The sequence below is a fragment of the Seriola dumerili genome, unplaced genomic scaffold (assembly GCF_002260705.1).
Source record: "Seriola dumerili isolate Sdu_G_001 unplaced genomic scaffold, Sdu_1.0 BDQW01000169.1, whole genome shotgun sequence".
Lineage (NCBI taxonomy): Eukaryota > Metazoa > Chordata > Actinopteri > Carangiformes > Carangidae > Seriola > Seriola dumerili.
Genome location: NW_019174424.1, coordinates 5,741,134 through 5,810,507, shown reverse-complemented (window position 1 = coordinate 5,810,507; position 69,374 = coordinate 5,741,134). Strand labels below are relative to the sequence as shown.

At 39.9% G+C, this 69,374-nt stretch overlaps 6 protein-coding genes and 1 pseudogene across 8 annotated transcripts; 5 read left to right on the top strand and 2 right to left on the bottom strand.

Moving 5' to 3' along the window:
• The first annotated feature begins 5,311 nt into the window (after positions 1 to 5,311).
• LOC111227193 (heme-binding protein 2-like) lies at positions 5,312 to 7,715 on the top strand. The gene is made up of 7 exons (XM_022752620.1): positions 5,312 to 5,404; positions 5,529 to 5,588; positions 5,839 to 5,920; positions 6,017 to 6,137; positions 6,769 to 6,905; positions 7,032 to 7,195; positions 7,392 to 7,715. The coding sequence occupies exons 1-7, from the start codon at positions 5,376 to 5,378 to the stop codon at positions 7,492 to 7,494; spliced, it is 696 nt and encodes a 231-aa protein (XP_022608341.1). The 5' UTR covers positions 5,312 to 5,375; the 3' UTR covers positions 7,495 to 7,715.
• Positions 7,716 to 9,874: 2,159 nt separating this feature from the next.
• Positions 9,875 to 13,615, top strand: LOC111227023 (nuclear receptor subfamily 5 group A member 2-like). Its single transcript, XM_022752378.1, has 7 exons — positions 9,875 to 10,064; positions 10,775 to 10,896; positions 11,102 to 11,243; positions 11,577 to 12,334; positions 12,527 to 12,646; positions 12,744 to 12,891; positions 13,087 to 13,615. Exons 1-7 carry the CDS (start codon positions 9,965 to 9,967, stop codon positions 13,332 to 13,334), a joined length of 1,638 nt encoding a protein of 545 aa, XP_022608099.1. The 5' UTR covers positions 9,875 to 9,964; the 3' UTR covers positions 13,335 to 13,615.
• Positions 13,616 to 15,382: 1,767 nt separating this feature from the next.
• On the bottom strand, positions 15,383 to 36,644 carry camsap3 (calmodulin regulated spectrin associated protein family member 3). 3 transcript variants are annotated; one of them, XM_022752399.1, is made up of 17 exons: positions 36,191 to 36,644; positions 29,728 to 29,990; positions 23,252 to 23,392; positions 22,932 to 23,018; positions 21,521 to 21,659; positions 21,220 to 21,359; positions 21,026 to 21,110; positions 20,873 to 20,915; positions 20,728 to 20,783; positions 20,372 to 20,444; positions 18,154 to 20,287; positions 17,930 to 18,054; positions 17,346 to 17,638; positions 17,134 to 17,227; positions 16,533 to 16,651; positions 16,307 to 16,425; positions 15,383 to 16,174 (listed from the first exon to the last, which is right to left on the bottom strand). In XM_022752399.1, exons 1-17 carry the CDS (start codon positions 36,321 to 36,323, stop codon positions 15,875 to 15,877), a joined length of 4,344 nt encoding a protein of 1,447 aa, XP_022608120.1. In that variant the 5' UTR covers positions 36,324 to 36,644; the 3' UTR covers positions 15,383 to 15,874. The 3 variants fall into 3 exon arrangements, with proteins under 3 accessions (XP_022608120.1, XP_022608121.1, XP_022608122.1); XM_022752400.1 differs by having other exon boundaries at positions 20,372 to 20,408; XM_022752401.1 differs by having other exon boundaries at positions 20,372 to 20,405.
• Positions 36,645 to 38,673: 2,029 nt separating this feature from the next.
• Positions 38,674 to 46,206, bottom strand: xab2 (XPA binding protein 2). The gene is made up of 19 exons (XM_022752659.1): positions 46,058 to 46,206; positions 45,535 to 45,683; positions 45,154 to 45,277; positions 44,842 to 45,039; positions 43,923 to 44,057; positions 43,637 to 43,801; positions 43,348 to 43,492; positions 43,092 to 43,243; positions 42,836 to 42,955; positions 42,602 to 42,733; positions 41,885 to 42,016; positions 41,598 to 41,711; positions 41,328 to 41,490; positions 41,020 to 41,210; positions 40,739 to 40,861; positions 40,451 to 40,622; positions 40,098 to 40,224; positions 39,883 to 39,992; positions 38,674 to 39,749 (listed from the first exon to the last, which is right to left on the bottom strand). Exons 1-19 carry the CDS (start codon positions 46,091 to 46,093, stop codon positions 39,688 to 39,690), a joined length of 2,550 nt encoding a protein of 849 aa, XP_022608380.1. The 5' UTR covers positions 46,094 to 46,206; the 3' UTR covers positions 38,674 to 39,687.
• A 3,767-nt stretch (positions 46,207 to 49,973) lies between these two features.
• LOC111227300 (myosin heavy chain, fast skeletal muscle) lies at positions 49,974 to 61,631 on the top strand. The gene is made up of 42 exons (XM_022752730.1): positions 49,974 to 49,985; positions 50,464 to 50,510; positions 50,715 to 50,770; positions 50,879 to 51,101; positions 51,266 to 51,409; positions 51,590 to 51,746; positions 51,898 to 51,925; positions 52,009 to 52,120; positions 52,213 to 52,305; positions 52,387 to 52,450; positions 52,580 to 52,678; positions 52,765 to 52,868; positions 52,952 to 53,090; positions 53,190 to 53,308; positions 53,402 to 53,551; positions 53,635 to 53,805; positions 53,906 to 54,212; positions 54,386 to 54,456; positions 54,544 to 54,631; positions 54,718 to 54,835; positions 54,953 to 55,076; positions 55,161 to 55,297; positions 55,435 to 55,690; positions 55,822 to 56,064; positions 56,158 to 56,334; positions 56,411 to 56,556; positions 56,669 to 56,759; positions 56,854 to 57,243; positions 57,701 to 57,827; positions 57,906 to 58,024; positions 58,234 to 58,430; positions 58,529 to 58,712; positions 58,807 to 58,972; positions 59,074 to 59,198; positions 59,480 to 59,788; positions 59,869 to 60,072; positions 60,163 to 60,288; positions 60,400 to 60,570; positions 60,701 to 60,805; positions 60,889 to 60,984; positions 61,086 to 61,217; positions 61,527 to 61,631. The coding sequence occupies exons 4-42, from the start codon at positions 50,898 to 50,900 to the stop codon at positions 61,542 to 61,544; spliced, it is 5,811 nt and encodes a 1,936-aa protein (XP_022608451.1). The 5' UTR covers positions 49,974 to 49,985; positions 50,464 to 50,510; positions 50,715 to 50,770; positions 50,879 to 50,897; the 3' UTR covers positions 61,545 to 61,631.
• Positions 61,632 to 66,582: 4,951 nt separating this feature from the next.
• LOC111227310 overlaps positions 66,583 to 69,374 on the top strand; it is a 38,316-nt pseudogene continuing 35,524 nt past the window's right edge.
• Positions 66,730 to 68,178, top strand: LOC111227291 (myosin heavy chain, fast skeletal muscle-like). The gene is made up of 4 exons (XM_022752719.1): positions 66,730 to 66,933; positions 67,362 to 67,505; positions 67,863 to 68,019; positions 68,147 to 68,178. The coding sequence occupies exons 1-4, from the start codon at positions 66,730 to 66,732 to the stop codon at positions 68,176 to 68,178; spliced, it is 537 nt and encodes a 178-aa protein (XP_022608440.1).

Sequence of the window (69,374 nt, the reverse complement as noted above, 5' to 3'; positions counted from 1 at the left end):
TTAAGAATGTTTTGTAGTAAGGCATAAAAACGTCATAGTATAGTGAGACATGAACATGTCATAGTATAGTATGGCAAAAAATGTAAAAAAAACGTCATAGTATAGTAAGGCAAAAAATGACGTTATTGTAAGTAAGGCCAAGCCCAGGCCTTGAACTCACACTCTTCAGAGTGTAAGGCAAGAACTTTAACCAATGAACCACCAACATAGCCTTTCTAGAAATTTTTTTGTAGTATGGCATAAAAACGTCATAGTATAATAAGGCAAAAAAAAGTCAAAAAACGTCATAGTATAGTAAGGCATAAAATGTCAAAAAATCGTCATAGTATAGTAAGGCATAAAAACATCATAGTATCGTAAGGCATAAAAATGACAAATTATCATGAGGTTGGCCAAGCCCAAGCCTTGAACCGACAACCTTCAGATGGAAAGGCAAGAGGTTTAACCAGTGAGCCACCAACATATCCTTTTAAGAGTGTTTTGTAGTAAGGCATAAAAACGTCATAGTACAGTAAGGCAAAAAATGTTATATTATAGTAAGGTAGGGCAAGTCCAGGACTTGAACACACAGCCTTCAGATTGTAAGGCAAGACCCTTAACCTCTGAACCACCAACATAACCTTGCCAAAAATTTTTGTAGTATGGCATAAAAATGTCATAGTATAGTAAGGCATAAACATGTCAAAAATCGTCATAGTATAGTAAGGCATAAAAATGTCATAGTATAGTAATGCAAAAAAATGTCAAAAAACACCATAGTATAGTAAAGTATAAAAATGTCAAAAAACGTCATAGTATAGTAAGACAAAAAATGACATTATTGTAAGTAAGGCCAAGCACAGGCCTTGAACTTACACTCTTCAGAGTGTAAGGCAAGAGCTTTAACCACTGAACCACCAACATAGCCTTTCCAGAATTTTTTTTGTAGTATGGCATAAAAACGTCATAGTATAATAAGGCAAAAAAAAGTCAAAAAACATCATAGTATAGTAAGGCATAAAAATGTCAAAAAATCGTCATACTATAGTAAGGCATAAAAACATCATAGTATAGTAAGGCATAAAAATGACAAATTATCATAAGGTAGGCCACGTGTAGGACTTGAAGCAACAATCTTCAGATGGAAAGGCAGGAGGTTTAACCACTGAACCACCAACATATCCTTTCAAGAAACTTTTGTAGTAACGCATAAAAACGTCATAAGGCAAAAAATGTCATAGTATAGTAAGGCAAAAAAATGTCAAAAAACGTCATAGTATAGTAAGGCATGAAAATGTCAAAAAACGTCATAGTATAGTAAGGTATAAAAATGTCATAGTATAGTAAGGCATAAAAATGTCATAAAAATATTATAGTATGGCATTAAAAGGCATAAAAACATGATAGTATAGGAAGGCATAAAAAAGCATAAAACATCATAGTGTCACAGTGACAGTAAGGCTGGACCCAAATGCAGCCAACACAGGGGCATGAGGTGCAAACATGTTTATTAACTGAAGAACTTACAAAACAGGTGAACCACCAGAACAGGAAAACGAAGCACAAGGGCACACAAGGAACAACAACCGGAGACACAGGGGACACCACAGTCGCTAGAACAGGCAACATGAACAGACCGAGGACAAACCAGACATGAACAGACGAACTGACACACACAAAGGGGAGCACAGAGACTATATAGACACAAGGGAGGCAAGGGTGATTGAACACAGGTGAAACAGATTAGGGTGGAGCAGACAATTACCAAACATGGACCAAGACAGGAAGTAAAAACATTGAGACACACAAGGAAACTACAAAATAAAACAGGAAGTGACAGAAGTCCAAACATAAATTCAAACCTAAAATGTCCACCATGGCAAACCATGACACATAGTATAGTAAGGCATAAAAATGAATAAAAATGTCATATTATAGTAAGCCAAAAAAATAGATAAAAACATTGTACTACAGTAAGGCATAAAAAGTCATGAAAACGCCGTGGTAAAATAAGTCATAAAAATGGATAAAAATGTCATTGTATAGTAAGGCCTTAAAAATGTCATAAAAATATCAAAGTATATTATGGCATAAAAATGCAAAATATCATCATAGTATAGTTAGGCATGAAAAGTCATTTTCAATTACATAGTATAATAAGATATAAAAACGTCACATTATGGCATCAAAAGGCATAAAAAGTCATGAAAACATCATAGTATGGTAAGGTATTTAACTTCATAAAAAGTAGTTAGTAGTTGGCATAAAAATTGATAAAAACGTCATAGTAAAGTAAGGCCTAAAAAGTCATAAAAACATCATAGTATAGTATGGCATAAAAAGCCACAAAAATGTAATAGGAGGTATGAAAAGTCATTAAAATGACATAATGTAGTAATATATGAAAACGTCATAGTACAGCATCAAAAGGCATTAAAACGTCACAGTATAGTAAGGTATTAAAAGTCATAAAAACGACATAGTATAGTAATACATGAAAAAAGACAATAACATCATAATATATTGAGTCCTACAAAGTCATAAAAATGACATTATAATAAGGCATAAAGTCATTGTAGTACAGTATGGCATAAAAAGTCATGAAAACATTATAGTATAGTAAGGCATTAAACATCATAAAAACGACAGAGTATAGTAAGGCATAAGAATGAATAAAAATGTCATAGTATAGTCATTCTGTAATACCTCACGTTAGTCCTGCTCATGTAACTGCTGTCAATTGTTCAAAAATATTTCAACCACTGTAAGGGTAGAAAATTATCAAAAAAGACTAGAAACTCCTTTGAATTTCACTACAGAAGAATCAAGAAAGAGAAAAATATCAAAACAGCCAAACAGGCATGATGTGGGTCTGACAGCTATGACTTTTGATGTCCACTAGAGGGTGCCAATTTAAAATCTTCACATATAAATGCCATGGTTTTCCTATTTTACAGATAAACTGAATTACACAGCTCTGTGTATGTAGGTGTGTGTAATTTTGAAAAAACAAAACAGAAGTGTAGATGTTTGATTAAAATGGACATGTTTTACTTTCATGATTCCAAACAGAAACTGTAGAAAAAGTAACTTCAACTATAGTCAGAAATAAAAAAGAAGAGGAGTTATTTAATGTGGAGAAGTAAGACCATATCTATAACACTAGTTCATCAAACATGTTCTCTGTATTTTAACAGCTGTCTAACCTGCTGATACCCAAGTTTCACGTTGTTGTTCACATGTACTGTGGCTATATATGTGGTTTTCTAACACTTGGGAAACAGAGTTGGGCTGGGGCCTGAGGGAGGGTGTCATGTATCTTTCTATATTCTCCCCTTTGGTTGTCTTCAGTAAAAATAAGAAAATCTTTTAACTCTCAGGTGCTGTTGTACTCAGGTTACATTACCCCTATTCAATGTTCATTTACAAAACAGTGATAATGAAGTCGTAAATGGAGCTTAAACAGATTCTTTTTTTTTACCACCAGGTCGTTCATTATGACATTATGTGCAGTAGTTCACAGTAGTATTATAATCAAGGTGCAGCAGTATTGTGGAATTTGAAACACAATAACTGTAACATGAGGTGGCTTATGTAAGAATTTGCACAAAGTATAAACTTCTACATGTTTCCTATTTGACATGCATTGAAACATTGGTTCTAACATTATGCAAATGGGACAGTTGAAGTTTGTATTAATTATAATTTGTTCATATTGAATACTGTCTAAAAGTTTGAAATACTTATCAGGTTTCTATCCTGTATGTGCCCTTATGAAATTTAGCAGAGCTAATAGTAAACTCTTACTTCAGTGAGTTATTCACTGGACACAAGGTATGCAGATCCTATAATGTCTAATATTAGACCTTGAGGAACAATTCACTATCTCTATCTTTATTCTAATAAAAGAATTTCCAATTATTTAAATTTAATAGGGTCAATAGAATCCCTACACTTGTTCATGCACACCTCTTAAAACAACCAGAATTGCTTTTTAAGCAGCAAGGCACAAATATTTAAAGTAAACATCCAAAGTTACCTTTTATTAAGCAATTTTATAATAACTGAGGTAGTTCGAAGTGTTTTCCATGCAGCTTGATTGAACACAGAAGCTCTCTCGGCTGTTGCACATGTGGGTGTTATTTGTTCTTTTGTCTCATGGTTGAATGCACTTTCTTGAAATGGGAGCAAACTCAAGGATTTTGGTATTTTGCAGGTACAAAACAGGGTATCATGTGGTCTGTCTCAACAAAAGGTACAATGTAAGTAAATTCTCTTGTGGCATGAATGCTAAAATAGGAAGACCATCATTACTGTATGAGCTACTTGTTTGTTTCTGTGTGACACTAAAGCCAGGGTGGTCATCAGGGAGACTCTGTACAATGCTGTGGTAAATAATATTGCATGGGAACTAGGCGTTTCACTCACGTTCTGAGAGACATGAGCCACCACCTCACATGATGTGAGTTTATACCAACTGATGTGGCTATCCTGTTAAATACTGTTTATTGATTATTTACATATGCTAAATATTAGATTGTAGAGGAAGAAAAATCAGGTCACTTTGAAAATATTATACTTAAAAAGTGACACAAAAACAAAAGATGATATTTAGAGTATTTTTCCTTTTGATGGGCGATGTTTTCTATATGATATCATCTAAAGTAGTAGTTTATTGGTATGGCGGGGGGGCATGGGTGACTAACTGTAACAGTAAGCAACATGTCACATAAAAATCACAGCTAACAAACAAGTCATTCTTTGTTTAAGGTTTACTGTTTTGTTACTGTACAGTTTTTCCAAAAGGGGGTTTTCATAAAGACACGACATAAAAACATGATACTTTACATATTTACAGTAAAGATAGATGACATTTGTCAATATAATAATTCTGTTTCCTACATGTGCATTATATGTTTCTCACCCAAGTCAGTATCCACACATTCCCTCACCCATATGCACACAAGTATAAACATAAAACAACTTTTGTACTTCTAGCTGACCTTCATATGATGTTGGTGAAAGTCAATAAAAAGATATTGACATCTCTCTGGCAGCCAAACCGAGTACTGATCATTCGTTCACACAGTTCGTATTTGTTGTAGTGCTGTTCTACTGGCCTGTGTTAAACTGTACAGTGATCGCTGAAATTGTGTTGGCCCCCTGACACAGAGTAGTCCCAAAGTTCATCTACAGAACATGTAAATGACACGTGCTGTCAAACCTGTCTCTGTTTGTTTCATAATTCTTCCTGGTTCCTCTCGTTTCCCATTGGTCTTGACAGTCCATTGTCTGGTTTTTGTGTTGTGGGTCCAGGGAGTGGCCAGTTTTCCTTTCATAACCGGAGTTGGAATAAATAGTTGCTTTGGACCAGACTGCAAACATCTAGTTTTTGAATGCACGAAACCCAACTCTCAGTCACGATGTAAGTACAATTTTATTTTCCAGATTGTCACCGATAGAAATAGAAATTTCTGATTGCATTCTTTTTAGTGGATGACCAGAAATGGCTTGTTGCTGAATAACAACACTCTACGTGTGTGTCCCAGGATCTATCTTTCAGGACTTGTTGGCTTTCTGCTGGTGCTGACAGCTGAGGCCAGAGTTGGGTAAGAAAGCTGAATTTAATACCCATATTGGCAGACTGCTACATTTGACAGAGTTAAAAAAGTTATTTAGAAATTAAATGTTGATTATTAGAAAATTAGAGGCACAACTCAAATTTGAACATTACATATTAGTTAATGAAGCAGATAAACGGATAAATGAGGAGTTAAAGATTTCACTCAAGAGCTTGGCACAGTTGATTATTGTGTCACCTTACATACTTCTTAATCTCTTTCCTCTTTAATTTCACAGGAACTCCTCTCAGTTACAGTTCTGCTCTGAGACAGAACAGTGCCTGCTGTTTGATCTGATTTGTAAGACTGACGAATATGAGGTGAGTGTCTCGGAGCAAGAGAGAAACCTTTTTCACATTTCAGGTGCCAAAAACATTTAAAAAGTCCATTCCACTGCATTCGCTCATGTCCTTCAGGCCCGTCACTATGACTCTGTGAAGTGGGTTTCAACTGACGAGACTTCCTTCTTCATGGAGTTTGCAGCAATGAAAGCATTCAGACGACTGTATGAGTACATCTCTGGTACCAACGACAAGGGTGTGTACGTGTGTGTGTGTGTGTGTGTGTGTGTGTGTGTGTGTGTGTGTGTGTGTGTGTGTGTGTGTGTGTGTGTGTGTGTGTGTGTGTGTTTGTGCATCCACTCATTTATTTAGGTTTTATTTCTAAAACAGGTAATCTCATTGAGATCAATATCTCTTTTTGAAGAGAGACCTGTGCACAAGAATAAACACATGCACTATAAAAATGGACAAATACAATAAATACCAAAGCACACAATTTGCATACAAAACACTAAAGAAACAGATACATTCAAAATGCTTGAGTATAATGTTTTTAAATCTCAGAAAAACAACCAAGAGAACGTGCAAAATTTTTTGTGAATCTTTCTGTTTGTGGGAAGAGAAGTATTTAAAATCAGTCTGCCAAACTCTGTGTGACCATGTGGTGCAGCTAAAATTAAAATATGCTTTGACATGACAGTATAATTATTGTATTTAGTTGCGATCAGAGGGCAGTTTAGCGGTTTTAGTGGATATTCAAGTCAGAACAGATATACATATTTTCTTATGTTTTCTTATGCTTTTCATACGCATTTGATGTTTGTTATGCGTTACCAATTTGTGACATTTCTAAATATTAGTTGTGTTTTCTCAATGTCTACCTGTAGGAAAGAAAATTGAAATGACAGCTCCTGTTATTGTGAGAATGCCTGACAAGAGATTTTGGCAAATGGGTGTCTACACAATGAGTTTCTTGCTGCCAGCTGATTGTCAGAAAAATCCCCCCAAACCTACTGATAGTAAGGTAGGCTTCTCTAACATCAAAACATATTCACCTTAATTTAATCATAACTGCTGTGAGCATGTTTGAAGTGATTCTGTGAGTGTTACCAGAAGCACTGGTAGATAATGAAACTTTGCTGACTTGCAGGTGTACATCCAGACCATGCCAGACATGAAAGTGTATTCACGGAGCTACGGTGGATGGATGACGAGCACGTCTGACAGCAACACAGCAAGCGCTCTGTCCACTGCCCTCGACTTAGTGGATGAAAATTACAAAAAAGGATTCCACTACGCTGTTGGATATAACAGGTAAACAAATCACCATCATTTTCTATGATAATCAGAAGAGAAAAACGCTGAGGAAAGCCTAAAGGAAAACTTAAGTGTTTGGTGACTATTTCATATTCTGCAATTAAATTATTGCGTTTGTGTCTGTGTGTCTGTGTGTCTGTGTGTCTGTGTGTCTGTGTGCGTCTGTGTGCATGCATGCATTTGTTTCTTGCAGTCCAATGACGATCTTTAACAGGCACAATGAGGTGTGGTTTGTTGCTGAGGATGATCCAGCGTGTTCCAGCAGTGAGGAATTGAACTTTGCTCCTTTCTCCTAAATATTTGTGAGCTGTGTGCAATGGCAGCTTAAATGAAGAGATGTTGTAGCTGGACTATTGCTTCACTATTGCTTCAAGTCATATTGTGTCATATGAATAATCTTCCAGTGACAGCCCAGATTTTGAAAATTGGTATGTTCTGAATTTACCATGTATTACTTGTGATGATGGCCTTACACTGGCTTGTTTCATGTTTTTCTTTTATGTTCAATAAAGTTACCTTTTGCAGTGATTTCTTGTGGTTGTCCTTGGTTGATCCACCTCCCTGGACCAACCCTAAAATGTGCTTAAAGCAGCTGGTTGTGCCTCTGTGCCAGTGACAGCCATTGACAGTGGCATTATGCTTTCAGCTTGTCCGTTCGTCCCATTCACGTTAACATGATATGGCAGTAACGCCTCGAGTGGCACAAACATTCACTTGGACTCAAGGATGAACTGATCAGAATAGTCACTAATTACAAAACTAATTATGACAAATTTGAATACAAGTGTCTAATAGGATAAAATGATGAAGTGATGACATGTTATATCCAAATGGTCCAAGGTCAATTTCACTGTGACATCATAATGTATAATGTCATCAATACTGAAACAATATAACATGAAAGGAATATAAAGTTGAAAAATAAAGCACATAAATTGTCCTTGAAATATTGCTGCTACAAGGAACTGTGGCACACCATTATTTACTTTCCTTTCGTAAAGGAAGTTCCAGTGGATCCTATGCCAAAGGACATAAGATAGGATGCACTGAAGCTCCTTTCCTTATCATTTAGAGAATTGGACCAGCTCTTATCATGGCTGCGTCTTGCATGCTTCTTGTTCATATCACTCAGTTAGGAACCTTCCTAAGCAAAAAAGACCTCTCAATCGCAGCCTGGGTCTCACTCTAATTTAGAACAGTGCTATTCTACAATACCAGCAGATGGAACTAGTGAGTTCAGCAAGACTAGCATTACACAGCCACGCACATACTGCCAAGCACTTTGGGCTTTTCAGTAACATGCATTAGGGAATTTTGAATATTTTTCATTTCATGGAGATTTACCTTCTGAGAGAGGAGAAACGTGTCAAGTGTCAAGTTAAACAGACAGGTGAAAATAGTACGGGGGCTATTTTATTGATGAATGTCATAATCCATTTACAAGCTAATGTGCAGGTGTCATAACCATCCACCCTTGAACTACACTCCATATCGCTTTGACGTCACTTTGAGTTTCATCAAAGCTGCCTGTGCCATTTTTGCTGTTGAACTACACCTTATCACACCAAGCACCGGGAATGTGGAACAATATGATCATACTCTGTGATTAATATCGTATTACACTGACTAAAGCAATGTTTTGAGGTTTTATTGTCCTTTCCTTGAATTAATTATTAAGTTGGATAACATTTGACTTGAGAATGAACAACTGATGCTCACCTGAAAGGTGGCACAAGATTAAAAAGATGTTACTTAATGTAATTAATGTAATAACGTAATTTATTGGTAAGCTGCAGCAAGTAATGTTTTTAGCCCTGATTTAAATTAGCAGAGAGTTTCAGCAGATCTCAGGTATTCAGGAAATCTGTTCCTCAGGTAGGAGCTTAGAAACTAAACCAGTCCCAGATGACCTGAGGGGTCTGGATGCTTCATATCATACAAGTAAATTGGAGATGTATTACATAATCAGCTAATAAAATACAGCACATTGCTAAATATTAAACCACGGGATAAAAAAAATTTGGCCTGTGACCCCTCACTAAAAAGAAGTATGCAGATGGGACCCTCATCTCACATCTCAGATCTCAGATCAGTTGTTAAGAGTTACACTAAAGAGTAATGTCCCCTTTAAACACTTAAGATGGTTTCATTTCATTTATTGTTCAAAGGTACATAGAGTTCAAATTATCTAATATAAATAACTTCTATTTTCTCATATGTCCTACTCACAATGCCTCTGAGATATTTTATGACCCTTTGCAGTCAGAACTGATTCTAATTTGATTCTAAATATGTAAGTGGGATTTGGAATTAAGGATTTTTGCTCATAGTGGAGTATTTTCTTTTACACTGCAGAGCCACAAAACATAATAATAATGCAGAAACTAACATGAAAGTTGAATGGCTGTAGTTTTGACAGTGATTAATCTTCAGTGGATTCTTATCTTATCATCTGTGCTCCAGGATGGCCCGATGATAGTGATTTCACTACAGTAGGAATCCAGCAGGTGGCTATCTGACTGTCTGCTGTGGAGGGGCTGGCTGGTTGGTCGGCTGGCTTGCTGACTGACTGGCTGGGTAGGAGTGCCAGTGGTAGGAGAGGTTTTATGACACTCACTATAGATCAAAGTCCGCTTGTGGACCTCAAACAACCATCAGTCCACCGGGGCTGTTGGGCCTGCCTGCGGTGTCTGTCTGGTCTCCTGATCTCTGCGACAATGAAGATCAGGCTGGAATGACTGTGGAGTTCATGTCCCACAAACCAGAATGGACCTACCCGGTTATCACCCACAGCTGCCCCAGCCTCTTGTCCACCACCCTGCCAGCTATCCGGACAATCTGTTAAATTTGGAGGGATCCTCAACATGTGAGTTCTAGATGGAAGTGAACTATGGGTAGATAGTGCCCTTTTAGGTGGGTGTCAGATGATATTGTTTGAACTCGTAACTCGTACAATATTATGAAGGTATCAACATTTTAAACGTCTTGTTTTGAAAGTTGGGGTATAACAGTGTCTGGAAATGTAAATCATGTGGTGGTACATAAAAGACATTTATCACATCCACATGAAAATCCAGAAGAAGAGACTGGAATTAAAGTGGTTTACAAGGCTGTGCTACACTTTTTCATTTGGGAGACTGGTACCTGTGAAAGTCATAAGCAGTGATATCTGGTGAATTATGTAAGCGTCATATCTGTATTCAGAGTCAAGCAAATTGAGCAGAGTGATAAGGTGCTTTATTCTCTCAACAGCTGAGCAATAAACTTCATTAAAAGACACACTTACATGTCAGCAGCATAGCAGTCCAGTCTCTTCAACCAGTTGGCTCAGAGAGTGAATTTTCATGGCTGACTTGAAATACTACCTGCGCTAGTGCAAATTGGAATATGGTGATGTTCTTTTTTTTTTTTTATTACTGCCAAATATAGTCATCATTCCCAACAAAATCAATGCAACACAGTGGGAATCTGTTAACAAGTAGCAATTTGCCATTTTGCCTTGGTCACCTTCAGTAGCAGAAAGCTTGTGTCATATTGTACATTTGATTTAATGATGACTGTGGTTTCGTTCTGCAGCTCAGGAGTTAAAGCCAGAGCCAGAGCCAGAGGGCACACCAGAGTCAGAAGAGAGCTGTCCCGTCTGTGGAGACAAAGTGTCAGGATACCACTATGGACTGCTCACTTGTGAAAGCTGCAAGGTAAGAGACAGGGTTTGGACAGTTCAAGAAAATTATTTATTTTCTAACAGCACCATAAGGCACATTGGTGTTGTTGTATACACCAAGCAACCATAGTCAGCTACTGTAAAACTGAGATTATTTCTGCAACTATATATTATCACCCAGGATTGTCTTGTAATCTGCAGAGAATGAAGTCTTTCTCTTTCTCTTTCTCTCTGTGCAGGGCTTCTTTAAACGCTCAGTGCAGAATAACAAGCATTACACCTGTGCAGAACAACAGAGCTGCCCTGTGAACCTTTCCCAGAGGAAACGTTGTCCTTCCTGCCGCTTTCAGAAATGTTTGGCAGTGGGCATGAAAAGAGAAGGTACGTCCCCCCATACACACTAAAAATGTAGCCCCCATCCGCACAGAAACATACACAAATACACTCAATACAATTGGACACATATTCTGCTTCATTGCGACATGCCCGGTGTTCCACTGACATATATGGTCTTTTCTCTCATATGACTTATCTAAGAAGTCATAAGCCAGTGTAAGGACTTCCTGTAATGACCCAGATATGATGACTTTGTATTGTGGAGTTTATCTGAGCTCTCAAAGTGGAGTGGTCACACTTTATATACAAAATCATTTCTGGTATTGTCTGAAATCTGGTTGTAAAAGCCTAATAATTTGTCTCGTGTCCTGTCAACAGCTGTAAGAGCAGATCGTATGAGAGGTGGCAGGAATAAATTTGGCCCTCTGTATCGACGAGACAGACAGATGAAACAGCAAAGGGTTTATCACCAGGCAAACACTGCCCCCTACAGGATTAAGATGGAAACTACGCAAACAAACTGGCCTTCAGATCCAAATGACCTTCACCCAATGAGCAATAACACAAGCGCTTCATTGTCCTCTGATGCTTTTCATCAATTCCACATGTATCCCTCCAGCGTGGGGCAGTCAGGAGCGTCTATGCCTCTGGATTGCACAATGAACGCAGACAGGGTGCTCACTCCTCCATCCTTGCCCTGCCCTGGACTGTACCACCGCACATTCCCTGGACTTGCCCACGAGAAGGGAGAAATGGATTTTAGCCACAGCTCAGCTCATGCAAACTATCCAATGCATCCAACCCAAAGCAATTCATTCACACCAAGAAGCACACCAGCATCATCCCCCTGTTCAACACCAAGCTCAATCACCCCTCTCTCCCAAGCTCTCATCCAAACCCAAGACACTCCCCCAGCAGCCACTCTTTCTACCAACTTCCTAAGCCAACTCCTGGAGGGGGATCAGGATGAGAGCCAGCTGTGCGCCAAGGTCCTTGCCAGCCTGCAGAGAGAACAGGCCAACCGAGGCAAGCATGACCGCCTAAATACATTCAGCATCATGTGCAAAATGGCTGACCAGACTCTGTTTGGGCTTGTGGAGTGGGCCAGGAACACTGCGCTTTTCAAGGAGCTCAAGGTGATGAACCATGAAGTCATGGGGTGTAGTGTTACGTAAATCTTTTTGCAATAGTACAAAATCTCTACTTAGCTGTGTGAGCAGACCTATAGCATTTACTCTCACTGCTATGCGTTGGGTGCTTACTGGAGGTCAAAGGTTGTAGCATCTAATTTGCTGCTACATCAGATCAACCTTTTATGCTTCGCACAGGTGGAGGATCAGATGGTGCTGCTGCAGAGCTGCTGGAGTGAGTTGTTGGTCCTGGACCACCTCTGTAGACAGGTGACCTACGGCAAAGAGGGCTGCATATATCTGGTCACAGGACAACAGGTAAAGTACAAGAGACTGCATTCTTATAATAATCCAAAATGTCTTCGGATTGTAGTCATGTGTTTGTAATCACTACCTTTCTCTCATTCTGATGCAGATTGAGGTGTCGACCATCATCTCTCAGGCAGGAGTGACACTGAATAGCCTGGTATCAAGAACTCAAGACTTGGTGTCCAAACTGAAGTCGCTCCAGTTAGACCGACATGAGTTTGTCTGTCTCAAATATTTGGTGCTATTCAACCCCGGTGAGCTTTTCCTCTTAAACATCTAGTGATTAGCGCCTCTATAGAAGTAACCCAGTGTCTTTCTGATCAACTTTGCAGCTGTTTAGTTGGGCATTTTTCTTGTCATGATACTGTCGTACATGCGACTTCTCTTCACATTGAGTGTATGGATTATGTGTTGATGATGAATGTGCATGCATCATCTTTCTGCTATAGATGTGAAGTCTGTGCAGAGCCGCAGGCAGGTGGAGCAGACTCAAGAGAGGGTGAACAGGGCCCTGATGGAGCACACCCAGCAGACTCATCCTGGACACTCAGACAAGTTCGGTCAGCTGCTGCTCCGGCTGCCGGAGGTACGCAGCATTAGCTTACAGGTTGAGGAGTATTTGTACCAGCGCCATCTTCTGGGAGATTTGCCCTGCAACTCTTTACTTACTGAGATGCTTCACACCAAACACAACTGAAAAGGAGGTGCTGTAAATTTTTGCACCTCCTTTTCTTCCTCTCAGATACAACTGTCCTTTAACAGCCCCTATGGCTTCAGTCACAGATGTGATGTCATCCTGGCTCAGCATCGAGGGGGAATATTTACTTAACCAAGTTCCCATTATAAACAGTATTACCACAGTCACACAGCCAAGTAATTTTTTTTTTGTTTGTTTGTTTTGGTCAGTATTGATGTGAGAATTCAGATCCAAGCACCACCATGATGTTTTAGAATGCAGGAAGAGCCTCTGTCCAAACAAGAAAGCATCATTGAATAAAGAAATTTGGTTTTGCATATGCCTATGCCTATGTGTTTTTTTTTTAATTTTATTTTATTCTAATAACATGAATAATGCTAATGCAAATGGCGAAATAAAGATGGGAATGAAAAAACATAGATGACGATGATTTAAAAAGGAGTTTTATTTGTCTGGTCCAGTTGCCAAGGATAGTCAATTTATGAAATGAACATACATAATGTGCTGGCACAGATTCAATAACAGAGGAGAAAGAAAACATAAATGTTATGACAACTTCTATGACATGAATGAGTGACTCACCACCTTAACCAAAAAAAGACATAAGAAGAAACTGAAACTAAACATCAAATGCATCTAATGCAAACCAAATAAATACACCTCTGGGTGATGTGGGGATTTCTAGGGGAGAATTGCACGGAATCAAAATATAGTGTTAAACTACCACATACTACTCTTTACAAACACATAAATACAAACATCCAGTTATTCCATATGCACTCCTCCACACACACTTTTAATCAATCATCTTTTTTACTTTTTCTAAATGCTGCTCTCGACATATTTTTTCACATCTGTACTGGAATCTCATTCAAACAATACAACTGTTGGAGGCAGTCAGTGATTTGAAAGAAGACAGCTGCACCATGACAGCTGCTGTAGTGCTAAAGATTGTAAAGGAAGAGATGAGGGCCAGTTTCTCACAGATCTTGTGGTGATATTGACCTAATCACAAGCAAATGCAGGGTCGGGTGTTTTTCCTCATAGCATGGACTGGCAAAAAAAGAAAGAAAAAACAGTTTGGCATTTACAATCCTCCAATTATACATGAAGGAGTCTCTGGAGAGTGTGGGGAAGATGAAGGTTGTTACAGTCTGGAACTACCCTTTATAAAGAAAACCACTGTTTATATGCAGATACACACAAACAGGGAATCATATAATAAGAAACAGACTCCTAGTGACCTAAAGGATTTATTAATCCCTAGACAAAAGGTTTCAGCAATTTTCATCTGTTTTGACAGTTTCTTTTCATTCTCATTCACTCATTCTCATCTCAAACATACATCTCACTAATGCTCAAGCAGCAGGCTAGCTTATTCATAGCTTACAAAGGTCAACTTACTTTTTACAAATCATTGTCAAAAAAAAATCAAAGTAATCAGCATTCAGTATATATTAAATTAGCATTGATTATCATTTTCACACAGAGCTGTATCCGAGTAAAGATAAACATGATAAAGCCCTCCTTCATGTTTCCAGTATTGTTTTTCAAGATAAGCTCAGATAACATTTCAATTCATCATATGTTGAAAATGAGAAAGCAGTTTAAGAGGAAAAAGTCACATGAATTTCATTCTTCTTTCAGCTCTCAAAGGCTGAAGCGATTTGTCCAGCAAAAACATGTCAAAATAGTATAAAAAAAACATCCAGATGTCTACAGCTGAAGGAGAGTGGAGTGGAGTGCACGAACTATGGGGGCACAGGCAGTTTCTAGGTGTGCAAGTCCACTGACAACCACAATAGTCACCACCAGTGCAGCCCACAGTGGAACCACCCACTATGGTATTTTCTGGTCTGGAACCAACCAGTAAAAACACCCCTGAATGGAATGAGTGGTTAGTGTGTGCCCTACATTCATATGAGAGCAGTGTTACCTGCTGTTAGTTTTCAGCTGAGATCTCCTATCAGAACTGAGAGTTGAGCCACTTTTCTCAGTAGACTGGAGAGAGAGTGAGCCCTGGAAGAAGAAGAAGAAGAAGAAGAAGAAGAAGAAGAAGAAGAAAAGGCAGCAAAAGGAAAAGCAAGCAGAATTGAGAGGGGCAGGAACTACTCTGGCCCAGAATACTGTTGTGCGGGCAAAGGCAGTATGGTTGTCTCCTCTTTTTCTTACCTAAGAGTCGCAAAAATGACTCCGGGGGCAGGGTAAGGCAAGGCATGGGGAGGCAGGGTGCAAGGGAAAGAAAATTTTTTCATCCCAACAGAATCAGTTGCGTTACTTTTTACAATCTAGGGCCAATCAGAAGCTCTTGAAACTATTCTAACTACATTGGCTGAATTAGTGAGTGATTGGCCTTTTCTCTTGGCATGTAGAGTTGACTGGATTGTTCTTGGGGTCCAGGTTGATAGCTCAGTCATGCTGTCCACTGCTAGTCTATCTGGGTAATGAACAATCGCAAGTGCCTCACTGGCCAAAATACAGGACAACCAGAGTCAAGTTGGGAGTTGATTCCCTGAATGCTAACTTCTTGTGTGTGTCTTTTATTTGGGGGTGCCAAGCTTTTTGGGAGTTCCTGGGCGCTTTTGCCAAAAGTGACCAGGGATGGTGAAGGCGTCAACACTCATGGACATGGTTTTGGACGGGATGACCGTGAACTGCTTGCGGTCAGAGCTGTACTTGTAAATGGACTCTACCATCTCAGGTGTGATGGTGCGGGGTCCAATGCCAGTGAGTCGCACCATCTCCTCTGTTTCAGGGATCATGGTGTAAACTGCTCTGAATTGGCAGCTGGAATCTCTGAAGAGGATGAGGAAGTGATTGGCTGCACTCTTCTCCATTTCCTGAAGAGGGAGAAACAGAGAAAGAAAAAAAAAAACAATAGTTAAGTGCAGCTGAAAACAGAAATCATAGTTGCTCATAGTCTAGTTAGGGGGGACCTCCTTTTTGGACTCTGACACATCAGGATGGCTTACCTCTACGATCTTGTTTTTCTGTGGTTCATTGACCTTGCCAGCCAGGCAGCAGCGAGTGATAGCATTATGGATGATGAACTTGTTGGACTTAAAGCTAGGCTCCTTGTACAGCTTTGGTCCTGCAAAATACAGCATTTCCAAATGTCATAAACCCAACAAAACAACGCTTATTGGATTTATTTTTTGTTTCAAATGAGAGTCCTATAGTTTGGAACAAATCACATACCTGTGTATTCCGGGATTGAGGCAGGGGATGAAATAGTGGAACCACTCTCCCAGTCCTTCTCTCCGTTATGAGAGCTTGTTCGTCCTGGTGACATTAGCCGGGAAGGAGAGTGCGAACGGCTACAGGGAGTCAAAAAATATTTTGGAGAAGAAAGTCATTAATAGACCTTGAGGCTGTGTGTACACATGCCTTTGCCCCCTGGAACACTGATAAGAGCTACTATACCACAGGACCTATAGTTAATACAATCCTACAGAAACACACTCACGCATATGGAACTACTTGATAAATATTCTGACTATATTTTAGGGGAGGCAGAAGATATTTACATATTTTAAAAACATACTTTGAAAAGTGATCAATGATAATGTGGACACAATCAACATAATCAACAAACTAAACTATTATTCAGTGGAGTAAAATGAACAAAAAATTACTCAGTCTCATATAATGATAATAATATTATAATGATGTATTCCTGAGCTCTACTTTATCATAGTAAATTTACTAATATGGTGCAAAACAAATATTTCACTTTCACTTCTTTGGCACTTTAAATATTCCTGACTACTGTATGTGCCACTGTCAATGTGTAGGTTACCTAGGAGACTTCCTAACAGACAGGCCTCCAGAGTCATTAGCCATTGAGGACAGGTTCATGGTTGAGTGGGAGTATACTTTGTTCAGCCTGGTGCCTAGATGGAGGAAAAGAGGAATGGAAAACGAAATTATATTGAGAAACCAAATCCATTTGAGTGTACAACGAGGGCATAAAGACGAAGATCAGCGTGTTTTAATATTAGAACTAGTTACCCATGAAGCCCTTGACAGGGCTATGAGAGAGGACGGAGTCATCTCTGAACACAGTCTTAGGTCTCTGCTTCTTGACACCGCGAACCGTGGTCGGTTTCTGCCTAAGAACCTTGTCCAAGTCTTCCATGATCTTCAGCTGCTGTCTCCGTTCATACTCCTGCCTAGTGAAGTCTCCTCTGCGCTGGGGAGTGCCCTCTACTGGTGGGGTGCGTGATGCTGGAGGGGTGCCTGGGGTCTGGGGTCTGTCCTCACTCTTATGCCCCCAGCCCTCAATGATCATCCACTGAGGCTTGCTGAGAATACATAAATATAACGTGTAAAACTTTCAATGTGTGATGATGACATTGCAAAACCACTTGTTTGAATACCAGGAAACACCAACAATTTTTTTAATTTACTAAACATGGGACAGTTAATCAATTAATCCTAATCATCACATATATGCTGCAAAAACATGACTATAGAACTGTTCAAACTTTACAAACCTGCCCAATAAAAATGTTTGATTTAATTTAATGTGAGACATGAAATGCTAAAGTCTTCATTTGTTTATGATGCAGGTGTTTGAATAAAAAGGATCTCACTTCGATTCTTTTTCTTTTTCCTGCTCAAGTTTGCGTCTTTTTATCTCTTCTGCTCTCTTCTGCTGTTTCTCCAGCAAAGCTGCTTTTCGCTGGGCCATCTCATCCTCCGGTCTCTCCTTGTCATCCTAATTATAAAGACCAAAATAAAAAGGCATGAATGCGCTGACCTCACAAATACAGCATTTTTAGAATGGCACATACAGTGATAATAATTAGAAGCCTACCTTGAAAAAGAAACCAACCCCTGGTTTCATCTCTGGCTCCGTCCGGTCACTCATTGAGTCAGAGAAGGCATCAGGTACTTGGTCATCCTCTTCCCCATCTTGCAGAGCAGACAGCGAGATCTCAATCAGGCTACTGCGTTTGCCATTCAACATCCCTGCAGGGGCATCACTCTCGAAGGAGCACTCTGATGGGGCACCAGAGCTGCAGCCCCCACCTGCAAGCCCATCCTTCTTAGACGCAAGACCATGTAAGGACCCTGCCTCCAGATCCATGCTAAATATACTATGATCGTCATTGGAGCCTACCTCCGACAGAGTGTCATCTGCAGTAGGACGGGGAGTTGGGGTAGGTATTGGTGTTGGTAGAGGTGTGTGTGTCGGTGTGGGAACAGGAGTTGGTCCAGATGAGCACAGCTCATCCAGGCTCCCAGAGTCACCAATGGAGAATGAAGATGAAGTCTGGACTTGGGACTGCCAGGGATTTACGCGACGAAGGTGGGGGATACGGTCCACATTTTGAGGTGGGGTGAGAACCCTTGATAGGGTTGGGACCTTAATGTCTAAGGGACGACTGTGTTGGTGGTGGTGTTTGGGGCTCTTAGGGGGCACAGATTGGGCTCTACGATGGACTTGAGGAGATTTAGGAGGAGTGGTGTGGTTTGTGATTCTACGTGATGGAGACGGAGAGGAGGAGGCTGAATTTAAATCTCGGGTGGATTCTCGAGACATGCGTGTAGGGGCTGGGGTGGAGGTTTTAGGGCTGGCTGGAATAACCCAGGATTTGTTGTTGGGAGCTACAGCTTTCTTCTTGATTAACTGGTTCTGCTGCTCGGTCAGCCGCTGCATGTCACTTTGCAGGGAGCTGAGAGCTGCAGTCAGCTTTGATACAGCATTGTTATAGTCCCCGAGTGGCGCTACCATTTTCTCTCCTGGTGTCCCAGGGCCCTTCTCTCCTGGTGTTCCTGCCTTTTCTTTGGAGTGACTGACCTGCTTGTTGAGTTTTAGTCCCCCTTTGACATTACCCTCATCCCCCACTGAGGGGTGCTGTTCATCTTCTTCCTGCTGCTCTTCTTCCTCCATGCGAGCTAGCCTTTCTTCCAATGTCAAGCGAGAGAGGTCCTCTTCTGTGGATGAGGAGCTGACCTGGCCATTTGCTCCTTCCCCTTCGCCTTCGTCATCACGCTGCTCCCTCTTTAACTGCAGAAAGGCACTCTTCCCCAGTCTTTGACGGTGCTTTGCAAAAATGGCCTCAATGCGTTTCTTCTGGGCTTCGATTGCTTTGCGTTTTTCTTCAAGCCGAGCTCCCAGCTCAGACATCTCATTATTGAGTTGTGGGCTCTTGCTCGGGCTTTCTTCAGACTTTTGTGCCCACGTGGTCATCTGAGGAGAAGAGGAGTCGCTGGCTTTGGGAGAATCTATAATCTGCTTCTTTTTGCGTTCTGCAAAGCTGGTCATCTTCACACCGCTGTCAGACTCCCCTCTGCCATGGCCCCTAGCAGAATGTGCACCAGCAGCGGGTGTGGTTGGAGTGGACTGGGCCTTAGGCATGTCCTCTGATGCATCAGAGTCCACGCTGCCATCTCTCAAGACTGAATCATCATCACGTGAACATTCAGAGGTGTTCCTGGTGCGAGTGGGCTCCCTGGACTCTCCTGTGGGCCGGTACATCATTCCTGAGCGTGAAGGGGCAGAGCAGCTGATGGCTGCTAAATTGCTGTTATGTCTAGAACTAGCAGGGTCATCAGGAGAGTGGAGGTAGAAGCCATCAGGAGCACCATCAGGGTGTAAACGAGGCTCCATCTTGCTCTCGTTGTGGATAATTTGGAGAGCCTCCTCAATGGTAGGCAGCTCTCCTGTTTCACTCTCTGCAAGGCCATTCTCCTCTGCCAGCCTTGGAATACTGGGGGTCTGGGTGGCCCAGGAAGCTCTCTGCGGGCCATTGGGGCCAGGGGGCTTGCTAAGCAAATGGCTGAGGTCTTCAGGAGGGGAGTAGGGCACCCGGGTTATATTTTGGCCTGCTGGGTTGAGTTGGTCTGAGCTCATAGAGCGGGTTATCACAGGGTTGCCCATTACAATATCCACATCACTGTCCAGGCCAAAAGGAATGCTGAAGGATACTGCAGACAAGGGGCGGCTAAGAACAAAAAGTACCGTATAAGTACAATAGAAATAAGTACAAAAGACAGTGTTTGAATGTTACTGAATATATGGCTTCTACCTGAGGGGTTTCTTGCTCCATGTCTTCCCCACTCCTTCTATATGAGACATTGAGGTAGACTGAGTCAAAGATCCTGAATACAATGGGACACACACAGACATGTAAAGGCATGCACACCACACAGGGATGCACAACATACAGGATGCACATATCAAGCAAACAATACACCAATAAAAAAGAAAAAAATATATACAAAAAGTTTCAAATATTAGTAAAAAAGTACAAGAGCATCATACAACATGAAACAACTAAAACACAAACAAGCATTGAGAGAAATAGGTGAGTCAGACTGTAAAATGATAGAAACATGTACAAAATACTTCAGTGTAATGATGATAGGACCGTCTAAATCTTACCTGACGCAGGGGAGGAGATGGGGAGGAAAGGCTTCTTGAAGATAGAAGGGGAGGTACTGTAAGGCAGAGAAACAACCTTTCAGTTTAGACAAAGAATATGCCAGACTACTACAAAAGCACAATAATATTCAAAGAGCGTCTGTACCTGTTACAACTCAAGCTACTTGGTGTCACTGGTGTGGATCCATCTAACAAAAAAGAAAACCCTTAATATGACATGTTCAGATATTTAATGTTATGACCTTACTTGTAGGATTTCACAGTGTTTACAAAGCAACACAAAATTAGTGACACTTACCCAAGGTGTCTATTGGCTGAACAAATTCTGGCCTTCGTACTTCAAACCAGTTCAGCAGCTCTGCTAGGAAACTCAGCAAGTTGAGCTAAACAAACCACACAGGATATGTCAGGCGTTAGGAAGACAATACAGTGCTCAGTATTTTTTGTTATTGTGTCAAATCGATCGATGACCAGGAGCGTGGATGTAAGTACCTGAAGCTCCTGTGGTGTGTATAGCATGTCCTCCATTGCCAAGTGACAGCAGCACTTCAGGCAGCTGTCACAAAATTCACGGATGAACTGCAGGTTGTACAGGCTGTCTGCTACAGACATGGAATCCTTCATACACACATCTTACAGAGAGAGAGAGAGAGAGAGAGAGAGAGAGAGAGAGAGAGAGAGAGAGTGTGTGTGTGTGTGAGAGAGAAGTGTTAAACTGAGAAACAATACAATAATTACTAAAAAGCCTGTGGTTTTCACTCTTAAAGTTAGTGGTTATAATGTTCGTTGGTACCTTCAAGTCTTAGCAGGCCAGGGCAATAGTAATGTATGACAGCAGCAATAGCACAACCACTGGACAAGTCTTTGACTTCATTCACCACCGGGAAGATGGGCTTTTGTTTGGACTGAATTTTATCTTTCCTGTAGCGGAGCTAAAAAAAATAAAAGACAACAACAACAAATGAACAAGACAATCAAATACTGCAGAGTGACCTATGTAAAATATTTAGGATATTAGTTAGTGTTAAAAACCACCATCAAAGACAGGCTTTTCCAAACATCAGCCAATACTTTAAAGTCTATATGCACAGTGACACATAACAGATTATGTTAAAAAAAAAAAAGAACTGGATATGAATGTGAGAAAGAGGACAGATAAAGGTCATGCTAATGTGCACAAGAGATGGCTTATGTGAACAAATGACAGATGTAAAGGGAGTGACTTAATCAGAGCAGAAAGAGGGAAGATTTTGTCAGGAGAAAGTGGGACGAGTGAGGGTCTCAGGAGGCAGAGAGAGGAGGGGAGAGAGAGAGCAAGGAAAAAAAAAAGTTTCATGTACGACTACAGTATATAGAAAAACAGCACAGGGACCAGTTGAATAGAAGCCTGGCTCAGCTAACCCCCGTAGCCTTTCACACACAAAAACACACCTCTGTTACACAGAAAACCAGAAGAACTGGTTGTCCATCGTACACAAGGCCTACTTGAGTACCAGTTGTGATACATGCACCACTCGTGTGTCAACAAACAATGCCTTTCACGCCCCTATCATGCCCCGCCCTATGACATTAATGTTATGACGTGCAATTTAATGTAGACTAGTATGTGATGCACACGAACATTTTCACACCGGCATATGGAGAAAAAAAAAAAAACACACCTTCAGACCATCAGATATTTGCTGATAAATTTGATGAAGACACTGGAAGGATGGAGGGACAGGGGGAAGGAGCAGAGGAAAGGAGAGAACTTACAGGAACAAGTTTCCAGTACCAGCGAGTAGGACACTGTCAGAGAGGAGGAGGGATAGGAAATAGAGAAAGACGGGGAAGTGGAGAACAGGAGCACAAGGACAGGTATTAAGCCTACAGTGGAAGAGCTAGACAAAGAAGAGAAAGGGTTGTGATGACGGTAATGTCTTGACATGACAAGACAGCCTTGTAGACAAAGCAGTGACGCTGCCCTTGATTTATTGTGTCAACCAGTACTTGTTATGCTTGCAGAGTAAGAGTTGGTGAAGGTCTGCACCTGCACCAAAATCAATATGAGCTTAGTAGACGGGTACTTTTTTTTTTTTTTTTTTTTTTTTTTTTTTTTTTTAAATTGCACTAAATACATAATCCTAGTCAGATTATGTGTGTTTGGATACATTAATAACTTGACAAGAAGTAGAAATACACTGCATATGCAATACAGTACTCACAGAGGGTTGAACAGGTTGGGGCTCTGTAATAGCCTGAGACGAGTCATTCTTGGATCCTTCATTAAGTTCTCTCAGCTTCTGGTTTAACTGAGAACATGGCAAAAAGATAGAACAGTTAATACACATTGATAAAGGATCTGTACTATGTGTTGTCATATTAATAAAACTTATTTGATTATAGAATTACAGCATCCTAATTTCTGAAGCTAAACAGATGTTGGTTCATCTAAGAACAAGAAGATATGACAGCATACAATGACAGCATACAAGAAAGATGTGTGCCTGAATCAAGCACTCTTTCTCTCTGGTTTGCTCCTTACCCCATTAACCCAATGAAGCAGAGCATCCTCCCAGCTGGAAGCTCCACCCAGCCGCTCAGCAGAACCACATGTCTTCACCGCAGTCACCGTCTCCATGGCTCCCACAGCCATCAGGGCATCTATCACTGCCAGGTGAGCACTCTGCACCAATCACGTGGGAGAAAGAAGACGAACATTGTCAGAGGTGGGACGAGTCACAGTGGAGGCCAGGGAGCCCAACAGCATAAATCAATTACAGTTAACACAATAATGCTGGACACAGACCTTTCTACTGCTCTAGTAGGGAACCGCTTACTGCAGAACTGAGATCAGCTCTTACTGTTGCAGCAGTCCCAATATTAGCAAGCAGCATCCTCTAGAGGTCACCCAAAGCCAGCTGTGAGTCAGCAGAAACACTAACAAGAGTTCTCAGCAAGCAAACACAAACATCAGTAGATGTGGGTGAACTCTGGACCGATGTTTGTACAATCGTTAAATCATTAAAGAGGCAATGGCCCTGTAATATGATAACATGTGTGTTCCCGGACTGTCATTCCTCAGCTGCTTTCCCTCTATTTGCCTTCTCTCCAGCGCACTTCCCTTCTCTTTTGCGCAGTGAAATATTGCTGTATGACTCATGTGGAAGGGACCGCAGGATAAAATGAGGTGTTGTAACTAGATCACCAGGAAGCACAACAAAGGACAGCATTCTCTGTAAGAAACAGGTGTTCCATATCTTTTCTGCATTTTTGGTGTATGAATGTGTTTTTGTCAGACAACAAACTGGCTATAAAACCTAATTATTACATATGTAGTTTTTCCCACACATGTACAACAATCAAACAAAAACAGACTTGCTTACACATATATTCCCCATTCTCTCAAGCATTTGTATCCTAGACATTTCCTCATACTTTAGAGACCATTACAGTGTTCTCTCTAATGGCCAGAGCCCATTAAAACACACCAACAACATTATCAGCTCAGTCAGAGTGAATGGCTTAACTCTATAAACCTGTTAGCTCATTAGTTAGGAGTTGTGCTCCATTCGTGCCATGGAGCTGAAACCAACAGTACTTAAATGATTCAGATATTTAAACCTTTTGCATGTGCATTTAACTCATACAGACAAATGAGAAATTTATTCTTGGGTTTCGTCATGATAGCACTCCTGTCCTTTGCCCTCTTTATATCCTTATCAAGTCTACATACTTAATGAATGATCCTTCTATCTTTGTCTCCTCTATCTGTATCACGTTTAGTTGCGATTCAACAGCAGCACTAGGGCCCCTCTCTCCTCAGTACTGCAAATTGAAACAAGCTCCTTGTTAAAAATAATTAATTCTGGTCAATGGAGGGGACAGGCAAGTCACAAACAACACATTCCTGTCATGGGCCCACTCCTACAATCTCCAATCTTCAGTTTTGAGCCTAATCTGTGCAAATCAGTGCCTGTTCCCTTTTACTACTTACAAATTCCACTTTAGGGGCCAGACATTCTTACTCTAACCTCTTATGTTGTCCCTGATGGTGGCTGGTGGCAGTCCAGCTGCGTGCATGAGCCCTGTCTGCATGTCTGCCTACTCAACCCTGATGTAAAGTGCTGACCTGGACAGACCCGGTGCTAGGGCAGGCAGGGTGGGCTATGCCAGCAAAGGCTTGTCAGATAGTATTGGGCCAAGCTCTGTGGATGTGCTGCAGTCAGTCACTGGGAGCTGTGTGGCCCCGGCTGGCCTGCCCTCCAAACACTGTTGCCAGGACTCGAGCTGCTACTTATATGTTTTATCTTAAGTGGAAATGTCTTCAGTACAGAAGGGGACAAATTACGTGATATAGCACCTACGGCTTCTCGGAGCTATCAACAATCTGACTGATTCAGAGCACTATGACTTAGCAGTGATAACTCAAACATGGTTGATTTAAAATTGTATCATATACACCATAAATATAGATCTAAAAATGTATTGTATCATATATAAAAAAAAATTATAGCGTATATAAATATATTGTTTTATATCTCTTACAAAATTCTGTATTAAAAAATAATGAATCTGAGCAAAACTAGCATGTTTCTGAGGCCTATAACATGCTACATTGTGCCAGTAGCTGTGTTTGAAACTCTGGATAAAAACAAAGTGATTCAAGGTAGGAACATATTTTTGCTTTTAGCCACAAAGTGTAATCATTGGTTGGAGCTATTGTGACAGTGTGAAAGGAGACAGGATGACTGAGAGAAAAAGAAGAAATGAGCACGAGACAATGACAGACTTGCCGAAAGTGGGCAACCCTGTTGTCATAGTGTACAGTAATTATTCAGAGGAGAGAGTGGAGGGTAATTCATGGCTAAAGTGCAGAATGAAAGGGAAGGAAGGGGGGCTGCTGGTGGATTTTCCCTCGCAGACCCAGGAGAGCTCGCTAAGCTAAATCACAAGTCTGCCTAATGAGAGGGGAAAGAGGAGCAACTCATGAACACACAGTGCAGAGCCTGCCAGATCACCATAACAACCAACCAGCTGACCCACAATGCATCTCAACACAAGCCTGACCGCAGCACTGCTCCGTGCTCCTGGCTTAGCACCGGCTCTCTGCTCGGAAACAACCAGCCAGCAAACAGTTAGCACTCCTCAAACTGATGTGACACAGAGAGGAAAAATTAATACCTCATCAATTAACCCCATCGACATGAAATCTTTATGGCCCTATTTGGCAAATATGCTTACATAATCATGTCAACAATGTGCCAAACAAAGACTGCAAAGGTAGCTTATGGATCAGTAAGTGAAATTATGGTGAGGGCAAAATCTGATTATGTCTGAAATATGACTTAACCCCCACCCCCTACCCTGCCTGGTGCCTACTGAGGGGTAGACAAACAGGGGGATCAAGCAGGTCTGGGGCCCAGCAAGGGATTTTGAACAGGAGGTCATATGGTTATACGAAGGCTCATATAAACATGAACTGTATGTTTGAGCAAGGAAAGCCGGTCACGAATAGCTTTACACCAAACTTGTTTAACATATGGTGAATACGTTTAATTTCTACTCCACATTAGTTTCCCATCAGTGAAGGCCCAAAGCAGAACAAATAGTGTAAGATGATGGTTAGTGTTTCTGATAGTCTGCCACTTCTATTTTCAACTAAGCTCCTGAATGATGCTCACTTGAGCAGAAACCTGCCAACACAGCAGTATGATTTAAGACAAAGTGTCAGTGCCTATCCAAAAACCAACAGGGGACCAGAAGAGGGTTAGCTGCATTATGGCTACATGACTTACTTTGTCACTGTGGGAACAAATGCTTAACCCCGTCTCCATTGCAATCAATTCTAGCGTGTTTGACATGGATAATATAAGATGATATCCTACTATCTCAACCAACAGTAGATGTAACAAATTAGTTACAAGTCTGATGTTGTGGGAAATATTAGGTACATGGTGAGTCCGTGGTCATCTCTGGCGTGTCATCCAGTCGTGGATGATGACGTTCAGTCTGCATGGCAGATTATCTCTAATCTTCACAGATCTTTATCCTCAATCTCAGGAGTGATGGGGGCTGGGCTACCACCAGAAGGACAGTTACCACTACGATACACATATACAACAAGGGGTGGAGGCAGCTGGAGGCTCCATTGCTGTTGCCCATTCTAAAGAGGCCCAAGAATGTACCATCTACAAAGCTTTGCTTGAAGGATAACCCTTGCCTGTAAAGATGCTGGTGCTATCTTGGGTTGCAGGAGCAGCATATTATGATGAATAAATGATACAACACTTAGTTTGTAATATTATCAGTACCATGTACACAAATATACCCACCAATATGGCATATTTCCCATAAGTTATAAAGTCAGACTTTCAGACCTTCATGTTTCCAGCTGAATTAATAGGTTATAGCTACAGTATTTATACAATCACAAGATACAAAAATAAGATTACGTCTACTTAAATAAACACACCTTGCCTTAATTTCTGAGCTCATTCCTTGACAATATTTCATTTTATACCTGACCCTACATACAATTAAAAGGAAATTGGGACTCACTTTTCACTTGTCCTAGATCACACAGCATACACCATTCTTTTTCGTCCTGAATATTTTTGAATCCAACCATTAACTAAGGAATTTCAAGGTCTAGAGGCAGGGACAAACAAGAAGTGCTTCTTCATCCTGTAACAGCAGCTTATGGTTTGATGAAAAGAATATGATGTAGGGCTATCAAAGGCTATGATGTATCTGTTTTTGCCCTACTTTGATCATAGCAGAGAGCAGGTCACTGCCGCTCCATACTGATATCGGTGCAACAACCTAAGCCAGCACGAGCATCTTTATGGGTTAGGATAAACCTACATCCTTGGATTTATACATGAGCCAAATTTCACAATTATTACAAATGAACTGCAGTGATGTAAGATGTGCGATACATCAATAACAAATTGAAAAGTCATCAACAGTGCATGGCTGGGTAGATTAGCTGGCGGCAGTGCTCACTGGTCAGCAACAAGCATGACTCAACATACTTTTATGTAAATGCAGTACATGTTATCCTCTTGTTTAACACAGATATGTGAAGCTGTAATATACGGCAGAGCTGCAGCAGATTGCTGCAGCTCCAAAGCCGTTTACTGGCCAAGACCCACATTGATGCTCCATCCTTCTAATGCTGCTGCAGCATGACCCACTTTCCTTGCTTGCCACACTGTAGGTACAGTGCCAGTCAGTGGCAGACAAGCTCTGAGAGCAGCCTAGGTCCAAGCAGCAGCTGGAAGGCTCATATACAAATGCCGCTAACAGCACATGCAACATCAACAGTAACAGCCAAAATAGGAGTTTCACGATTAGGATTTAAAGGCGATATGGTCCATAGTCTGCCCTGGAAGCAACATCCAGAGCTGACATGTACACAGGCAGACTGGTTCATGCACACACAAAATACAGAAACATTATGCATGGAATAGACCCACTGTGTCATTAGGTAATTATAGCTGATGCTGTAGTGATGATGATCATAATAAAATCGTAGTCATTGTTACATGACTACAATTTTTAATCTTTCATGCTTATGTTTTTTTTTTATATATATATTTTTGCCATTGAAAACCTTGTTGGTGCTTTGGTGTGAAGTGGCACATCTGTCAGTGCAGGTGGTTAACTATCAGAAATCCTACAAGAACAAGCATGTGTGATGGTTAGAAACAGTCCTGCAGACTATATGAGTTCACATTCAGTGCAAGTAGAGGCTGCATGTGACATGCTTACACTCACATTAATTTTGTCACGTTAGGTATAGCTAATAGAACATTAACCAACATCCAAATTCTCATATCAGCAAAGCTCTACTGCAAATGGTCACACAACTTCTGTGCTATTCAGATAATCAAGCATAGATTTAAGTGTATCATCACAATAGTCGGCACCAGCAGTAGCACACCTGCTGCAGTGGGCATTAGACAGCAGCAGTGGAGCAAACAACATTCAACTAAAAACACCATACATACAGAACCCTAGAGACTCCCTATGTAGCTTTCAAAAAACATCCGATATATATGCATGAACCAAGATGGCTGGGAAAATGCAGTCGCATGCCATTTTTTCAGGAAGATAATCTGTATAAAGTGAGGGTTTGTTAAAATGCTTAAAAATTGAGTTACAGTGAGTAACTGTTGTGTCAGCTGAAGTGGAAAAGCAGTAAATGTTCCATCATACATAAAAACATCCCTCCTCGTTCGACTGTTATGATTCCTTAGAAAACTAACTTAGTTATCTATAGGTTTTCAGGCTGAAGAACCTATGACAAGTACAAAGGGAGAGAAAGGGAGTGAAAGAGAAAGGGGCAAAGGGAGGGGGGGGGGGGGGGGGAGATGAGAGAGAGAGAGAGAGAGAAGAGAGGAGGAGATGAGAGAGAGAGAGAGAGAGAGAGAGAGAGAGAGAGTGTGGTGTGAGAGAGAGATCCATTGTCAAGGTCTAAGAGGACAAACCAGTTTCTCTTGATTTAACTCACTAAGCCAGCACAGAGTATTCTCTCATCACAATATCTAAAGTTTCACCACAACTGTTTAGCCATTGTTCTGGTCTGGACCATCTATTGTATCTGGACTCTCCCTCCCTCTCACACCCTGGAAGTAGTCATCCCTTGTGTCACCGTGACTGCCCTAGTCCTCCTAGCTCATCCTCTCGGATCAGCTGGTGGCAGCATTGGGGGATGGGGGCAGGGTTGAATGAGTGGGGGTCTTTTTGATGTCCTTTAATCCTTAGAATCAAAGCATAAACAAGCCCCCATATCAACAACCAAGACCACTCAACCACTCTGCAGGCTCCTGGATAGCAGAGCCTCGGGAGGTGACTTGGCCTGATAGACAAACATAAACCACTTTCTACCCAAGCAACAGCTCTGACGCCTCCTCGAATCCACCCATGCAGGCCACTACCCACAAAACTGCCTGCTAGACTGGTGTAGCATCATCACCTGTGTGTTAACTGTTCACATAACCAACATAACTTTACCATTTTGATGGGTTTATGCCGGAGGTCTGCATCAGTCACTGGTGTGTCCTCGTCTTTGGAGACTATGCCTTTCTGAGTGAGGAGTTCCAGCAGGGCAACGTTGTCTTTGGGCTGTGCCTCGGCTCCAGCGCTCCCCAGTAACAGGCTGTAGGTCCGGCAGTAGAGTTCGGAGGACTGCAGAAGGCGCGTGACTGGCGGTTTAAGGTGCTCCTGCTCATACTGGTCACAGTAGAAGGGGTCGCGCAGCTCTGCAGGGACATTCTCTGCCAAGAGAAAAACATACAGACAGTGTTTGATGACGTTCCTCGAGGACTTGGAAACCTGCTTTCTGCCAGCTTCAGTGGCAGATTAAGAGAGCTGATGTATATGCTAGGGCTATAGTCATATGAGTGAGTAGAGCAGAGCAAGCATCAAGGTCAGTGGGGCATGATGAGCTCAGAGGTTGGTATATGCAGATTACAAGATGTTCTGCCACTTGTTTCTCCCCTCTTGCTTCACTTTTACACCAAGCTTCTGTAAAAATTGCTCTTTCAGATCTTCACAGACATGTAAATCTCAGAAGCAGAAATCGGCAACCTGATTGAAATCTACAACCTCAAAACTATCAAAGCAAATGAGAAAACTCTGAGTCTGTCTCGCCTCAGAGAAAGTGTAATAAGGCCATGTGGCTAGGTGAAGATTGCTAAATAATCTGTTCAGACTGGTCTTTCTGTAAATAAGACACAGTTTTAAAAAAAAAAATACATCCTAAAAAACACACGCTTGACACACCCTCTGTGAAACTGGTTTCTCTGCATTCAGACCAAACCAGCAACAAACTCAATAGACTGTGTCTCTGTGTAAACGTATAACAATAAGCATCTCACTGTTTTAAAGGGCCTTTGGCAAAAAGTTGACAAGCTGAAATACCAGCAGTGTGCCTGAAATGAGAAAGGACAAACTTAACAGTAATGCGTGTTTATGAAAACCTAAGATTGCACCTAACAGAGAAACAAAGGGGTTATTACCAGGGAGGTGTCACTACGTTGTTGTATCATTATAAAGTCATGTAACAGATTCACTGACATCAGACCACAAAGATATATGCCCAGCTTCAGAGGCGAGACAATGCCTTGTACTCTGTCTCTCGCTGTCACTCTGTGATGACTATAGATTTTACACAATATTGCCAGTCAGGCCACATGGTCTAGTTTGTTGTAAATATGCTCCTGTGTGCCAAAACTACAATGCTCACATCACTGCTGTAAACACTGTGACACACCAACCAAAATGTACACCTTTAGTTTTAGGCCCTCACAGTCACATGATACAAAAAAGTCCTCCTACAATGACGTGTATAAAGTAAAAGAAAAACTTCACCAGAAGGCAAAGCAGGATGCAAATGCCTCAACTCAATGAGATGAGAGAGATCGATATATGCATGATTTCCCTATGAGACAGTCTGGCCATGAATAATGACTTTGTGTGACACATACAGTATATCACAAAGAAAACTTGGTACAAATTAAAAACTGCAAATTCATACACAATTTTCCAAAACTATGCACCTGCACATCATAAACAGCACCGATAACTGGATAAAGTATACAACATAACCCTAAAGTGAAAAACAAAACGAAAAAGCAATAGGAGGCAATAGAAAGAAATACCAACTGGCAGCTTTAAGAATAAGTAAGCCCAAGCAAAAAGTAGTGTGAGACCTCCATAATGTTGACATCACAACATCTCCAGGGATATACTTAGATTGAAAACATAAGCTTGTGTTTGCATAAACTCGAGCAACAGCCTCTCTGTCACTTTCACGGGTCATGGGGTCAGTGCTTATCTGCTAGACTTAAAAAGGCAAAAGTCAAACGTGTGCAATGATTATTAACATGTTATCACATATTCATAGTGGGTGATCAGGTAGATCACTCTTCATGTAGAAAGGTTCAAGCGAGCATTTGCCTTCGACTGAGGAGATTTTGACTCGGAGACTTAATCCCTACCATCTGCATGAGCTCTGTGCTGTAGCTGACCCTGACCTCTTACCTGTTTGTGTAGGAGGAAAGCAAACATATTTTTTCTACATCAGTGTCACATTGTTGTTATTATCATAACAAAAGACAAAAGAGAAAGACTACAGCACTATTCCAGCAATGGGCCAGTATGCACAAAATTTAATCATGCAAAATGAGCTAAACTCTTAAAAAGGTACAGTGGAACTGATGAGGCCTGCCATCATGGCTGTACCCAGTTCAGCTGTGTTAGCTCCCGTCTGTACTGACCTGCATTGCTTATCCTGCTGATAACAGGAGCCATGCGTCCTTCTACCTCATTGACCGATTGGGCTAGCACACTGGTCATGTTGCAGACACATTACCACACGTGTCTGACAGTAATCAACAGACATAGAGCAACACAAACACATCCAAACAAAAATTGGAAATCAGTCACAGTTTAAACCAAACTGGCTCCTTTGGGAGAAAAACAGTAGACAAGACCCCACTCCCATCCTTTCTGAACTTACATTCAGGTGAAACAGTCACCATTGGATTTGAAGAGGGTTGTCAGAGTAACAGTGAGCATTAAGTAGCTCTCTCTATTAATAACATGGCACAGAAGTTTGCAAAACTTGCTGGATTAGACAATCTAAATTGTGAGGCTTCTTACTGGAACTCTTCAGGAGCCTTGGTACAGATTAAATAATTCATGAGCTCAAATATGCAGACGTGTGCAAGGTAAGTACACGGTACATCAGTCCATGCCTGCCCAATCGCTTTCGGTGACTAATTTTATTTTACTTTTTCATTTCCAGAAAACATTTCTCAAAAATTAATAACTAAGCATTACATGAGTTTTGATAAAGCAATTGGCTCTAACTTCAAAATCCTCGGTGGAAAACTAAGGTATAAACATCCACATCATGTGATGGAAAAGATCAAACACAGATGATTATCCGCTCTCATTTTTAGAACAAAGCAGGCACTGTTTTGTTGCCCCGAAATCTAGCGGTGGTGAGAGGGGCTATGTTAACACCCTACCCTACATGTGACCACTAGTTCTGGGAAAATGCTGATGCCAACATAAACATTAAACTACGGCTTAAACATCTTGGACGAGACTGGGAGAGATTGTCATTTGACCCGTCTACATGTTAAGACTGTACTGTAATAATACCTTCAGCATATTCTAATAGCCAGCTGTGAAACATCCAATGATGCATTTATCAGATGATGCATCATTATAAACTTCAACTTCTCTGATTTGACTATTCATCTGGTCATTTGCTTAAGGTGAAAAACATACATGCATGCAAACAAACAATGCTCATGTATTTGATCAATGAGCAAACTTCCGACAGTGAATTCTCAGAAGGAATGTGAGGTGTTCCATCTCCCTACACATTCACAGGTCCACTTACCATAAATAAGCCATTACTAACAGTCCTGTGTGTCCTGTAACACATCACCACAGACAGCACTCTAGTATGACATGAGCACAGTACCCTTAAATTGCATTAAAGTGTCAGAAGCACATCCTATAGATGGACTCCAAATCACATTAAATGTAATCACATTCTAACAGGGCAATACTGGTTTGCGTTGTGACAAAGTGTGCAGGATGCATTCGCCTAGCAAAAGAGTCTGCATGTTAGAATCTAACTCAAAACGGATCTGTGTGTACTGTTCTGTAGCTTACTCTGATCTTTGACCTCCCTGTGTGGTGTAGCAAGTGTCTTCTCTCACAATAAGGTGTGTCAAATTATCTGGAAACACACTATGCAACTCAGTTATAAAGGGGTTTTGACCTAAGCCTGAAACCTAATAGTTTCATATAGTACACCAATAGGACTTCCTACCTCTTGAGTAAACACTAATAGCAAGACAACATCCTCCTCAGGTCCTTGTCCCTTGTTGACTCACCATAGTTACGATGATTGGGAGAGAATGAGTAATCATTCCAATAGGATTTCAGTATGATCCAACCAGCTTTGTAGCTAGGTGAGGCTAGCATGCTAAAGAAATACGAGATTTGAAACATGCAGGTACAAAGTGGTTTGGTTTCACTGCTAGAAAAAAAAATATCAGAAGAGGACACAAAACACAATGATGACCAAAACATGGAATGTTTAAACTGGGCCATTAACTGTTTTGTAAGTGATAATTAAGTTGTCTACAGGTTGATTACAGGACACACAAATTACATTAGCAACATGGACTCAAAAGGAAAAATAAATAACGCAATTAGCATATATCATTATGAACATTTTAGTATGTATGAGCAAGTTTCTCCCAAGTCTACAAACTGGTGAGTCGAGAGTTCCTGATCTCATTCCAAAGTAGAGGCAGAAACTAGTTTAACTGACCCTCAAATGATCTGTGACAGCAAATACAAGGGTAGATCATAAATTACATCTGATATATATAAACCAGAACTAGCTAATTCCAGTATATGTGAGAATGTAATCGTACATGTAAATATATAATGCTGCTTTTTAAAAATGTTATTTTGAAACTCCAAACATAATGTCACTGGGTGGATCAAACAAAGTCTATAGGGAACACCTACTTTGTGTGCAGTCTATTGCTACAGCAAGGAATTGTGGGGATGGCATGATTCCCTTTCCCTTCAAAGAGGATAGTTCTGTCTTTCCTTGGCTAAAGGAGACAGGGATTAAGTGTTGCAGGTCTTTAGCATTTAGAAAATTTCACAAGTCTTAAGCATTATGTTTCAAACTGTTATAATTAGGCAACAATTAGAGTTGGTTAACTTTAGACTATGGGTTTGGTTGTGTTGAAGATGAGGCTAACAATCTCTTAGGGATGTGTTTCTGTATTCTGTGCTAACATTGGTATTTCAGTCCAAGCCTATAAGCAGCTTTCAGATTATCATGATTGCACATGGATTCATTTTAGAGCAGCCTATATAAGACTAGAGATGTTTTTTTATTTAGTTTTTATATCATTAGGCCCTTGTCAGCTAATGTCTAACCTTTTAACATTCCTCCAACTAAAGACCCAAGATGTATACAGTATGTCATCAAGGTGAAAGTTCATTTTGTATTACAAAGACTCAGAGATTTAAAATGTTGCCTATTGTCATCATTACATTAAATGACCTGGAAGAGCCGAGGACTAGATGACCTGTTCTTGCTCCTGTTGTGCTATCTGTTTTTCTGCACAGCTGAGTTTCTGGGGAGGGACTTGATGATGTCATCTTGACTTTGCAGGAAACTATCAGTAAGGCCATTGAGTTGATTAAGACAAGAAGCACACATCAACACAGTCTTCGTCTTCATATTCCTGTAGCTTGGCATGGAGGGTGACTTTGACCAGAGGGCGTGGTTGAGGTGCTAAACAGAGCACACAGAGGCAGCAGCAGCCTAAGCCTAGGGCTTGCCTGGGATTGTGTAACATGCAAGTCATGTTGTTAAAGTAAAATAGAGTTCACCTCACACCCTTTCTAGTCAAAAGTTAGTACAGTCTGAATTTAATACCTTGACCATTAACCTCCAGCTCAAGTATTTGTTTACATGCACATCTCAGGAACGTGAATGCGTTTTCTTGTCTTGTGTGGTTTAATTAATTAGTAAACTGACTTAAGATTACAGTGCCAGTAAAGTTCAAATAAAATGGAAAGGAGCACGTCATCAAACCTATTTCAAACAAGACTGTTTTGGTGTCTTCTTTGTGAGATCTCATCTTGATATGGCTCTAAAACAAATAGACTTGTTATCACCTCAGGGTCAGAGCTGACGCTGGTCTAAGACCACGAAAACTCTGTCTTGTGATATGCTCTGTGCAACAGAATGATTTTCTTAGGTGGGTGATTTGCATCATAGAGGCTGGACGGTTTCTCACAAGCGCCTCTTGAGGTTTGTTGACTAAGGATATTGGAAGAGTAAAATCGAATAAATTGCAAAGGTGAAACACTGAGCAGTTTACTCACTCAGTGCACATTGGGCTATTGCTTGCAGCTCTGATCCTAATTATGATTTCCTGAAAACGGATGCTCTCACTGGAGCTGTCATCTGAGAGAAAAGAATGGTATTGAAAATCATCTACGCCCCATGTCCCATGTTAAAAACTGCAAGATTGAAAACATACCCAGTAGCCTGCAATGTCTGACTGAAGCCTGGCGGCTAGAAATACGACAAAATGGGTTAGCGTGATAAGGCCTAGGGAGGAGGCCTGTTTCTCTGACACACACGTACCTATAAAATGTGACCACCCATTGACTGAGAACAAATGACATGTGTCAGAGTCAAAAAAATGCACACAGCGCACGGCCCCCCCTTTCATATGCTGCTCTTTGTGCTGAAAATCGCTGAGCTATACACACACTGCAGTTCCCCTACACGCATGTGCTTTTCGCTACACCACTGAACAGAGTATAAACATATTTCAGGATTGTGGTCTTCATACGAGCTCTCTGAATAATAATGTAACTCACCAGGCCTGCAGCCTAGACTAAAACCTACCTGCACTGCCGTAGGACTTTGCCAATAGCCATCCGACACTTGCGCATATTTTTGCTTTAGTACAGTCATACAAATCCAATGGCTTTATGTCTGGGACCACAAAAGTCTTCCTCATGGTAGGGGAGTCCACCATGGCGAGTCTGTGAAAATTGGGAAGCGGTGCTGGCAAAAAAAAAATGCTACAAGACAGTATAAAAATATTCAAGCAATCATTCTTTTAGTAGACTATTCCACCCAACCAGGGCTTGGATTACGGATGTGGGTTTTGTCGGGAAAATATCCGTCCCGGAGCTGCTTCCAAGCCAGTTAATGTCCTTTTCTGTTTGGTTTTGGAAACGAAATCCCTGCTAAATTATGCCTTACGACCTAGCGAAGCCCCGACCCGCCGGGTTATTAGAGAAAACCGGACTATTCCTCTCGTTTTTGCCCTTTTTCGTCCGCATTGCTGTGTACCCAGTCCGCTGAACGGAGCTCCACTGAGAGCCCCGCCGATGACTGACTACCAGGTGCTCCACACTGGCATCACTCACTCACCCCGCCGACCAATAGAAATTAAGCTTGAGCGACGAGGGCGGGATTTCCCTGTGTTAACGCAGACCAGCAATAGAGGTGTGGTGTGACTTTTGCTACAGGTGCATCTGCTGGAGCACAGGTGAAGGCCTGGAGGGGCATCTTTTTGACTGGGAAAAGTGGCCTAATAGAAATATTCTAGCAACACAATTTCCAATGGTGGAATAAGTATTCAAATACTTCACTTAAGTTGCAATACCATAATGTAAACATACTCCAATATAGGCTTAAGTAAAGCCTTAGATTCAAAATGTGTGAAAGTATTATCAGCAAAATATACAAAAAATATCAAAAGAACTCGATATACAGAGTGGCTCCTATCAGAAGTGCTGAATTACTAATACTGGTATGTTAAAATGTTAGCTGTATTTTAATATAACTTGTTTAGCAGGAGCTAATTCATGCCATTTTATTAATTGTTGGGTAGTTCATAGACCCTGCACACCCACGGTCCATTGCCACATATATTTTGTCTTATTTTTCCTTATTAGACCCTTTCTCAGGGTGTACATGCAGACTGGGCTTGATTGACATCTCTCTCAAGCTCATGTTAATTTGAGTGAGTGACAATAACTATCATACTCTAGTACATGGAGCTTAGTGACCTCATGTAAATCCCAAGATAGCAGGTTTTTAATCAGCTACAATAACTGCAAACACTTATGTGGGGCCTTTAATCTGTAGTGATGAATTATATTTTTTGAATTGATTTTCTGTTTTGTGTGTAAAATCAAAGTAACTAGCAACTGTATATGTTAGATAAATGTAGTGGCATGACAAGTACATTTACCTTTTTAAATGTTGTGTAGTAGAGGTATAAATCGGCATAAACTGGAAATACATAAGTGCACTACTTAGGTACTACTTCATTACTTTCCACCTCTGACACTGAATGCAGATGAAAAAATACAAAAACGGTCCCTCATTTAGTTCATTACATATCAGATATAGTGCCCTGGACTGTGGAAATCTAAGCTTTTACCTTATCGGTTAAAGACTTATTCAGGTGGACAGCCCTGGTTCAACACCACAATACATCAGCCTTGCTGTAGTGGGCAAAATCCCCTCAGGGTTGTACCCTCACAACTGAGCTCTTGTAGATGAAAAACACTGATCACTGAAACATCACATTATTGATTTATGCAATATTATTAGCTTTTATATACTAGAGTAAAAATTTCATAATCATATCAATTTCCAATTATTGAGTTACTGTCTGGTACAGATCAGCAGTGACATCAAATACATGCAGATATGGTCAGGTTGTTTATATAGCTTACTGCCTTTCAAGCTGCCTGTAGTATAAAAAAAGCTGCACTGGCAGGAGTAGAGTAAATATATAAAATCTATGCAGGAAAAAAAGGATTTTATATTTGGAAAAATAGTTGAGTTGTTTGCTTCCAATTTTTCAGATTCTAGACAGTTTCTTTCCAATTGTTTTTGAAGTATTATTTCCAGTAGCACCATCCACATTGGAAAACAGAAATCTCAAGAGTGACTCATCACATGATGTTGCTCAAAGTTCCAAGTTCCATGCGCCCCACTGCAGTAACTTTGTAAGAGGATTACCTCTCAACTATGTTAATCTAATAATGAAGGAAAAAATTTCTTCCTAGTCAGTACTTTTCAATCAATTTAACTCTTATGATGGGGTTGCAACAATTAAAAGCATAAAGATTTTTTCCATCAAACACTGAAGTAGTTCTACACCCTATAAATCTTTTAAGTAAATCTTCCAGCATACATGGGTTGCACATGTATTGTTGAATCATGAACTTTTGCAAGACTATACAGCCAATGTAACATCAACAATGTGAGACTTTGATGCTTAGCTCCTGTTTCAGGTAAATGTTCCTTAAAACTCTTGCCCTGTTTTCTACGGCAGACTTTCCTCTGTGAGATAAGTCACCATATTTAACATATGCAAGTCCACTTTTATTATGAATGCGTTTTCAAGACATTGTAAATAAAGTTTCAGAGATTCAAAGAGACGAACTTGACACAGCCAGAACTACAGGTGCATAATTCACAAACACTACAACACTTTGCAGTGTGGTAATAAGAAAACTTTCAATATTGTTGTTGTATACCAAAAGCTGTAATACTGTATTGGGTCACAAGTAGACCCTCAAGAAGGCAGACTGAAAGTCCTTTCCAAAGCATTATTACCTATAGCCTCAAACGTGACCAGTGAGACAAGTAAACTCCTGCAAATGTATTTATTGGTTTAGTTAACCATGAGTTCTTTTCAAAGTTTTACACAACCTTCCTTATTGAATCAGTTCCTTGAGTAATACATAACAAATGTACAACTAAAGTATGAATTTAATAACTGGATTGTGATATATGTGTACAAGTTATGAAACCTTTTCAGAAACAATGGGCTTTGCAAGACTAGTGATCCTCAAGCCAACAGTGTGAGGCTTGAATGCTCAGCTCCACTTTCAAATGAATGCTCCCTGTTGAACAAACTGTGCTCCTCCCCCATGTTTTCTAGGGCAGAGCTTCCTGTCAGAGAGAGATCTATGCAGTTATCAAGTGTACAAAAGAGTTTTCACTGTTAATTCTTTTACAAAATGGAATTTGGAAACAAAGTCAGACTACATCAGACCAGTTATAGTTATCATGTAACCACATAAAGTATTTCATTATAGAAAACAGCTCAATTGCACAATTAGCTTGAGCCTCATACTTGATAAAGACTGACACCATGTGGGCAAAACGAGCAGGTTCATATCTTTCTATACCAAACTATAGAACTCTACAAAGAAAACACTGCTATTCTGACTGTGTCACTCATCACATTCTATTAAAATAGAGAGTACACAACTGTACATTTACACAAATTTTAAAAATGAAGCCTATTCAATGACTATTCAGAAGACTGCATCTTTGCAGTGCACTCTTTTCAGTGAGTAAGTTATATTTCAGTCATCTTTAAGGCCTCCAAAGACAGCTGTGGGGACACTCTTCTGCTCAAGCTGAACCTCTGTAAAAGGCCATGAAAGGAAGACAATTAGTACATGAATTGTCATGAGTAAAACATGTATGCCTGAATGTTTAAACAAGTACAAATTTTTTTCAGTTTTGCTGCTGAGGCAAGGCCTCTCTCTATCACTCACCCTCCGGTCCTTGGTCATCATCTTCATCCTCGTCATCATCATCAATGTCGATCTCATCAGGATTGGCTTGTTTGGAAAGCTCAGCCAACTCACTGCGAGAAGTGTCACTCCTGCGTAAGCAGACGAGGAAAATATGACTTAAGTGATTCCTTTGGAGGATGTAGTCCATTTTAATAAAGATACTTCTCGATGGAGTGAAAAGATGAACAACAAACCTAACAAAGAGAATCTTCTCTTTGGGCTTGGGTTTGTCCTGTTCAGCTTCTGCAGCAAGCTGCTGTGCTTTCTGCTCCAACATCTTCATGTCATCAATTCCCATTTGGCCTGGAGCAAGATCTGACACTGAATACACAATCAAAACATGGTCACATGATAAAAAATGGTTGGACACAGAAACATTAGAAAAGATATTACTACATTAACTCTTGTGCTGTTCTGGTGTGTAACCTCAGGATTTTATCAATATAATTCAAACATTCCCCCAATATCCCATACAGTGCATTCATGGTACCAGCCTAGTGAAGAAAATTCTTGTCAGAGACTAACAAGCTAGTACAAGCTTACTCACCAGTGCCTGTGGCACTTGTTGTGGCCTTCAGCATCTGAGAGGACATAAAGTTGACCTGGGTGTTGTATGTGGCCTGGACACTGCGTTTGATCCTCAGCATTTCTCTAATGGTGTCCTCATTACCATGGCGGATCTCAAATTCTTTCCAGGTCTGCCAGAAATTAGCTGTCACCTGAAAGATCAAGTTCATAAATAAGTTAAGAGCAATTATGAAGTATTTACACATCACTGATGGATATGTGTTATTTTATTCAGATAAAGGTAATGGCTGGAGGTGGTTTAGCTCACCCTTGGGTCACAGATCTGGGAGCAGTAGGAGTAGATTGCTCTGGCCCGATCAATCTCACCCAGTTTACTCTCCATGTCAGCAAATCGCTGACACATATCCCTCGCATGCTCATCAGGAAGGACCTAGATAAATACAAAAAGTACATATCAGATTTGAATAAAACAACTGAACACAATGTATGTGTTATTCTTTATCAATTTTTCAGAAAAAAGGGTTATTAAAGAAGGCAGCATAGGGATTTTCATTTGATCACGGAGAGCACAAAACAATGCTACCATACCTCAATAGCTTTTTGGTAAATTGCTCTGGTATAGGTAACTCCATAAATTTCAGCTGCTCTCTTGATGTAGATATTGAACATGTGATGTCTCTCCTCAGTTTCTACTGCCTGTGTTGCTCTTTCATAGACAGCCATGGCGTGTCGTGCCAATCCATACTCCTCCTCCAATTTGGCATACAACAGGTAAATTGCTGAAAAGCAAGGCAATGCAGTAGATTTGATTTCAGTGTATTTTATTTAAAAGAAAACGATAATAATAATGTTGAATATACAAGAGTTGTCAATGTCATTTTAACAAAGCTACTTACTTTTGGCAAACTTGGCGGGGCAGCCATCCAGCGCTTGTTCAAATAAATCTCTCGCTCTCTCCAGCTTCTTGCCCCCATAACGATCAATGAACTTGGTGAGGTAAGTGTTCCAGATGTCATACACATTGGGCCACCTGAAGAGAGCGATACCACGCTCATATGCCTAAAAAGGTGTTAACAAAGACATTAAAGAATTCATTAAATGGGTTCTTGGACAGAATAGGCACTGAAAGTAAATGTGGGTTTAGTTAATTAGCGGCATGTTATTACTTTGAAGCTTTCTTCAAAGTAGTTGTGCTCTTCAAGGAACATGGCATAATTGATAATGATCTGTGGCGTTGCGATGCGGAGGTCAATAATGCGGTCATACACTGCTTTCGTAGACTGAGGAGAAAAAAAAAAGGATGGAGAAAGAATCAAATTAAACATCAACAAAGAGATAGCAATTCTCAGACCACTGATTAATAACTCAGAGTTTATCTGCCATATGCTTTAAACCTACTGTACTTTGTTGGCTCATATAATATACTGGAAACTTAGACGTGTAGTGAACATACCTGGAAGGTGCCAAGACTCTCCTCCAAGTCTGCCAGCATAGACCAGACCTTCAAAGACTTGTACACTCTGTTCTGGACTGGCTCAGATGCATCAAAGTACTCTGCTTTCTTGGATGGGATGGCAGTAGCTTTCTATAGTCAAATCATTGAAGAAAAGCATTTTTACAAAAATTGAGAGGATTCATATATTTAAAAAAGGTACAATCAGGCACATTTCACTCATTTCTCAAATTTCCCATAATTTATCTGCAGGGACATGGAATTGTTTATCATTATCATTCATTACTCTGTTGAGACTACAAAATCTCTAAACAAGCAGAGCCGCCCCAAATATATTTTGTAGTAAATGCTTTAATCTCCTAGGGTCATAAACTACCCAGTGTGCACTATGCACTTGGGTTTTGTTTCACCGAAAAGCAAGTGAACATCTGTACAATGTCTGAAAGGTGGAGAGAGCTAAAGACAAAGCAACCATCATGCAAAACTTCTAGATAAAAGATTATTACAATATGTAGTAGAAGGCTTTATCTATAGTCAACTGTATCAGTACACAGGTGTTCAGTTTGAAAACATGCTCCTAAAAACATTAGTTTTCTAATATTGTTGTAGTTTCTATGTCCTGCCACTAGATGTTACCAAACATCGGTTATAAATGGTGGTACTATTTTACCTACTGCTCTCATAATAATGCCTGCAGATGTGATACAAATGTCTCACCCTCAGTATGCGCAGCGCCTGTTCATAGTTCTCGTGGCGAAGCTCCATCTCTCCATATTCACACCACACTGCAGCAAGGTCATCTACCTGCTTATAGTTCACCTTGGTAGCCTTCTCAAATATTGTCCTGGCCTGAGTGAGTCAGTAAATATAAGACATCAAGAATACAGAAACGCATCTGATCTGAAGTGCAAAAAGTTTGAGAATCCCTGTGGGAAGACCTCCATGACTTACATCATCCAGCTGCTCATTTTCCTCATAGAATTTTGCAAAGGAAACCCAGAGAGAGTGAGGCTTCCCTGTGGCCTTCATTGGATCCACAGTCTGTACTGCTTCAGTATAAGTGTTGATAATCTGTCGAGAAAATGGTGAGCATGGATTCATTAGTAATGTACTACATAAAGGCAGTGTTACCTATTTGGTGTTTGTTACCACTATGAATTGTGTGTACCCCGTCTAAACTATATGTAGAAAAAGACTTTAAACTCACCTGCCGTGGATTGCCCTCATACAACTTTACCCGCTTGTGCCACTCATGGACATTATGAGGGTTCTGTCTCAGCAGTACACTGTTCAAGAGGAGGGGCCGCCGCGCTATCAGCTGCTCAAAGCGGGCCAGTCTGAGCTCCAGGTCTATGTCATCTGGGAGGAGAGGAACAAAGAGTACAGCATACATGAGAAAAGAAGTGAAAGCAACAAGTGTACACATACAGAATGTATATTAATATTAATGAATCCAAACACACCATCTTCATCCTGCCCCATCTCAGCAGTGGTCTCCATCTTGGCAGCAATCATGCTCTCCTCAAACTGGGCATAACTGTCAAACACTTGTGTGAAATCCCTTACTGTTACCACTGTAAGGATGGCCTCCTCATACACATCGCGGGCCTGAGAAAGCAAAGACAAATAACTCAACTCAATCAAATTCATAAGTTTAATATAAAGCACAGCAGTATTTTGGATAAACAATTTTCAATATGTTAAGTGCTTTATGTTATGAATAAAAATGGAAGCTATTTAGAGGAAACACACTTTCTCAAAGTGGCCACTCCTGATGTAATAGTCAGCCAAAGAGCACCAAAGTTTCCCAAGTTGGTCTGTGAAGCGAGTGAGGCCTCCTCGGATAATGGCTCCCACATTCAGAGAGGTCACCTTATCAGGGTTCTGGGAGATCAGGTCACAGAGCTCATGCCACAGCTGTCCAATAAACAAAAAAGTAGAATAGTGATCTATCAATTTTCCTGTTCAGCTTAAAAAAAAAAAGAAAAAAACAAACAAGGCACATTGGGAGGTGTTTGGGATGAAAATAAAATCTTACTTGATAGTTGGACTTGCCCTCTTTGGACACAAAGCTTTCATCATTGACAACAGCTGCTAGTCTCAAAGCTGCTTCATCCAAGCGGCCAACAGACCGTAAGTAGTCTATGTATTCCTCTGCATTCTCTGGAGAAAGCTACATGGTACAGAGTGCAAACAGCACATTTTAATGAAATTTTCATTCATGTAGAAAATTTTTTACTACAAATTTTAACTTCATGATTTAATGTCAGCTTTCCTTTCAAATAGCAATTTCACCCATAAACAATAATCCTAGTTTGATGAATGAATATGATTATTAGGAAATGTATTAACTCTTAATCAACATTAGGAGTTCTATATAGTATGATGTGGAAGCCTTTCAGTTTTTTTTTTGTTTTTAGCAAAACTCCAGACTAAAACAGCAAATCCAGTAGCCTTTCACTTGGCTAAGAATCTTTAAACACTTACAGAAAATGTTTAAAACATACATTGCAATATGAGTCATGATTTCAGTTGGAATGGTAATTTTTTTTATTTTAATTTAATTTTAAATTAAAAATGATGGGAATGTGATTTTTGTCAGGGCTTGTACCAAACAAGCATGTTCCGTTACATATGGAGAATATGATTTGTAGGCTGAAGCATCTCTCTAGCATTACAATGCTTATTTATGGTATGTTGTGATACATTTAACATTATCAAAAAAGTTGCAGTTCCTGCGATTTGGATATTGCACTTGCCCATTGCGATTTCAATTAATTATGCAGCCCCAATTCAGACCAGTTGTTCCATAATATGACATCCTGCTGTATCACATCCATTTCCATATGATGCCAGTGAAAGTGTGCAAATACACTTATCAGTAATCAGAAATCTTTGTGCGTGACATCCTAAATGACAACCGCTGAATGGAACTGATTTGTGTACTATGGTCTCACCTTAAGGTACCTGCGATACACCCGGATAGCTGTCTCAGGCAGGGGTAGGTTACGAACAAAGCGGAGATACAGAGGCCAGATGCGTGGGTGCTGAGTGACAGGAAGAGCTCTGAGTGCACGGTCAAATGTTCGCCGACTTCTCGTGATCTTGCATTGAGACACAAGGAACTGGCAGTAATCTAGCCATATTCTAGGCATCTAGTTTAAGTAAAAACAGATAATTAGTTTCAATCACAACTTCCACAGACCATAGTATAATAGCATGTTTTCACTGTAAATATGTTCAGCGTGGAGTTTTATAGGAAGTATTACCTTGTGCATGAATACCAGTGCCCTTTCATGGCAATTATTGACCTCCTCATAGGCTGTTTCAGTGATACATTTTCCTTTGACTTGTTTCCGTCTCTCTCTCAGATAACTGTACCACAGTTTATAGCTGTAAATAAAGGGACAATTGTTGTTAAAAAGAGTTCAACCATAGGCAAATAGTTTAGTGCAAGGTCTTAAAAATGATATGGCCATTTTGACACTACCACCTATATACTTATCTACTTCTTTTAACAATGCACAACAATGCTAGTTACATTTTAAACAGTGACAATGTTTGACAAATTTCCAATTTTTATCACCGAAATACTCGTATTTAAGCAAAGTATAAATAAAACACTCTAACACCCCCTGTTTGTTAGTTACCTGCCAGGCAACTCTTTAAGAGCCCGCTCATATATCATGTTCAGGGTGGATTTGGGTCCGTTCTGTTTGAATTCGATGTAACGCATCCAGCACTTGACTGAGTATGGGTTCCTGATGATCTCCTCTTCATAAGGCAGATCATCGTCCTCCTGACATAGCCGGAAATCACAGCACAAAACACGTCAAACACAACTCAAGCTCAGGAGTATTAACTTTTGAAAGAGTTAACACTGTGCCTGCTAAAGCTAACATTAGCGCGATAGCGTAACTTTACTGCAACGTTAACAATGTTCATTCTAAATTAAATTAACCATTGACAGATTAACTATAATTGTTGTGAGTTCAGATTTTAACTGCTTTAACAATTTAGAAGCCAAGCTTGTCTAACTACAAAATTCTTCCTAGTTTATTAATCACAACAACTTCGGCAGTTAAACACACAGACAGTAAAATTAGCTAGCTAACACTTCACAGTTCCGGTCAAACAATGATAGGTAGCAGTATACTGTATGGTATGACTTACAAACACAACATCAGTTTTTCCGTTTAACGATGGCATTTCTTCCTAGAGAGTGAATGGTACAGTAGAATGGCCTTTGCAGATAATAAGTAATGCTAACTTTAGCTAACACTAGGTTGCTGACTTTTCAAAGCGTGTAATCCTCGGTGGTAGTTCCGGCTTCGTCACAGACTACGCCAGCACGTAACAATGGATAAAAACTACAAACGTCAAAATGTTTGTAGTCCGGAAGTAATGCTCAGTTGGTAAGCCCTGACAATGTTTTTTAGTACTCTAAAATGTTATGCCCATAAAATGGATCTCGGATCAAATATCTAACGTGTGCTTTATGTGACATCTATAAAGGCTCTCTCGTAATATTAACTTTTCATTCATGGAGAGTAGGTTGGCTGAACGTACCTGCTGGCAGAAATCATTTTACAATAGGCCATATATATATATATATATATATATATATATATATATAGACATATACACATATATAAATGTGAAACATACAGTAATACAAATACTGCAAATGCATTCATTTATATGTTTACAATGTAATAATAACTGACTTTGGAACATGTAGAAGATACATTTCTGGTATTGTACTGTATATCATACACCATAATGACTGATACTGGAATGACTGTAGTTTTAACTGTTAGAGAAAGTGATAACCTGGAGTGTGAGCAGAATTCCGCAATTGGAATCTTCTACTTCTAATCACAAATGAGATACATATTTGTCTTTAACTCATGGTAAGCTCTGCTGATGACTGCTTCTCTTACTGCACAAGAGAAATGCTAGCTCAGCTGAAATGTGCACAGTGCAAAACTAAGCAGCAAGTTATTACAGCTCAAATGACAGCCACTTGAAAGAACTACAAAATGCAACATAATTGCCACTGTAAAAACAATAATCTTGACTATTATTTTCCCAATGCCCTTATGAACACACAGAAGAATGCAAAATTCTTTTAATTATTGAAGTGCTGTTTTTTTTTCTAATAAATTAATCTCACTATATTCATACATTTCAGCATAGTGCCCCTGTCCCCCACGTTTTCCTGCAAGGGTGAAATGTTTGTCTATATTACAGTTTTTTTCAATCGCTAACAAGCGCTTACCCATACTTCAGATACTTTTTCTAAACTCTTAACACAGACTCACACCTACAAAACACAATTGGCCAAATGGATAATTTTCTTCTCAAAACACATTTTGTTAAATATATACTAACTCTTCATTTCAAAATAGAACACATCTTTCTCTGCACACACTAACTTTACCAAAACACTGGAAATCTGACTCAAAATGAAATTATTATGTCAAAGAATAACACTTGTTTTCACTTCACAAGGTACATGCAGTCAATCAAAGTACACCAGGTTTCAAAATACTGGCTATTGTTGACATTACAAAAACTGCATAGACTTTTATGTTTCAGTTTTACAGGTATTTGCATGCAAAATATGCAATCCACCGTTTTTACACCAAATTTTCATGGTTGGGAACTGTATGTCCACATGTAATGTTCACATTCAAAAGCATTCCAGTAAAAAGCAAATCATTTTTTTTTTCCTTTACTGTTTACTACAGGAGCACTCTTTCACCAGCCTCTCTTAGTGAAAGACCGTGGTTGAGTACATGGTCAATGATAGTGGCACGAATTTCATCACTGACTACTGTTCTTGCAGCCCTTGGAATGCCACCACAACGCATTCTTACACCTCTACCTTGACCTCTCCTTGGGCCTGCTCTTCTCTCTGGCCCTGTTCCTCTCACTGCAGCTGCTCCTCTCACTGCATCTTTCACTGCTCCTGCACCTCTCACTGCATCTCTCACTGGGCCTGCTCTTCTCCCTGGGCCCCTTGCTCTTACTCTTCCTCATCCAGACATTACAGTGTTTGTCTTTTTCTGTTTCTGTTTCCAAAAACATCACTCCTCAAAGTCCTCCTTTTACTGTATAAGTGTCAATGTAATAGAAAAAAATAACCCCTGCCACTGAGTCTAAGCCAGACTGGAATCAGCTGTGGTTGGCCCAGTTTACCCAACATAAATCAGCTGTGTGTCAATTATTCAATTGTTTGTTTATTATCAGCTGAGATATATTGTTTTTGAACTGCATATATCATTGCAGAAGCAGAGGTTTTTATACTGTATCTAAGGTTTGGAATATTGTTTTTGCTATTGTGGGATGTTGTGTGTTAACATTCGTAAATAATACAAAAACAATCCATAATTTTGTTGGGAGGTATAGCTTGTCTGTTAAGAAAATGTAAGCATTGTGGAAATGTGTTCACTGACTGCATATTGTGTGAAAACGACATGAAATGTGTGAATGGTATGGCCACAAAACACTGATGCTCTGCTAATTGTGTTTAGAGTTTTGAAAATGTGACAACTGGTTGGACAAATGCTTGTTAGTGACTGAAAAGAACTGTATTAGGATACATGAGATGTAATTATTATTATTGTTTAAATATAAATGAATAAGCCAACTGTGAACAGTTAAGGGGGCTGCAATTTCTAAAAGGTTTGGTAAGTTTACAGTTTATAGTTACAAGGTTGAATATTAAGTTATAAAAATGATATTAAAACTATTGTGTAATTCAGTGTTAATAGATGCAAAAGACACTTGGACAATTGTTATTTTCACAGTTATGTAGGCAATTTGATTTTGGAGCCAATGCCAGCAATGTCTGAAAACCAGAGTTGCATAGTTTTTCAAGGACACTGAGTTTCCATAACACCAACAACATCCTTTGAATCAAATGTGGCACCAGGATAAAGAGCTTTGATATCCAAGTAGGACTTAATATAGGTCTTATCTCAGCCTGGTTGGCAAACATCTTTCTTGTCCTTTTAAGGCAAGGTGTCATACCACTTGAACTTCATGGAAAGGGCCTTACATTCAATTTTATTAGAGGAATATGAGATGTGCCAATGGCCTGCAACTGTATACCAGCACCACTTGGGTGCTTCTCCAAAATTAAGTTCCAAACCTGGCTATGAGCATGTTTCATTGCAAGGGTAAGTACAGACAACATCTCATTATAAAACGATGAAATCCCTCTCAAGTTAGTCAGAATCTAAATTTATATGAGTAAATTATTTATTGGAGCAAATTAGTGGTTCAAAAACCAGGGTGTCTATTGCACAGCAACTATTTTGGGGACATACTTTATTACCATCACTCCTACATTTTGTAAGCAGAAAGAAAGTTAAATCCAATGCTTCTCTATGAAACTCACTGCATGATAATAATGTTATATGGCATTCTCTTCAAAATTAATGTATCATGTGTGAGGGATATAAAGTAGCAAAGCTAAGTGTTATTTTACAGATATTGGCGATACTCATAAAATCTCCATGATACTCAGTTTTAATGTATTTCAAAGATCTGAAATGTGGATATGCTGACACTGACACTCAATACCAATGACATTTAAGTGTATCTTACTAAGAGCAAACAGTTTATGCATTAAAAAAGGGATGTGAAGGCACAACTCCAATAATAGATTATTTAAATCTTTATTTGTAAAATTAGTTATGTTTTGATCTTATTGTGTACCATACATAAAACATGAGAGACTAAAATATACAGTACCTAATGATATAATACAATTTGAACCTTTTCTATTAGCTTAGTTTCTATCTTTTAATTTTCAGTCTTATTAAAATTGTACTAAAATTCTTATCTTGGCTTACTGGAGTGATTTAACATTTTTCAGTTGTCTTGTTTAAATATTGTTTCAAAAATTAAGCAATGTTATATCTTACACACACAAAAAGCCTACTAAACCTGCAATGTCACAAGATGATTCTTGAGATGACAGGGATGTTTGACCAAATTGAGAGGCAGGCTGCTGCTGACCAGGCAGTTCCAGCGTCTATATAAGAAGTAGCTTCAGACTCCTCTGAGAACTGAAAGGCATCCCACACAGGTTAGTGCTTTGCGTGTCTTTACACTTCTCAAATTCTATTTTACTTAATATTTCATAAATATTGCATGACTCTTTGTTATCTAACTGACTCTGTTTGTTATGTTTTTCATGTCAAGTAATCTTTAAGAGATAATATTTTTAATCAAAGATATTATTTACAAATATTTATTTATATTTATAAATAAATTTGGCAACTACTCTTAAGAGTTCAACTACTCTTAACCTAGAAAAGCTTTGCAATGAACCTGTAATTTGATGTTCTTTGAAATATAAAAACACTTTGGATTCACTGATGAGGCTATGAAAATGGTCTTGATAGTAGTATAGGTACTCACATAACAGAATTAATTGTAAAGGCTTATTGAGCCATAAAAGCTTCCACAAATATGTTAAAATTTAAGTAGTGTAACTGCTAGGCAGTGTAAAATGTTTTAATTTTGTGTCCTATCCAATGACCATCCCAATCTCTCTTGAAAAGCATCCTTGGGCAACAACACAACTGTGCCACTCAGTTCACATACGGAGGTAAGACATTTCTGCAATAGAACAATCTCCATAATATTCAAATACGAACACTACTAAAATCATTCAACACAATTATAGACTCTTTTGAACTTCCACCTTCTCAGTCTCATCTAAATGTTCTTAAATTGATAGAATTTCCACAACTAAATTTAAATGAAAAACCAACTAAACTTTATGTGTTTGTGTTTAATTATCTTTTCATAGCATCTTGAGACTCCTCCAGAGACTACACCGCTCATTCTTTTTTGAAACGAGCTGAGGTATAAGCTCACCATAAAAAAACGCATGAAATCTCCAATATCAGATGGAAAATACACCACAGAGATTGCATGTTGATATGTTAACTATCATGGACTCTCATTTTTCAGTCTCGACTAAAGTGCCACCATGAGCACAGACGCGGAAATGGAGCAATATGGCCCGGCGGCCATCTACCTCCGGAAGCCAGAGAGAGAGAGGATTGAGGCACAAAACACTCCTTTTGATGCCAAAACAGCCTACTTTGTGGTTGATGCTGATGAGATGTACCTCAAGGGTAAACTCACCAAAAAAGAGGGTGGCAAAGCCACAGTTGACACAGTTACAGGAAAGGTAGGTGAATAATTACACAATTTGAAATACTATATTAAAATGCATTTTTGTCCACCTGTTTCATTCACAGACTTTAACTGTAAAGGTTGATGTCATCGAACTGATAAAACTTTGTATGAAATATCTTTGTAAAAGAAAATGTATGAACTCTATTTCCTATTCAGACAGTCACTGTAAAAGAGGATGACATCCATCCCATGAATCCTCCAAAGTTTGACAAGATTGAGGACATGGCCATGATGACCCACCTCAATGAGCCTTGCGTGTTGTATAACCTCAAAGATCGTTATGCATCATGGATGATCTACGTAAGTGTGTAACTTAACATTTAGATCAGTGAGGGGATACAGATCAACAATAAACAACCTTTTTCTAGTGGTGGTTTGTTTTCTCCACATTACTGCTCAAAATGAAGTTCAAACTGAAATGGTGTAAATGTTGAATATAGATGTAATGACTTTCAGAGTGCACTCTCCTCTCTTTTCCAGACATACTCTGGCCTGTTCTGTGTCGTCGTGAACCCATACAAGTGGCTTCCTGTGTATGATGCTGTTGTTGTGAATGCATACAGAGGCAAGAAGAGGATTGAGGCTCCACCCCACATCTTCTCCATCTCTGACAATGCCTATCAGGCCATGCTCACTGGTAAGATATTTTATTTAAGGAGGACACATGACACACTAAATGAGACACAGCAGATGTGACATGAAATATGTCTCTATTACAACCATATATATTTATTTGATTTTATGTTGTTAATGTATTTAATATTATCTAATGTATTTGTTCATTTCAGACCGTGAGAACCAGTCTATCCTCATCACGTGAGTAATATACAATTAACGGAATAATATTACAGATTAAAGATATGAAAAAAAAAACTCAAGATATCCCTCCCTTCCCCTAGAGGAGAATCTGGTGCAGGAAAGACTGTCAACACCAAGCGTGTCATCCAGTACTTTGCAACAATTGCAATGACTGGAGGTAAGAAAGCAGATGCAGCACCTGGAAAGATGCAGGTAAAATGGTCTTTACAGAAAAAATAGTCAGAGATTTATCTGTTTATGCATTGTAAACAATCTACAAGATATGTTCTAATATCTTTTTGTAGGGTTCCCTGGAAGATCAAATCATTGCAGCCAACCCTCTGCTGGAGGCTTATGGTAATGCCAAGACTATCAGGAATGACAACTCCTCTCGTTTTGTGAGTAAAAATAAGCTAATTAACATTAGTTTTTTGAGCTGCATATCCAGTATCATACTAACCAAAATCTGATATATTTAGGGTAAATTCATCAGAATTCATTTTGGAACCAGTGGCAAACTGTCCTCAGCAGATATTGAAACTTGTAAGTCCATGTCTACTTTGTTTGAACTTGCACTTTGGTATGATGCCAGTTTGGAAACGGTTTCATTGATATTTGTTGGATGACGTAATACATGGAATATATTGTCTGCCTTTGATTTGTTAAACATAGATCTGCTGGAGAAGTCACGTGTCACCTTCCAGTTGTCTGCTGAGAGGAGCTACCATATCTTCTATCAGCTGATGACAGGCCACAAGCCTGAGCTTCTGGGTATGTTAAAAGATGTCTTAAAATTGTAAAAACACTACAAACAGTATCAAAAGAAAACCTCATGAATTTTGTGTTTGCCCTTCTAGAGGCTCTTCTGATCAGCACCAACCCCTATGACTATCATATGATCAGTCAGGGTGAAATCACGGTCAAAAGCATTGATGATGTGGAGGAGTTCATTGCAACAGATGTAAGATGACAAACTAGTTAAATAAAGAATATAATTAAGTAAATGTTGAAATTACTGATAACCTTACTTCATTTCCACTGCAGACTGCGATTGACATCTTAGGTTTCACTGCTGAGGAGAAATTGGGTATCTACAAGCTCACTGGTGCTGTGATGCATCATGGCAACATGAAATTCAAGCAGAAGCAGCGTGAGGAGCAGGCTGAACCTGATGGCAATGAGGGTAATAATCGAAATAATACCACACTCATGTAAGTTTTCTGATCTGAAAATACTATTCAAGTCCATGTGTACTTAGCACTCTTGTCCACCTTTCCATTAGAGGCTGATAAAATCGCTTACCTCTTGGGCCTGAACTCAGCTGATATGCTGAAAGCCCTGTGCTACCCAAGAGTCAAGGTCGGAAATGAGATGGTGACCAAAGGTCAGACCGTTCCACAGGTACAAAAAAAGAGTAAATGTGAAACATCTACAAATATCAAAGACTGGTTAGAAATCCAAGCAGGGTTTTCAAAATGTTGCCATTGTTTTTAGGTCAACAATTCCGTTAGCGCTCTGTGCAAGTCTATCTATGAGAAAATGTTCTTGTGGATGGTCATCCGTATCAATGAGATGCTGGACACAAAGCAGCCAAGACAGTACTTCATTGGGGTGTTGGATATCGCTGGATTTGAGATCTTTGATGTGAGTGATCAGAAAAACATCTAAGCAGTATAACATATGAAAACGATTAAGCAAAGCACTTGAATATATTTCTGTAATTACAGTTCAACAGCTTGGAGCAACTCTGCATCAACTTCACCAATGAGAAACTGCAACAGTTTTTCAACCACCACATGTTTGTCTTGGAGCAAGAGGAGTACAAGAAAGAAGGCATTGAATGGGAGTTCATTGACTTTGGTATGGACTTGGCTGCCTGCATTGAGCTTATTGAGAAGGTAAGTGGCCACTCAGTTAAACATGATTCATTCATTTTTTCATCTGTAAATTGTTGCTTCCACAGCTTAATTTTTAACATGAAATGTAAATTCTTCTCAGCCAATGGGCATCTTCTCCATCCTTGAAGAGGAGTGCATGTTCCCCAAGGCCTCTGACACAACTTTCAAGAACAAGCTGCATGATCAGCATCTTGGCAAAACCAAGGCCTTTGAGAAGCCAAAACCTGCAAAGGGCAAGGCTGAGGCTCACTTCTCCCTGGTGCACTATGCTGGTACAGTGGACTACAATATCAGTGGCTGGCTGGACAAGAACAAGGACCCCCTGAACGACTCAGTTGTTCAGCTCTACCAGAAGTCTTCAAACAAACTGCTTGCTCTTCTGTATGCTGCCCATGCTGGCGCTGATGGTGAGACTCTCATCAGTCAAAACTGTTAATCAGTTAATTTATGTTACTTGGTTAAAACATGCAGTTTTCATGTAAATCTGGACAGATAAAACAAAGGCAATTTATTCAGTGGCATTGATGAAACTTTTTTTGGTAAAACAGAGTGACTAATACATTGCTTTTGCTGATTGAAGCTGGTGGTGGCGGCAAGAAGGGCGGTAAGAAGAAGGGTGGCTCCTTCCAGACTGTGTCTGCTCTTTTCAGAGTATGTATTGTTTCATCACTGGATAACAATTAAAACTCACATCTTGAAATAATGTTTGACCTATTATCTTATAATTGTGATCCACAGGAGAACTTGGGCAAGCTGATGACCAACTTGAGGAGCACTCATCCTCACTTTGTGCGTTGCCTGATTCCCAATGAAACCAAGACCCCAGGTAAGAAGCCCAGAGACCTGCTTTTTGCATTTTATGTTACACTGTGTTACAAAGAAATATTTTAAAATGTATTCATTTACTCTCAGGTCTTATGGAGAACTTCTTGGTCATCCACCAACTGAGGTGTAACGGTGTGCTGGAAGGCATCAGAATCTGCAGAAAGGGCTTCCCCAGCAGAATCCTCTATGGTGACTTCAAGCAGAGGTGTCTACAGTTTTCATTATATGAAAGTCAGGCTGATTTCAGATGAGGCATTGTGGTGGTTAACACAAGGAAGATATGAAAGGAAAATACAAGTAACAATATCATTTTGTCTTGTAGATACAAAGTATTGAATGCCAGTGTCATCCCTGAGGGACAGTTCATTGACAACAAGAAAGCTTCAGAGAAGCTGCTGGGCTCCATTGATGTGGACCACACTCAGTACAAGTTTGGGCACACAAAGGTACAATCTCACAACTTCATCACTAGTGTACTCCAGTATGTATGTTTGCTTCATTTATTTAATTATTTAAATGAAACAACATAGGTGTTCTTCAAAGCTGGTCTGCTGGGTACCCTGGAGGAGATGAGAGATGACAAACTGGCTACATTGGTAACCATGACTCAGGCTCTCTGCAGAGGATACCTCATGAGGAAGGAGTTTGTTAAGATGATGGAGAGGAGGTAGGATTTTCATGTAATACTAGACTGTACTGTCCAATTGTATAGATACTGTATTTTTCTTCAATAGTTATCCTCAGCATTTCCATGAAATCACATAGCAGTAGAAATGACAAAATATCTGTAAATATGTTTTCCAGGGAATCCATCTTCAGCATCCAGTACAATATCCGTTCATTCATGAATGTGAAAAATTGGCCATGGATGAACCTGTACTTCAAGATCAAGCCTCTTTTGAAGAGTGCTGAGACTGAGAAGGAGCTCCAACAGATGAAGGAGAATTATGAGAAGATGCAATCAGACCTGGCTACTGCCCTGGCCAAGAAGAAGGAATTGGAGGAGAAGATGGTTTCCCTGCTGCAGGAGAAGAATGACCTGCAACTACAAGTAGCATCTGTGAGTAGATCACAGAAATATAAGTGACGTTGGGTCAATTGAAAAAAAAACTATACAGTCGGATCCTTTTCAGTCAGATGTTCTGTGTGTGTCTAAATACTAATAATACCACATATATGCTCAAAATATAGGAAGGTGAGAACCTATCTGATGCTGAGGAAAGGTGTGAAGGGCTCATTAAGAGCAAAATCCAGCTCGAGGCCAAACTCAAAGAGACAACTGAGAGACTGGAGGATGAAGAGGAAATCAATGCTGAGCTGACTGCCAAGAAGAGGAAGCTGGAGGATGAATGCTCTGAGCTGAAGAAGGACATTGATGACTTGGAGCTCACCTTAGCTAAAGTGGAGAAAGAGAAACATGCCACTGAAAACAAGGTTCAGTTCATTTAAGTCGAAACTTAAATACATGTACATTCATTTTTTAGATATATGGTTGACATTCAAATGTGCCTTTCATACAATTTTCAGGTGAAAAACCTCACAGAGGAGATGGCATCTCAAGATGAGTCTATTGCCAAGTTAACCAAGGAGAAGAAAGCACTCCAAGAGGCCCACCAGCAAACACTGGATGATCTCCAGGCAGAGGAAGACAAAGTCAACACTCTGACCAAGGCCAAGACAAAGCTGGAACAGCAAGTGGACGATGTAAGTCAACAATTGCTTTGACCCTCTTTCGTGATCTTTTATTGTTCAGTTATAATTGACAAGTGTTATGTCCTAGCTTGAGGGATCTCTGGAGCAAGAGAAGAAGCTCCGCATGGACCTTGAGAGAGCCAAGAGGAAGCTTGAGGGAGATCTGAAACTGGCCCAGGAATCCATCATGGATCTGGAGAATGAGAAGCAGCAATCTGATGAGAAAATCAAGAAGTAGGTTTTTCTTTGTTTTAGCTGATCAATTCTCTTTTCAGCATCTGACACATTACACTACAACAACAGTATAAACTATGACAGTGAAAGCTTTCTTGGTCTCCCCATCAAGGAAAGACTTTGAGATAAGCCAGCTCCTCAGCAAGATTGAGGATGAACAGTCCCTGGGTGCTCAGCTTCAGAAGAAGATCAAGGAACTCCAGGTAATATTATTTTACATTAATTGTAAACTGAGTGGATCAAAAACAAAATGCTCTAGTCAACAAGCGTTCCTGATGTTACTACCATCAAATGTAGGCTCGCATTGAGGAGCTGGAGGAAGAGATTGAAGCTGAGAGGGCTGCTCGGGCTAAGGTTGAGAAGCAGAGGGCTGACCTCTCCAGGGAGCTGGAGGAGATCAGTGAGAGGCTTGAGGAAGCTGGTGGAGCAACAGCCGCTCAGATTGAGATGAACAAGAAGCGTGAGGCTGAGTTCCAGAAGCTGCGTCGAGACCTTGAAGAGTCAACCCTGCAGCATGAATCTACCGCATCAGCTCTTCGCAAGAAGCAGGCTGATAGTGTTGCAGAGCTGGGAGAGCAGATCGACAACCTCCAGCGTGTCAAGCAGAAGCTGGAGAAGGAGAAGAGCGAGTACAAGATGGAGATTGATGACCTCACCAGCAACATGGAGGCTGTCGCCAAAGCAAAGGTGAGTGGTTTGTTTACAAGTGAGGGGTTTGCCTTTTATCACGCTTGGAAATATGAACTGTAATTATAAAGCATTGTAGCAGCTTTAAGTCTGGGAGAAATGGAAAGCTTTCATGTTGTTGTAAGGCAACTTGGAGAAAATGTGCAGATCTCTTGGGGAGTGGCTTATTTATAGGTAAAGGTTTTACCTTTCTACCCTTAGGTTTAAAGCTAATAACATTAAACTGTTTTAGATGATTATGGTAGTTAGGTAAGGATAGAACCATGTAGAACTATACACCAAAGTATCTATTGAAAAGCAATATATGTTTATGTTTTCAAAATACAATCATCAGTCCATCCATTAGCTATACTGCTTGTCCTTTTGAGGGTTGCAGGCGGCTGAAGCCAATCCCAGCTGACACTGGGCGAGAAAAAAAATACATATTTTTTAAATATAGCACATGCATTTTTGACAGGGCAACTTGGAGAAAATGTGCAGAACTCTTGAGGACCAGCTGAGTGAGCTCAAAGCCAAAAATGATGAGAATGTTCGCCAGTTGAATGACATTAATGCACATAAGGCAAGACTGCAGACAGAGAATGGTGAGTCACCTTTAATAAAAACTTGGCTGTTGGTGGGTTAATCAGTTTTTATAAATTCATTTATACAATGTCCTTCAGGTGAGTTTTCTCGCCAGCTTGAGGAGAAGGAAGCTCTTGTTTCCCAGCTGACCAGGGGCAAGCAGGCCTTCACTCAGCAGATTGAGGAGCTCAAGAGACACATTGAGGAGGAAGTCAAGGTATTACAATAATCCCTCTCTCCTTAAAATGAATAACATAAATAAAATAATGATTAAACAAGCATCTTGTGGAAGATACCAAGTAATGTATCGCTGGTCTCCCAAGCAACTAAATAACTAAATTGACATGTTTCAACTTGATGAAGTACTTATTGACACAATATTTTTCGCTTCATTGGTAAGTTAAAATGTTTTGTCATGTTCAACAGGCCAAGAATGCCCTGGCCCACGCTGTTCAGTCAGCCCGCCATGACTGCGATCTGCTCAGAGAGCAGTTTGAGGAGGAGCAGGAGGCCAAGGCTGAGCTGCAGCGAGGAATGTCCAAGGCCAACAGTGAGGTGGCTCAGTGGAGAACCAAATATGAGACTGATGCTATCCAGCGCACTGAGGAACTGGAGGAGGCTAAGTATATAACTACCTATTCCTTGTTTTAATTCATTTTCCTTAAATTTATTTGTTCAAATTAACAATAGAAATTAACAAATTAATTATTCTCAATGACAGGAAAAAGCTTGCCCAGCGCCTGCAGGACGCTGAGGAATCCATTGAGGCTGTCAACTCTAAGTGTGCCTCTTTGGAGAAGACCAAGCAGAGGCTGCAGGGTGAGGTGGAGGACCTCATGATTGATGTGGAGAGAGCAAATAGTCTGGCTGCTAACCTTGACAAGAAGCAGAGGAACTTTGATAAGGTAAATATTTCAACTGGAAATCAAAACCAATTTTATCTGAAGAAAACATACCTGAAGTAGTAACCAATCATTTAATTAACCTATACAAATCTAGGTCCTTGCAGAATGGAAACAGAAGTATGAGGAGGGCCAGGCAGAGCTGGAAGGAGCCCAGAAGGAGGCTCGCTCTCTCAGCACTGAACTGTTCAAGATGAAGAACTCTTATGAGGAGGCTCTGGATCACCTGGAGACCATCAAGAGAGAGAACAAGAACCTGCAGCGTATGTTAACTTTTATACTTACTGTAAGTGAAAATAATATTGATTATAAACCCACTCCTATGAGTGTAATGTGTTTTGTTTTGTACTGTTTTCCTGTGTAGAGGAGATCTCAGACCTGACTGAACAGATTGGTGAGACTGGAAAGAGCATCCATGAGCTGGAGAAAGCCAAGAAGACAGTGGAGACTGAGAAGACTGAAATTCAGTCAGCACTGGAGGAAGCTGAGGTACAACAACATCAGGAGTTGACAGGGAGTTAACAAACACCAATCAGCAGTCACTCAATTCTTTAGTCGGGCAAATGAAACTGATAAAGTTGTTCAAAGTAGCATCTTTTCCTCCCACTGACAAAGTTAGTTTTTTTGCACATTGATATGCCACTACAAATGACATCCTTGCTTTTACTGAAAACCCTTGTTTGAATTTTGTATTTTGCTTCACATATGTCAATATATTTAAATGAAGCTAGTACAAGCTATTAGTTTTTAATTGTTGCTATTACTCCAAGGGCACACTGGAACATGAGGAGGCCAAGATTCTCCGTATTCAGCTTGAGCTCAACCAGGTCAAGGGTGAGGTTGACAGGAAGCTGGCAGAGAAGGATGAGGAGATGGAGCAGATCAAGAGGAACAGCCAGAGGGTGATGGACTCCATGCAGAGCACTCTTGATGCTGAGGTCAGGAGCAGAAATGATGCCCTGAGAGTCAAGAAGAAGATGGAGGGAGACCTGAATGAGATGGAGATTCAGCTGAGCCATTCCAACAGGCAGGCTGCTGAAGCACAGAAACAACTGAGAAATGTCCAGGGACAGCTTAAGGTGAGTTTTGTTTTATTGCTAAATGAAAAAAATGTTGAAGAGGAAAGAAAGTCAACCAGTTTTTTTCTTGTCCTTATCAGGATGCCCTACTGCACCTTGATGATGCCGTCAGAGGACAGGAAGACATGAAGGAGCAGGTTGTCATGGTGGAGCGCAGAAATGGCCTGATGGTGGCTGAGATTGAGGAGCTGAGAGTCGCTCTGGAGCAGACAGAGAGAGGACGCAAAGTGGCTGAGCAGGAGTTGGTTGATGCTAGTGAGCGTGTCGGACTGCTTCACTCTCAGGTTTCTTTCCGGTTTCATTCAGAATAAACTAGTATTCTTGAAAATATGTTATATGAATTATATTAAACATGACTTGTCTTAAACATTCAGAATACCAGTCTTCTGAACACCAAGAAGAAGCTGGAGTCTGACCTTGTGCAAGTTCAGGGTGAGGTGGATGATGCCATTCAGGAAGCAAGAAATGCTGAGGAGAAGGCCAAAAAGGCCATCACTGATGTGAGTTTACATCTCAAGAAATGCTTAATGTGGTCTTCATTTATGTGTTCAACAAGTGCTGTGAAGGATTTTTTAGATGAAAGTGTAATTACAGACCATTTATCATTTCAGGCTGCCATGATGGCTGAGGAGCTGAAGAAGGAGCAGGACACCAGTGCTCACCTGGAGAGGATGAAGAAGAACCTGGAGGTCACAGTCAAGGACCTGCAGCATCGTCTGGATGAGGCTGAGAACCTCGCCATGGAGGGTGGCAAGAAGCAGCTCCAGAAACTGGAGTCCAGGGTATGAACTGAATATAAAACCTTACAATAGATAATTTTTTGAGGTACATCAAACTTTCACGGTGTGGAATAAATTCTACTTTAATCTTTTGTTAATAATAGTTTTGTATTATTTATCATTACTTTAAAAGGTGCGTGAGCTGGAATCTGAAGTTGAAGCCGAGCAAAGACGTGGAGCTGATGCTGTTAAAGGCGTCCGCAAGTATGAGAGAAGAGTGAAGGAGCTGACATACCAGGTAATTCCCACCAAAAGACTACCTGTGCTTCTTTTCAGTTCTCTTTTCTTTATCACTCACTGTGTAATCCTTTATCTGTACAGACTGAGGAGGACAAGAAGAATGTGCACAGACTCCAGGATCTGGTGGACAAGCTGCAGCTCAAAGTCAAGTCTTACAAGAGACAGGCTGAGGAGGCTGTAAGTCATTTACATAATGTGACAGTTGATAGTTGATTTAATAATTTTATCACTATCAACTGTCTTGTAACTAAGTCAGTGTAACCCCAAACCTTTCACAGGAGGAGCAGGCCAACAGTCACTTGTCCAGATTTAGGAAGGTTCAGCATGAACTGGAGGAAGCCCAGGAGCGCGCTGACATTGCTGAGTCCCAGGTCAATAAATTGAGAGTCAAGAGCCGTGATGTTGGAAAGGTAAGTCACATGAAATTACTCTTTGGCACCTTTTTTCTAAGAGGTCCTTTAAGTTAAATATTAAGATAAATGAAAGACAACTTGGTTGTAGATTGTTTGGGTGTTCACAGTAAAAATTGTGTTGACATTAGAGGTCAGTAAAATGATTTGATGCTGTGCATTTCCACTGAAGATAGTGTAAATCAAAAAAAAAGTCTTGTTTTTCATATTTGAGTTTCCACATAAAAAGAGAAAATAACTTAGTAGGTAATTTAATTCCTAAATTTGAATATTTGCAAATGCTAATTGATTTTCCCCTCCTTTTTTTAGTCTGAGTCTGCTGAGTAAGAGTCACCATCCAGTTGATGCCTTTCAACAGAGTTCATAAAATATGAACCGATGGTTGGGGCCTCTTTAACTTTTCAATAAAGATGCTGATTGCCATCACTATCCTGAATCCTGTCATTTTCTTTCTGATGATTAATTTATTGGGTTGCCCAGAAAAATATCTAGTCAAAAACAAAGTAGCCATCCTGTAATGTCTTCTGGTATAGTGCAGTTTGAAGCACTACAAAAAATCTTGGAATATAGTGAAGCAAAAGTTTAAAGCTGCACAAAGTGGACAAAAATGTTTTGGATGTATTAAGCATACAAGTTGATTTGCAGTATTGTGCAAGAATAATATCTTGAGAGATTGTTTTGCCTTTGTTAAGTTGGTTCTCATTTTTAAAGCTTGGTTCCTACATTGACATGGTTGAGAAAGAAAAAAGGATGGGATAAAGCAAGTCAGTCAAGTAGAAATGAAAATGGATCTGGAAGGATGACGCAGATACTGGTAATGCTGCACAATCCACCAACACAATAAATGTCCACACAAGAGCTGAAATGAACCTTGCCTTCTCACTCATTGTCTAGTACTAGCCAAAATGACATGAACGTATCTGCAGATAGCTTGGTTCAGACACTCATACAGATATTATATGGTCACCATTATTCTTCCTCTGTTGGGAGACTATTACATTTGTCCTCAACTATACTGCATGCAGAATAATGGAATTCTTATTTTAAGTTCCAAACATGCAATAGAAAATTTTGTTTTTTCTCTCTAAATGAATCAGCTTCTGCTTAGGCAGACTCAGACCTGCCCTGCATCAGTGCAATGCTCTATTTGGAAAGTCACAGGCAACAAATAGATATAGATTGCCAAGTCTTTGCACTATGTCTCCTGTAAGATATTGACTTGACTTGGAATCTTGGAGCAGAAATGTACAATTTCTGGATTTTTTAGGAAATCAGAAGCAGAAAAACACTTGGGAGACATCAAAAAGTTCAGAAAGGCAAAGTCTTCACTGAATAACCAGGTAGTCATACACAGATAGTCAGTCCAATTCAAGCAAACATTACCAGGCAGAGGAAACACATTAGGATGAAAGACAATCTGGCAAGGGAAAAGGGAAAAAGTATATATACAGGGTTGATCAAGGGGCAGACTGGAGAAAGGAACCAGTGGACTTGTCTTGAAAGGCTCAATCTTGGAGATGTGGAAGGTCATGTACAGAGTAGAGCAGGCAAGGCTTTTCTTCATGTGAGTTGGCATAAGTGAACCAACACCTGAGTGGATGGCACTCTCTTGTTTGGGGAAGAGTGGTGGTTGTTACCCGTAAACACACTGGAAAGGGGATAGACCCGTGGCCGAAACATGCAAGAGCGTGGAGTTCAGGTAGAGGGTTAGTGTGCCATTTAGGAAAAATGGTGGATAATAGAGAGACTAACTGTTACCGTTGGAGAAGGACAATATAGTGACAAAGTTGAGGCAGATGTACGGATGGACCAAGCACGCTGCCGCATTGGAAGAGGGTGGAGCAAGACGTTGATGGGAAGTTTTGTTATAGGCACAAACAGGAGAGGTGGAGAATAATTTACCAGTGGCCTCTTCCAGAGAAGGCCACCAGAAACTGTTTGAGGAGACTGATGGTCCAATGCATGGTCCCCGGATGGCAACTGAGATTGGTGGAGTGCCCCAATTCCAACCCCCGTGAGCAAGGAGTTGTTGTGACAAAGAGGTGGTCAGGAGGACGCCCGCTGGGGGTCTACACCACCTCTAACGCCTGTCTGACCACACTCTTGATGCCCCAAGTCACAGTTCCAATCACATAGGTCAGAGCAGGATGGTTGTGGTAGCCCTGGGGGAGTCGCCTGGCTCAAACTGGTGGGAGAGGGCATTTGGTTTAATGTTCCTGGAGCCAGGGTGATAAGAATGGGTGAAGTTGAAACACCAGAAGCGCATTTCTCTTCGCTGGTCAACAACCAACTGCGCTCCCCTGCTGTCTTAATCACAGGAAGAGCAGATCTTTATAAAAAACTTTTATTTTTAATTCATTAATTTCTAAATTAAAGCTTTTTATGTGTATATGGAGTCGTCACCTATGCCCCCCCTCCCATGGTTATGGCATACTTTATTAACAGTTTCATCATGAGTAAATGACAAATAAAAGGATGACACGTTACGTTACCCTATGAGCGAGAGCAAAAGAGGAGTGACCAAAAAGTGAGTGTGTCCCGTTTTGTTCCCCTCTTTCTCTCATTGACTGTCCAAAAGTTCTATTTACCACCATAAAAAGTAGCAGGATAAGACAGACTGTCTCTCTGTCGATCTCCTCCACTCTTTAATCACAATGCATCACCTACACACAACAAGCAGCGCTTGATTACAATCAGCTGATCGGAGATTGTGTGTGCGAGCATGTTGCAAGCATCAGTTATATGCGGTTAATCGTGTGAATCTGTGGCAGGGCAAATTAAATTTAGTATGAATTAAATACTAAAAATAATAAGTTACTACATTGATGGGAAAACAAGTCAAATATTGTCTTGACATTTGCAAAGGCATGAGCAATCGGTGATTGGTCTAATGATCATCGATCACCAATATCATTGTACATTGGCACAACCCAGAAACAGACCCATCTGTCATAGTTGGACTGGCCATCAGAAGCACCAGGAGAATTTGGTGGGCCATTAGAGTGCCAAAATTTCCATGAAGGTTTTTCATGTGTATCTCTTTAACGGCCCTCTCTACGTGCCTGTCTTTCACAGTGTGCAAAACATGCTGTGGGTCTGCGCCGGGACTGGGTTCACTGGCAAATCAGAATATGTTATTGTTAGTTGACACAAGGTGAAGCATTGGAGCTGTGAATATTGTTCTTTGCCACAAAGTAAAAACAATATTTGCAGAGTTAAGTTTAGCCCCCAACCCCTCCTGGGCAACAACCGCTACAAATAGGATCTAATTCTGAGGTGAGAGACAAAGCCTGTGGGATAGTTGCCCTGCCACACACACATACACACACACACACACACACACACACTTACAGCAAGACATACAGTATACCCATTCTTAGATTTATAAGAATATCAATTTTGAATTTTGAATGTCAAATCAGTATCATCTGATCATCTGCAGCAAAGAAAAAAACTAAAAAGAGTAATGAAAAAGACTAGCGTTGGTTACTTGGGCACTTTAAGAACTCAAACCATCTGCTCAAATCACTATGTGCTCTAAGAGGCAAGTTAAGAAGAAAGTTGAGAAAACTCTTGAAATACTATCTGAAATGTATTAAGTTTTTCTACTTTCAAGTATGTTTATTGTGGTCTGCTACTCTGACTCAAAAATGCTCTAATAGATATAAGCCCTCAAGATTTGCCAGGACTGGTATCATGCCTCTTTAATACATGACACCTCCTATGAAGCAGCTGGACAAGGTTCATTTTTCCTTGTGTGGAAATTATTTTGGGCCTGATCTCAAACAAGTTGCCAACTGTTTTCATGTCCATTTAGGGAGTTATATGAAGGGCAAATTAACTTGTATGGATAATTAATTTCATTACAGGAATATAAGATGTGCCAGTGTCCTGTAACTGTACACCACTAACATTTGGGGAAATTCCAAAACTAAGCTCCATGCATGCATCTTGAAAAACATTGACTGAATGCAATTCATATTAATAAAGTGCTTTGATGTTGATTGTGATCAAATACTGCAAAATCGCAATAGTAAACTTCATGGTAGAGACTTTAAGGTATTCTGGAGGTATTATTGATTATTGATTATTTTAATGATCACAATGGCAAATGCAGTGTTATTATTGTCAAACATTATTAAGCACAATATTTAATGCAACCTCTTAAATTATGTTTAAGATATATTATCTTGTAAATATCATCATATATTATCATCATATGCTGATAATGTCAAATATTGATGTCACTTAGGGGTGAATGTTCTTTCATTTCAGAGATTTGCAAATGTGCAAGTGTCCTGCAACTGAATATCAATGGAATTTGGAAGACTTACCAAGACCAAGCTACTCATGAAATTTAAAAAAAGACTGTTAATGTTCACAACAGCTTTCAACTTTGATGTCGTGTAAATCAAGTATAACATAATTTGTAGTTTTAATTCTTCTTTTGTTACAGTAGGAACACAGTTTACTCAATGTTAACATAACTGGTGCAAGCATTAATTCATATTTTAGATTTTAACACCTACATTGTGTTGGTCATATCAAAGTTAACATCAAAGTTAACAAATCAAATCAAATCAAATCAAATCAAATCAAATCAAATCAAATCAAATCAATTGGTATAACATCATGATGTAAACTGTAATTTCTGTGTTTTCTTAGTAACAAAGAATTATGCATATCACTTCCTTAAACATCCCTGCCACTAAATAAGCTACAGGATGAAAAGAGGCCATGACCAAAATGAGAGAGAGACTACTGCTGACCAGGCACTGCCGGCCTCTATAAATGAGGCAGCAATGGACAAGCATGAACTGATAGGCATCCAACGCAGGTGAGTGTATGCTCTGTAACCTCAGTTTGCAATGCTTTTGATTAGCTGGTAAAGTAATTGTGTTGCTAATTACTTATGCATATTGAGTTATCTTTCAAGTATAGGTTTCAGATGATGGTTATATTTTATGGCATATCAAAGCAGTCTTGGATGGGAAAAAATGATTTTAAAGCAATTTTCTTAATATACTCCTAAAAATTCAAGAAAATAACTTCTTCCAAGAAGAAAAAATAACACAATTAATTAGTTTTGTTTTGACACCCAGTTCACGTCTTGTGATCAAGACTAATACAACAGTATGTCTCTGGTTGTGAAGGGCAATTGAAGGGATGGGAGAGTATTGAACTTTAAACTGAATGGACAGAGCGTTTATTAGGTTTGAAAACTTTTTCACCCTCTGATGTTCTTAAATGGACTGAATTTCCACAACTAAATTTAAATGAAAATCCAACTAAACTTTAAGTGCTCATGTTTGATTATCTTTTCATAGCATCTTGAGACTCCTCCAGAGACTACACCACTCAGTCTTTTTTGAAACGAGCTGAGGTAGGAGATGTCACCATAAAAAACACATGAAATTGCCAATATCAGATGGAAAATGCACCAAAGAAATTCCATGTTGATATGTTAACTATTGTGGACTCTCATTTTTTCAGTCTCGACTAAAGTGCCACCATGAGCACAGATGCGGAAATGGAGCAATATGGCCCGGCGGCCATCTACCTCCGGAAAACAGAGAGAGAGAGGATTGAGGCACAAACCACACCTTTTGATGCCAAAACAGCCTACTTTGTGGCTGATGCTGATGAGATGTACCTCAAGGGTAAACTTGTGAAGAAAGAGGGTGGCAAAGCCACAGTTGAGACAGATACAGGAAAGGTAGGTGATTAATTATACAATTATGCACTAATTATGCAAATGGAATTGAAAATTTTACTTTTTTAATAAAAACATTGCAATCTGTTTCAATAATGAACATTTAATTGAAAAGGTATTTGAGTAAAGCATTTACTGAAGGATTCATTTATAATTGTGTATTTTAAATTCGAACTGTCACTGTGAACTTAAATGCCATCCGTTCCATCAACTTGTTGATTAAAAAAATATTTTTCAGTAAAAATGTTCTGCTGTATTCCCTTTTCAGACTCTCACTGTAAAAGAGGATGACATCCATCAAAGGAACCCTCCNTGGAAGCTTAGCAAAGCATTTACTGAAGGATTAATTCATTGTGTGTTTTAAATTCAAACTGACACTGTGAACTACAGTGACATCAGTTTCATTATGTTTTGCTGTATTCCCTTTTCAGACTGTCACTGTAAAAGAGGATGACATCCATCAAAGGAACCCTCCAAAGTTTGACAAAATTGAGGACATGGCCATGATGACCCACCTCAATGAGCCTTGCGTGTTGTATAACCTCAAAGATCGTTATGCATCATGGATGATCTATGTGAGTTTCCACTATAATACATATTTCAAGTTGTTTCACACAGTTTATGCAATGCTCTCCCTTTTTCTTTGCGATCACTAAACTCATGGGACATCTTTTTAAAGCAGCTAAAAACATTTTTGTTCAGACAGGCTTTTGGTTAGCTTGTCTGAGCAGCTGCTCCATTTTATTCCATTGGTTTTTATGGCCTGTTTCCCTGTCTGTGTTTGGAACTTTTGTACATTTTGATTCATTAAAGCATTTTGTATCTGTGAATAGTGCTAGCCAATAAATAAACTTTAATTACGTACCTACTTACTTACACTACACTTTATGTATATGTTTACCTAACACTATTTATACTCTCTACTTTTACAGACCTACTCTGGGTTGTTCTGTGTTGTTGTGAATCCCTACAAGTGGCTTCCGGTATATGATGCTGTCGTTGTGGGTGCATACAGAGGCAAGAAGAGGATTGAGGCACCACCCCACATCTTCTCCATCTCTGACAATGCCTATCAGTCCATGCTCACTGGTAAGCGCAAAGTTAAAAATTTTTAAGTGTGTATGTATAGAGAAATGGAATTCAACTTAAGCAAAACCTTTCTGAAGGAAAACAAGGAAAAAGGAACTCATGTGAAGTATGCATGTTTGTATTTCAGATCGTGAGAACCAGTCTATCCTGATTACGTGAGTATAGCACAAAATGTTGTGTTAAATCTTTATAAATCTTATGATAAAGAAACACAATCTTGATAATGTGCCCCTTCTACCTCAGTGGAGAATCCGGTGCAGGAAAGACTGTCAACACCAAGCGTGTCATCCAGTATTTTGCAACAATTGCAGCTCTTGGAGCGAAGAAGGCTGAGGCAACCCCTGGCAAGATGCAGGTAAAATTGGTTGTTTAACATTAACGGTTTTGACAGAGAAAAGTTATTTTGGATGTACAGCTCATGTAACTCTAATCTTCTCCTGCAGGGCTCCCTTGAGGACCAAATTGTTGCAGCCAACCCTCTGCTGGAGGCCTATGGTAATGCCAAGACTGTGAGGAATGACAACTCCTCTCGTTTTGTAAGTAATACAGGAAATATATTTTTCTTTTCTTGCTAAACTATACAAAATTAATGTTATCAAAAATCTGTCTCTCTAGGGTAAATTTATCAGAATCCACTTTGGTTCTGCTGGAAAGCTGTCTTCAGCTGATATTGAAACATGTAAGTTCCAACGAAGGTGTAAGTCAAGATTCCTGTGAACTAACATGTGGTCTTTGATGAACTAAAACCACTATATTATAAGAAGTAATCACATATTATCCAATTGAATTTGCTACTCTTAGATCTGCTGGAGAAGTCTCGTGTCACCTTCCAGTTGTCTGCTGAGAGGAGCTACCATATCTTCTATCAGCTGATGACAGGCCACAAGCCTGAGCTTCTGGGTATGTTAAAAGATGTCTTGGACTTAAAATTCTGACAAAACTACAAACAGTATCAAAAGAAAATCTCATGAATTTTGTGTTCGCCCTTCTAGAGGCTCTTCTGATCAGCACCAACCCCTATGACTATCATATGATCAGTCAGGGTGAAATCACGGTCAAAAGCATTGATGATGTGGAGGAGTTCATTGCAACAGATGTAAGTCGACAAATTAGTTAAATAAAGAGTATAATGAGGGAAATGTTGCAATTACTGATAACTTTACTTCATTTCCACTGCAGACTGCCATTGACATCTTGGGTTTCACTGCTGAGGAGAAATTGGGTATCTACAAGCTCACTGGTGCTGTGATGCATCATGGCAACATGAAATTCAAGCAGAAGCAGCGTGAGGAGCAGGCTGAACCTGATGGCAATGAGGGTAATAATCGAAATAATACCACACTCATGTAAGTTTT

What these genes read in the sequence shown, in the direction of transcription:
- camsap3 (XM_022752399.1), bottom strand. Translation starts at nt 36,323, where the DNA reads ATGGTGGACTCCCCTACCATGAGGAAGACTTTTGTGGTCCCAGACATA. An exon ending in TGCTTCATTGGGTTAATGGG is followed by an intron (nt 23,019 to 23,251) that starts GTAAGGAGCAAA and finishes CCATGTTCTCAG; the next exon opens with TTAAACCAGAAGCTGAGAGA. An exon ending in CATCTCCTCCCCTGCGTCAG is followed by an intron (nt 20,445 to 20,727) that starts GTAAGATTTAGA and finishes CATTGTATTCAG; the next exon opens with GATCTTTGACTCAGTCTACC.
- LOC111227193 (XM_022752620.1), top strand. Translation starts at nt 5,376, where the DNA reads ATGCACGAAACCCAACTCTCAGTCACGAT. An exon ending in CCAAACCTACTGATAGTAAG is followed by an intron (nt 6,906 to 7,031) that starts GTAGGCTTCTCT and finishes GCTGACTTGCAG; the next exon opens with GTGTACATCCAGACCATGCC. An exon ending in TACGCTGTTGGATATAACAG is followed by an intron (nt 7,196 to 7,391) that starts GTAAACAAATCA and finishes TGTTTCTTGCAG; the next exon opens with TCCAATGACGATCTTTAACA.
- LOC111227023 (XM_022752378.1), top strand. Translation starts at nt 9,965, where the DNA reads ATGGACCTACCCGGTTATCACCCACAGCTGCCCCAGCCTCTTGTCCAC. An exon ending in ATCTGGTCACAGGACAACAG is followed by an intron (nt 12,647 to 12,743) that starts GTAAAGTACAAG and finishes ATTCTGATGCAG; the next exon opens with ATTGAGGTGTCGACCATCAT. An exon ending in TTTGGTGCTATTCAACCCCG is followed by an intron (nt 12,892 to 13,086) that starts GTGAGCTTTTCC and finishes TTTCTGCTATAG; the next exon opens with ATGTGAAGTCTGTGCAGAGC.
- LOC111227291 (XM_022752719.1), top strand. Translation starts at nt 66,730, where the DNA reads ATGAGCACAGATGCGGAAATGGAGCAATATGGCCCGGCGGCCATCTAC. An exon ending in ATGCATCATGGATGATCTAT is followed by an intron (nt 67,506 to 67,862) that starts GTGAGTTTCCAC and finishes CTACTTTTACAG; the next exon opens with ACCTACTCTGGGTTGTTCTG. An exon ending in CTATCAGTCCATGCTCACTG is followed by an intron (nt 68,020 to 68,146) that starts GTAAGCGCAAAG and finishes TTTGTATTTCAG; the next exon opens with ATCGTGAGAACCAGTCTATC.
- LOC111227300 (XM_022752730.1), top strand. Translation starts at nt 50,898, where the DNA reads ATGAGCACAGACGCGGAAATGGAGCAATATGGCCCGGCGGCCATCTAC. An exon ending in CAGCACCTGGAAAGATGCAG is followed by an intron (nt 52,121 to 52,212) that starts GTAAAATGGTCT and finishes ATCTTTTTGTAG; the next exon opens with GGTTCCCTGGAAGATCAAAT. An exon ending in TGAACCTGATGGCAATGAGG is followed by an intron (nt 53,091 to 53,189) that starts GTAATAATCGAA and finishes CCTTTCCATTAG; the next exon opens with AGGCTGATAAAATCGCTTAC.
- xab2 (XM_022752659.1), bottom strand. Translation starts at nt 46,093, where the DNA reads ATGCCATCGTTAAACGGAAAAACTGATGTTGTGTTT. An exon ending in AGGGCAAGTCCAACTATCAA is followed by an intron (nt 43,802 to 43,922) that starts GTAAGATTTTAT and finishes TTTATTGGACAG; the next exon opens with CTGTGGCATGAGCTCTGTGA. An exon ending in CCCCGCCAAGTTTGCCAAAA is followed by an intron (nt 41,211 to 41,327) that starts GTAAGTAGCTTT and finishes CTTGCTTTTCAG; the next exon opens with CAATTTACCTGTTGTATGCC.